The 72,089-nt window shown below is 48.4% G+C and overlaps 2 protein-coding genes across 2 annotated transcripts; one reads left to right on the top strand and one right to left on the bottom strand.

The window, feature by feature from the left end:
• Nucleotides 1-13,038: 13,038 nt before the first annotated feature.
• LOC311123998 (uncharacterized protein) lies at nt 13,039-18,934 on the bottom strand (the record flags this gene model as incomplete). The annotated part of the gene is made up of 6 exons (XM_084198221.1): nt 13,039-13,830; nt 13,909-14,313; nt 15,579-15,593; nt 15,684-16,097; nt 16,188-16,710; nt 18,917-18,934. Coding segments are annotated over 6 exons (2,167 nt in total), but the record flags the coding sequence as incomplete, so codon positions are not given.
• A 6,580-nt stretch (nt 18,935-25,514) lies between these two features.
• On the top strand, nt 25,515-41,898 carry LOC311123999 (multiple C2 and transmembrane domain-containing protein 2-like). Its single transcript, XM_084198222.1, has 4 exons — nt 25,515-25,643; nt 37,177-37,286; nt 37,512-37,609; nt 39,749-41,898. The coding sequence occupies exons 1-4, from the start codon at nt 25,555-25,557 to the stop codon at nt 39,821-39,823; spliced, it is 372 nt and encodes a 123-aa protein (XP_084054348.1). The 5' UTR covers nt 25,515-25,554; the 3' UTR covers nt 39,824-41,898.
• Nucleotides 41,899-72,089: the final 30,191 nt, after the last annotated feature.

A 72,089-nucleotide genomic window follows, 5' to 3' on the forward strand; every position in this document is an offset into this window, starting at 1 on the left:
AGTAATGCTAGTTAGGACTGATAATACTGGGTTTCTACATAGTAATGTTAGTTAGGACTGATAATATTGGGTTTCTACATAGTAATGCTAGTTAGGACTGATAATACTGGGTTTCTACATAGTAATGCTAGTTAGGACTGATAATACTGGGTTTCTACATAGTAATGCTAGTTAGGACTGATAATACTGGGTTTCTACATAGTAATGCTAGTTAGGACTGATAATACTGGTTTTCTACATAGTAATGCTAGTTAGGACTGATAATACTGGGTTTCTACATAGTAATGCTAGTTAGGACTGATAATACTGGGTTTCTACATAGTAATGCTAGTTAGGACTGATAATACTGGGTTCTACATAGTAATGCTAGTTAGGACTGAAAATACTGGGTTTCTACATAGTAATGCTAGTTAGGACTGATAATACTGGGTTTCTACATAGTAATGCTAGTTAGGACTGATAATACTGGGTTTCTACATAGTAATGCTAGTTAGGACTGATAATACTGGGTTTCTACATAGTAATGCTAGTTATGACTGATAATACTGGGTTTCTACATAATAATGTCAGTTGGTTAGGACTGATAATACTGGGTTTCTACATCGTAATGCTAGTTAGGACTGATAATACTGGGTTTCTACATAGTAATGCTATTTAGGACTGATAATACTGGGTTTCTACATAGTAATGCTAGTTAGGACTGATAATACTGGGTTTCTACATAGTAATGCTAGTTAGGACTGATAATACTGGTTTTCTACATAGCATTGCTAGTTGGTTAGGACTGATAATACTGGGTTTCTACATAGTAATGCTAGTTAGGACTGATAATACTGGGTTTCTACATAGCAATGCTAGTTAGGACTGATAATACTGGGTTTCTACATAGTAATGCTAGTTAGGACTGATAATACTGGGTTTCTACATAGTAATGCTAGTTAGGACTGATAATACTGGGTTTCTACATAGTAATGCTAGTTAGGACTGATAATACTGGGTTTCTACATAGTAATGCTAGTTAGGACTGATAATACTGGGTTTCTACATAGTAATGCTAGTTAGGACTGATAATACTGGGTTTCTACATAGTAATGCTAGTTATGACTGATAATAATGGGTTTCTACATAGTAATGCTAGTTAGGACTGATAATACTGGGTTTCTACATAGTAATGCTAGTTAGGACTGATATTCTACATAGTAATGCTAGTTAGGACTGATAATACTGGGTTTCTACATAGTAATGCTAGTTAGGACTGATAATACTGGGTTTCTACATAGTAATGCTAGTTAGGACTGATAATACTGGGTTTCTACATAGTAATGCTAGTTAGGACTGATAATACTGGGTTTCTACATAGTAATGCTAGTTAGGACTGATAATACTGGGTTTCTACATAGCATTGCTAGTTGGTTAGGACTGATAATACTGGGTTTCTACATAGTAATGCTAGTTAGGACTGATAATACTGGGTTTCTACATAGTAATGATAGTTAGGACTGATAATACTGGGTTTCTACATAGTAATGCTAGTTATGACTGATAATACTGGGTTTCTACATAGCATTGCTAGTTGGTTAGGACTGATAATACTGGGTTTCTACATAGTAATGCTAGTTAGGACTGATAATACTGGGTTTCTACATAGTAATGCTAGTTGGTTAGGACTGATAATACTGGGTTTCTACATAGTAATGCTAGTTATGACTGATAATACTGGGTTTCTACATAGTAATGCTAGTTAGGACTGATAATACTGGGTTTCTACATAGTAATGCTAGTTAGGACTGATAATACTGGGTTTCTACATAGTAATGCTAGTTAGGACTGATAATACTGGGTTTCTACATAGTAATGCTAGTTGGTTAGGACTGATAATACTGGGTTTCTACATAGTAATGTTAGTTAGGACTGATAATACTGGGTTTCTACATAGTAATGCTAGTTAGGACTGATAATACTGGGTTTCTACATAGTAATGCTAGTTAGGACTGATAATACTGGGTTTCTACATAGTAATGCTAGTTAGGACTGATAATACTGGGTTTCTACATAGTAATGCCAGTCAGGACTGATAATACTGGGTTTCTACATAGTAATGCTAGTTAGGACTGATAATACTGGGTTTCTACATAGTAATGTTAGTTAGGACTGATAATATTGGGTTTCTACATAGTAATGCTAGTTAGGACTGATAATACTGGGTTTCTACATAGTAATGCTAGTTAGGACTGATAATACTGGGTTTCTACATAGCAATGCTAGTTAGGACTGATAATACTGGGTTTCTACATAGTAATGCTAGTTAGGACTGATAATACTGGGTTTCTACATAGTAATGCTAGTTAGGACTGATAATACTGGGTTTCTACATAGTAATGCTAGTTATGACTGATAATACTGGGTTTCTACATAGTAATGCTAGTTAGGACTGATAATACTGGGTTTCTACATAGCATTGCTAGTTGGTTAGGACTGATAATACTGGGTTTCTACATAGTAATGCTAGTTATGACTGATAATACTGGGTTTCTACATAGTAATGCTAGTTAGGACTGATAATACTGGGTTTCTACATAGTAATGTTAGTTAGGACTGATAATACTGGGTTTCTACATAGTAATGCTAGTTAGGACTGATAATACTGGGTTTCTACATAGTAATGCTAGTTATGACTGATAATACTGGGTTTCTACATAATAATGTCAGTTGGTTAGGACTGATAATACTGGGTTTCTACATAGTAATGCTAGTTAGGACTGATAATACTGGGTTTCTACATAGTAATGCTAGTTAGGACTGATAATACTGGGTTTCTACATAGTAATGCTAGTTATGACTGATAATACTGGGTTTCTACATAGTAATGCTAGTTAGGACTGATAATACTGGGTTTCTACATAGCATTGCTAGTTGGTTAGGACTGATAATACTGGGTTTCTACATAGTAATGCTAGTTAGGACTGATAATACTGGGTTTCTACATAGTAATGCTAGTTAGGACTGATAATACTGGGTTTCTACATAGCAATGCTAGTTAGGACTGATAATACTGGGTTTCTACATAGTAATGCTAGTTAGGACTGATAATACTGGGTTTCTACATAGTAATGCTAGTTAGGACTGATAATACTGGGTTTCTACATAGTAATGCTAGTTAGGACTGATAATACTGGGTTTCTACATAGTAATGCTAGTTAGGACTGATAATACTGGGTTTCTACATAGTAATGCTAGTTATGACTGATAATAATGGGTTTCTACATAGTAATGCTAGTTAGGACTGATAATACTGGGTTTCTACATAGTAATGCTAGTTAGGACTGATAATACTGGGTTTCTACATAGTAATGCTAGTTAGGACTGATAATACTGGGTTTCTACATAGTAATGCTAGTTAGGACTGATAATACTGGGTTTCTACATAGTAATGCTAGTTAGGACTGATAATACTGGGTTTCTACATAGTAATGCTAGTTAGGACTGATAATACTGGGTTTCTACATAGTAATGCTAGTTAGGACTGATAATACTGGGTTTCTACATAGCATTGCTAGTTGGTTAGGACTGATAATACTGGGTTTCTACATAGTAATGCTAGTTAGGACTGATAATACTGGGTTTCTACATAGTAATGATAGTTAGGACTGATAATACTGGGTTTCTACATAGTAATGCTAGTTATGACTGATAATACTGGGTTTCTACATAGCATTGCTAGTTGGTTAGGACTGATAATACTGGGTTTCTACATAGTAATGCTAGATAGGACTGATAATACTGGGTTTCTACATAGTAATGCTAGTTGGTTAGGACTGATAATACTGGGTTTCTACATAGTAATGCTAGTTATGACTGATAATACTGGGTTTCTACATAGTAATGCTAGTTAGGACTGATAATACTGGGTTTCTACATTGTAATGCTAGTTAGGACTGATAATACTGGGTTTCTACATAGTAATGCTAGTTAGGACTGATAATACTGGGTTTCTACATAGTAATGCTAGTTAGGACTGATAATACTGGGTTTCTACATAGTAATGCTAGTTAGGACTGATAATACTGGGTTTCTACATAGTAATGCTAGTTAGGACTGATAATACTGGGTTTCTACATAGTAATGCTAGTTAGGACTGATAATACTGGGTTTCTACATAGTAATGCTAGTTAGGACTGATAATACTGGGTTTCTACATAGTAATGGTAGTTAGGACTGATATTACTGGGTTTCTACATAGTAATGCTAGTTAGGACTGATAATACTGGGTTTCTACATAGTAATGCTAGTTAGGACTGATAATACTGGGTTTCTACATAGTAATGCTAGTTAGGACTGATAATACTGGGTTTCTACATAGTAATGCTAGTTATGACTTATAATACTGGGTTTCTACATAGTAATGCTAGTTAGGACTGATAATACTGGGTTTCTACATAGCATTGCTAGTTGGTTAGGACTGATAATACTGGGTTTCTACATAGTAATGCTAGTTAGGACTGATAATACTGGGTTTCTACATAGTAATGCTAGTTAGGACTGATAATACTGGGTTTCTACATAGTAATGCTAGTTAGGACTGATAATACTGGGTTTCTACATAGTAATGCTAGTTAGGACTGATAATACTGGGTTTCTACATAGTAATGCTAGTTAGGACTGATAATACTGGGTTTCTACATAGTAATGCTAGTTAGGACTGATAATACTGGGTTTCTACATAATAATGCTAGTTGGTTATGACTGATAATACTGGGTTTCTACATAGTAATGCTAGTTAGGACTGATAATACTGGGTTTCTACATAGTAATGGTAGTTAGGACTGATAATACTGGGTTTCTACATAGTAATGCTAGTTAGGACTGATAATACTGGGTTTCTACATAGTAATGCTAGTTAGGACTGATAATACTGGGTTTCTACATAGCATTGCTAGTTGGTTAGGACTTTTAATACTGGGTTTCTACATAGTAATGCTAGTTAGGACTGATAATACTGGGTTTCTACATAGTAATGCTAGTTGGTTAGGACTGATAATACTGGTTTTCTACATAGTAATGCTAGTTAGGACTGATAATACTGGGTTTCTACATAGTAATGCTAGTTAGGACTGATAATACTGGGTTTCTACATAGTAATGCTAGTTAGGACTGATAATACTGGGTTTCTACATAGTAATGCTAGTTAGGACTGATAATACTGGGTTTCTACATAGTAATGCTAGTTGGTTAGGACTGATAATACTGGGTTTCTACATAGTAATGCTAGTTAGGACTGATAATACTGGGTTTCTACATAGTAATGCTAGTTAGGACTGATAATACTGGGTTTCTACATAGCATTGCTAGTTGGTTAGGACTGATAATACTGGGTTTCTACATAGTAATGCTAGTTAGGACTGATAATACTGGGTTTCTACATAGTAATGCTAGTTGGTTAGGACTGATAATACTGGGTTTCTACATAGTAATGCTAGTTAGGACTGATAATACTGGGTTTCTACATAGTAATGCTAGTTAGGACTGATAATACTGGGTTTCTACATAGTAATGCTAGTTAGGACTGATAATACTGGGTTTCTACATAGTAATGCTAGTTAGGACTGATAATACTGGGTTTCTACATAGTAATGCTAGTTAGGACTGATAATACTGGGTTTCTACATAGTAATGCTAGTTAGGACTGATAATACTGGGTTTCTACATAGTAATGCTAGTTGGTTAGGACTGATAATACTGGGTTTCTACATAGTAATGCTAGTTGGTTAGGACTGATAATACTGGGTTTCTACATAGTAATGCTAGTTAGGACTGATAATACTGGGTTTCTACATAGTAATGCTAGTTATGACTGATAATACTGGGTTTCTACATAGTAATGCTAGTTAGGACTGATAATACTGGGTTTCTACATAGTAATGCTAGTTAGGACTGATAATACTGGGTTTCTACATAGTAATGCTAGTTATGACTGATAATACTGGGTTTCTACATAGTAATGCTAGTTATGACTGATAATACTGGGTTTCTACATAGTAATGTTAGTTAGGACTGATAATACTGGGTTTCTACATAGTATTGCTAGTTGGTTATGTACAACCTACAATATAACCGACAGTATAACCTACAATATAACCTCCAGTATAACCTACAATATAACCTACAGTATAACCTACAGTATAACCTACAATATAACCTCCAGTATAACCTACAGTATAACCTACAATATCACCTACAGTATAACCTACAGTATAACCTCCAGTATAACCTACAGTATAACCTACAATATAACCTACAATATAACCTACAATATAACCTCCAGTATAACCTACAATATAACCTACAATATAACCTACAATATAACCTACAGTATAACCTACAGTATAACCTACAATATAATATATAGTATAACCTACAGTATAACCTACAATATAAACTACAATATAACCTACAATATAACCTACAATATAAACTACAATATAACCTACAGTATAACCTACAATATAACTTCCAGTATAACCTACAATATAACCTACAGTATAACCTACAATATAACCTACAGTATAACCTACAATATAATCTACAGTATAACCTACTGTCAAGAGTTGCTGTAGGTAGGTGTGGTGTGGAATCAGGCGCAGGACGCAGAAGTTAAGTCCAAACAAAGACTTTAGTAGATCACACAAAATAATCCAAGAACAGCCCGGAGGCGAGAAAAGCGCGCACAGGCGTAAGCAAACGGGCGCACTAAACATGTGCGTAAATCTCTCCTAAAAACAACAAGGAGGCAAGCTACAAAATAGCGCACCAAAATAGGTAGCGCAGCAACACGACAAGGAAACAATTACACACAACACCTAACTAACAACAAGGAACTAAATAGGGTGCTTAATGAGACATAACACAAAACAGGTGTGACAAACAGACAAAACCAATCAAACAAGAAACATAGAACGGTGGCAGCTAGTACTCCGGAGACGACGACCGCCGAAACCTGCCCGAACAAGGAGGAGGGGCCGCCTCGGCCGAAACCGTGACAGTACCCCCCCCCCCTTGACGCGCGGCTCCAGCCGTGCGCCGCCCCCGGCCTCGGGGACGACCAGGAGGACGCGGAGCAGGGCGAGTAGGATGACCACGATGGAATTCGGTCAGCAGGGACGGATCCAGAATGTCCCTCCTCGGCACCCAGCACCGCTCCTCCGGACCGTACCCCTCCCACTCCACGAGATATTGGAGACCCCCCATCCGGCGTCTCGAATCCAGGATGGTCCGAACAGTGTACGCCGGAGCCCCCTCGATGTCCAACGGGGGCGGAGGAGTCTCCTCAATCTCAAAGTCCTGGAGTGGACCAGCTACCACCGGCCTGAGGAGAGACACATGGAACGAGGGGTTAATATTCTTGTAATCAATGGGCAGTTGTAACCTGTAACACACCTCGTTCAATCTCCTCAGGACTTTAAAAGGCCCCACAAACCGCCGACCCAGCTTCCGGCAGGGCAGGCGGAGGGGCAGGTTTCTGGTTGAGAGCCAGACTCGATCTCCAGGTGCGTACACTGGCCCCTCACTGCGGTGTAGGTCGGCGCTCGTCTTCTGTCGACGGATGGCTCGCTGCAGATGGACGTGTGCAGCGTTCCACGTCTCCTCCGAGCGCCGCACCCACTCATCCACAGCAGGGGCCTCGATCTGGCTCTCATGCCAAGGTGCCAGAACCGGCTGGTACCCTAACACACACTGGAAAGGGGTTAGTCTAGTGGAGGAGTGGCGGAGAGAGTTCTGTGCCATCTCGGCCCAGGGCACATATCTCGCCCACTCCTCCGGCCGGCCCTGACAATATGACCTCAGAAACCTACCCACATCCTGGTTGACTCGTTCGACCTGCCCATTACTCTCCGGGTGGTAACCCGAGGTAAGGCTCACCGAGACCCCCAACCGTTCCATAAAGGCTCTCCAGACTCTGGAGGTAAACTGGGGGCCTTGATCGGACACTATATCCTCGGGTACCCCGTAATGCCGGAAGACGTGAGTAAATAGAGCCTCAGCGGTCTGTAGGGCAGTAGGAAGACCCGGCATGGGAAGGAGACGACAGGCCTTCGAGAACCGATCCACAACGACCAGGATGGTGGTATTCCCTTGTGAGGAGGGAAGGTCGGTAACAAAATCCACGAGAGGTGAGACCAGGGTCGTTGTGGAACGGGCAGGGGTTGTAATTTACCCCTGGGCAAGTGTCTGGGCGCCTTACACTGGGCACACACTGAGCAGGAGGAGACATAAACCCTCACATCCCTGGCTAACGTTGGCCACCAGTACTTCGTACTAAGGCAGTGCACTGTCCGGCCAATACCTGGATGTCCAGAGGAGGGTGACGTGTGAGCCCAATAAATCAGCCGATCCCGGACCTCGAGCGGGACGTACGTCCGACCCACCGGACACTGTGGAGGGCTAGGGTCGGTGCGTAATGCCCGCTCGATCTCCGCATCGACCTCCCACACCACCGGTGCCACCAGACAAGACTCCGGTAGTATGGGAATGGACTCCACGCACCTCTCCTCCGTGTCATACCACCGGGACAGGGCATCTGCCTTCCCGTTCTGGGACCCAGGGATGTAAGTGATCTTGAACACAAACCGGGCGAGAAACATAGTCCATCGAGCCTGGCGAGGATTCAGTCTCCTAGCTGCCCGAATGTATTCCAGGTTACGGTGGTCGGTCAGAATGAGGAAAGGGTGTTGAGCCCCCTCAAGCCAATGCCTCCACACCTTTAGGGCCTGTACTACGGCTAACAGCTCCCTGTCCCCTACGTCATAATTCCGCTCCGCCGGACTGAGCTTCTTAGAATAAAAAGCACAGGGGCGGAGCTTAGGTGGTGTGCCGGACCGTTGTGAAAGAACTGCCCCGATACCGGCCTCAGACGCGTCCACCTCTACTTGGAAGGGTAAAGCGGGATCCGGGTGCGCCAGCACCGGAGCCGAGGTAAACAGGTCCTTCAGTCTCCCAAAGGCCCTGTCCGCCTCAGCCGACCACTGCAAGCGCACCGGACCCCCCTTCAGAAGAGACGTTATGGGAGCTGCCACCTGTCCAAAACCCCGGATAAACCTCCGGTAGTAATTCGCAAAACCCAAGAACCGCTGCACCTCTTTAACTGTAGTTGGGGTTTGCCAATTACGCACGGCAGACACTCGGTCCACCTCCATTCTCACCCCTGACGCAGACAACTGGTAACCCAAAAAGGAAACTGACTCCTGAAAGAACAGACATTTCTCGGCTTTGACATACAGGTCATGCTCCAACAGTCTCCTCAATACCCTGCGCACCAGGGCTACATGCTCGGCCCGAGTAGAACTGTACACAAGAATATCATCTATGTACACCACCACTCCCTGCGCCTGCATGTCCCGGAAAATCTCATCTACAAACGATTGGAAGACTGATGGAGCATTCATTAACCCATATGGCATGACGAGATACTCGTAATGGCCGGAGGTAGTACTAAATGCTGTCTTCCACTCATCGCCCTCCCTAATGCGCACCAAGTTATATGCGTTCGTGAGGTCCAATTTTGTGAAGAACCGTGCCCCGTGTAATGACTCCGTCATGGTCGCAATCAGCGGGAGTGGATAACTATATTTCACAGTCACCTGATTGAGACCGCGGTAATCAATACACGGACGCAAACCTCCATCCTTTTTCTTCACAAAAAAGAAGCTCGAGGACGCGGGAGAAGAAGAAGGCCGTATGTATCCCTGTCTTAGAGACTCGGCAATGTAAGTCTCCATTGCCCTTTTCTCCTCCTGTGACAAAGGATACACATGGCTCCGCGGGAGCGCAGCTCCTATCTGGAGGTCTATCGCACAATCCCCCTGTCTATGAGGCGGCAACCGTGCCGCTCTGGTCTTACTAAACACGAGTGCCAAATCCTCATACTCAGGCGGAATGTGCAGTGCTGGCATCTGGTTCGGGCTCTCCACCGAGGTCGCCCCTACGGAAACACCCAGACATAGCCCCTCACACTGAGCAGACCACCCTTTAAGAGCCTTCTCTCGCCACGAAATCGTAGGATCATGGGTAATCAACCAGGGAAGCCCCAGTACCACCGGATACGCAGGAGAGTCGATCAGATAGAGTTGAATCGTCTCCTCATGACCCCCCTGCGTCATCATCCTAAGTGGCGCCGTGACCTCCCCAATCAACCCAGATCCTAACGGACGACTATCTAAGGCATGTACAGGGAAAGGCTTATCGACTGGAAGGAGGGGAATCCCTAACTTAACACAGAATTTACGATCTACAAAATTCCCAGCTGCGCCTGAATCGACTAGCGCCTTATGCTGGGAACGAGGTGCAACCTGTGGGAAACAAACAGGTAATGTAATGTGTACGAGAGAAAGCTCTGGGTAAGTAGGGCGCCTACTCACCCGGGAGGACTCCCCAATGTGTGACCTGCCATCTCCCTCACCAGGGGACCCTCCCCAGCACCTAGCCGCGGTGTGCCCTCCGCGGCCACAGTTGGTGCAGGAGACTGCCCCCCTCGGGCTCCTTCCTCTCCTCCCTCTAGCGCCAGCACCTCCAAGCTCCATCGGGCTCGGCTCGGAGGCGCTGGAGGGTGGAATGGGAGGCCCCCACTTGGGACGTCCGCGGGTCGCGAGCAGGGTGTCCAGCCGAATGGCCATGTCCACCAACTGGTCAAATGTTAGTGTAGTATCCCTGCACGCTAACTCTCTGCGGACGTCCTCCCGAAGGCTACATCTAAAGTGGTCTATGAGGGCCCTCTCATTCCACCCTGCATCTGCCGCCAGAGTCCGGAACTCCAGCGCAAACTCTTGAGCGCTCCTCATCCCCTGTCGGAGGTAGAATAGACGCTCCCCCGCCGCCTTCCCCTCTGGTGGATGGTCGAAGACAGCACGGAGGTGGCGGGAGAACTCTGCATAGGTGACTGTGGCGGCGTCTATTCCCCTCCATTCGGCGTTGGCCCACTCCAACGCCTTGCCGGTGAGACAGGAGATGAGGGCGGAAACGCTCTCGTATCCCGAGGGCGCCGGGTGTATGGTGGCAAGGTAGAGCTCCACTTGTAATAGGAACCCCTGACACCCGGCAGCGGTGCCATCGTACGCCCTCGGGAGCGAGAGCCGAATCCCACTGGGTTCCGGTAGTTGGACGGGCGGGCTGTCCGATGGTGATGGTGCGATAGGTGGGGGTGTGGGTACCCCGCTTGTCTCCCATCGATGGAGGGTGTTCATGACGCGGTCCAAGGCGTGCCCGATCTGGTTGATTCGATCCTCTTGACCACGAAGACGCTCCTCCATGATGTCGGTGGGTGCTCCTGCTGATTCCATATGTGGTGTGTAATTCTGTCAAGAGTTGCTGTAGGTAGGTGTGGTGTGGAATCAGGCGCAGGACGCAGAAGTTAAGTCCAAACAAAGACTTTAGTAGATCACACAAAATAATCCAAGAACAGCCCGGAGGATAGAAAAGCGCGCACAGGCGTAAGCAAACGGGCGCACTAAACATGTGCGTAAATCTCTCCTAAAAACAACAAGGAGGCAAGCTACAAAATAGCGCACCAAAATAGGTAGCGCAGCAACACGACAAGGAAACAATTACACACAACACCTAACTAACAACAAGGAACTAAATAGGGTGCTTAATGAGACATAACACAAAACAGGTGTGACAAACAGACAAAACCAATCAAACAAGAAACATAGAACGGTGGCAGCTAGTACTCCGGAGACGACGACCGCCGAAACCTGCCCGAACAAGGAGGAGGGGCCGCCTCGGCCGAAACCGTGACACCTACAGTATAACCTACAATATAACCTCCAGTATAACCTACAATATAACCTACAATATAACCTCCAGTATAACCTACAATATAACCTCCAGTATAACCTACAATATAACCTACAATATAACCTACAGTATAACCTACAGTATAACCTACAATATAATATATAGTATAACCTACAATATAAACTACAATATAACCTACAATATAACCTACAGTATAACCTACAATATATACTACAATATAACCTACAGTATAACCTACAATATAACCTACAGTATAACCTACAATATAACCTACAATATAAACTACAATATAAACTACAATATAACCTACAATATAACCTACAGTATAACCTACAACATAACCTACAGTATAACCTACAATATAACCTACAATATAAACTACAATATAACCTACAATATAACCTACAATATAACCTACAGTATAACCTACAATAAAACCTACAATATAAACTACAATATAACCTACAGTATAACCTACAATATAACCTAGAGTATAACCTACAATATAACCTACAATATAACCTACAGTATAACCTACAGTATAACCTACAATATAAACTACAATATAAACTACAATATAACCTACAGTATAACCTACAATATAACCTACAGTATAACCTACAATATAACCTACAATATAACCTACAATATAAACTACAATATAACCTACAGTATAACCTACAGTATAACCTACAATATAACCTACAATATAACCTACAATATAAACTACAATATAACCTACAGTATATCCTACAATATAACCTACAATATAACCTACAGTATAACCTACAATATAACCTACAATATAACCTACAATATAAACTACAATATAACCTACAATATAACCTACAGTATAACCTACAATATAACCTACAATATAACCTACAATAAAACCTACAATATAAACTACAATATAACCTACAATATAACCTACAGTATAACCTACAATATAACCTACAGTATAACCTACAATATAACCTCCAATATAAACTCCAATATAAACTACAATATAAACTACAATATAACCTACAGTATAACCTACAGTATAACCTACAGTATAACCTACAATATAACCTACAATATAACCTACAATATAACCTACAGTATATCCTACAATATAACCTACAATATAACCTACAGTATAACCTACAGTATAACCTACAATATAAACTACAATATAACCTACAATATAACCTACAGTATAACCTACAGTATAACATGATAATGGACCTCCATGGATAGTCTCTACAGTATAACCTGATAATGGACCTCCATGGATAGTCTCTACAGTATAACCTGATAATGGACCTCCATGGATAGTCTCTACAGTATAACATGATAATGGACCTCCATGGATAGTCTCTACAGTATAACCTGATAATGGACCTCCATGGATAGTCTCTACAGTATAACATGATAATGGACCTCCATGGATAGTCTCTACAGTATAACATGATAATGGACCTCCATGGATAGTCTCTACAGTATAACCTGATAATGGACCTCCATGGATAGTCTCTACAGTATAACCTGATAATGGACCTCCATGGATAGTCTCTACAGTATAACCTGATAATGGACCTCCATGGATAGTCTCTACAGTATAACATGATAATGGACCTCCATGGATAGTCTCTACAGTATAACCTGATAATGGACCTCCATGGATAGTCTCTACAGTATAACCTGATAATGGACCTCCATGGATAGTCTCTACAGTATAACCTGATAATGGACCTCCATGGATAGTCTCTACAGTATAACATGATAATGGACCTCCATGGATAGTCTCTACAGTATAACCTACAGTATAACCTGATAATGGACCTCCATGGATAGTCTCTACAGTATAACATGATAATGGACCTCCATGGATAGTCTCTACAGTATAACATGATAATGGACCTCCATGGATAGTCTCTACAGTATAACATGATAATGGACCTCCATGGATAGTCTCTACAGTATAACCTGATAATGGACCTCCATGGATAGTCTCTACAGTATAACATGATAATGGACCTCCATGGATAGTCTCTACAGTATAACATGATAATGGACCTCCATGTATAGCCTCTACAGTATAACCTGTTAATGGACCTCCATGGATAGTCTCTACAGTATAACATGATAATGGACCTCCATGGATAGTCTCTACAGTATAACATGATAATGGACCTACATGGATAGTCTCTACAGTATAACATGATAATGGACCTCCATGGATAGTCTCTACAGTATAACATGATAATGGACCTCCATGGATAGTCTCTACAGTATAACCTGATAATGGACCTCCATGGATAGTCTCTACAGTATAACATGATAATGGACCTCCATGGATAGTCTCTACAGTATAACCTGATAATGGACCTCCATGGATAGTCTCTACAGTATAACATGATAATGGACCTCCATGGATAGTCTCTACAGTATAACATGATAATGGACCTCCATGGATAGTCTCTACAGTATAACATGATAATGGACCTCCATGGATAGCCTCTACAGTATAACATGATAATGGACCTCCATGGATAGCCTCTACAGTATAACATGATAATGGACCTCCATGGATAGCCTCTACAGTATAACATGATAATGGACCTCCATGGATAGTCTCTACAGTATAACCTACAGTATAACCTGATAATGGACCTCCATGGATAGTCTCTACAGTATAACATGATAATGGACCTCCATGGATAGTCTCTACAGTATAACCTGATAATGGACCTCCATGGATAGTCTCTACAGTATAACCTGATAATGGACCTCCATGGATAGTCTCTACAGTATAACCTGATAATGGACCTCCATGGATAGTCTCTACAGTATAACCTACAGTATAACCTGATCTGCTAAATGGCATATTATTATTATTTATTATTATAATGGACCTCCATGGATAGTCTCTACAGTATAACCTGATAATGGACCTCCATGGATAGTCTCTACAGTATAACATGATAATGGACCTCCATGGATAGTCTCTACAGTATAACCTACAGTATAACCTGATAATGGACCTCCATGGATAGTCTCTACAGTATAACATGATAATGGACCTCCATGGATAGTCTCTACAGTATAACATGATAATGGACCTCCATGGATAGTCTCTACAGTATAACATGATAATGGACCTCCATGGATAGTCTCTACAGTATAACCTGATAATGGACCTCCATGGATAGTCTCTACAGTATAACATGATAATGGACCTCCATGGATAGTCTCTACAGTATAACATGATAATGGACCTCCATGTATAGCCTCTACAGTATAACCTGTTAATGGACCTCCATGGATAGTCTCTACAGTATAACATGATAATGGACCTCCATGGATAGTCTCTACAGTATAACATGATAATGGACCTACATGGATAGTCTCTACAGTATAACATGATAATGGACCTCCATGGATAGTCTCTACAGTATAACATGATAATGGACCTCCATGTATAGCCTCTACAGTATAACCTGTTAATGGACCTCCATGGATAGTCTCTACAGTATAACATGATAATGGACCTCCATGGATAGTCTCTACAGTATAACATGATAATGGACCTACATGGATAGTCTCTACAGTATAACATGATAATGGACCTCCATGGATAGTCTCTACAGTATAACATGATAATGGACCTCCATGGATAGTCTCTACAGTATAACCTGATAATGGACCTCCATGGATAGTCTCTACAGTATAACCTGATAATGGACCTCCATGGATAGTCTCTACAGTATAACATGATAATGGACCTCCATGGATAGTCTCTACAGTATAACCTGATAATGGACCTCCATGGATAGCCTCTACAGTATAACATGATAATGGACCTCCATGGATAGTCTCTACAGTATAACCTACAGTATAACCTGATAATGGACCTCCATGGATAGTCTCTACAGTATAACCTGATAATGGACCTCCATGGATAGTCTCTACAGTATAACCTGATAATGGACCTCCATGGATAGTCTCTACAGTATAACATGATAATGGACCTCCATGGATAGTCTCTACAGTATAACATGATAATGGACCTCCATGGATAGTCTCTACAGTATAACCTGATAATGGACCTCCATGGATAGTCTCTACAGTATAACCTGATAATGGACCTCCATGGATAGTCTCTACAGTATAACATGATAATGGACCTCCATGTATAGCCTCTACAGTATAACATGATAATGGACCTCCATGGATAGTCTCTACAGTATAACATGATAATGGACCTCCATGGATAGCCTCTACAGTATAACATGATAATGGACCTCCATGGATAGTCTCTCCAGTATAACCTACAGTATAACCTGATAATGGACCTACATGGATAGTCTCTACAGTATAACCTGATAATGGACCTCCATGGATAGTCTCTACAGTATAACATGATAATGGACCTCCATGGATAGTCTCTACAGTATAACCTGATAATGGACCTCCATGGATAGTCTCTACAGTATAACATGATAATGGACCTCCATGGATAGTCTCTACAGTATAACATGATAATGGACCTCCATGGATAGTCTCTACAGTATAACCTGATAATGGACCTCCATGGATAGTCTCTACAGTATAACATGATAATGGACCTCCATGGATAGTCTCTACAGTATAACATGATAATGGACCTCCATGGATAGTCTCTACAGTATAACCTGATAATGGACCTCCATGGATAGTCTCTACAGTATAACCTACAGTATAACATGATAATGGACCTCCATGGATAGTCTCTACAGTATAACATGATAATGGACCTCCATGGATAGTCTCTACAGTATAACATGATAATGGACCTCCATGGATAGTCTCTACAGTATAACCTGATAATGGACCTCCATGGATAGTCTCTTCACAGCTTGCTAAGCTATCAGTCGTCTAAACGAACGCTAGACAGTCAGGCAGCTTCGGAAATTCCAAAAGCGATGGATAGAGGACTATTTCTTTTAATGAATTGGCGGCAAGAAATGTAATCATTTTTATGTGCGGCCTTCTGGACCTTGGTGAAAACCGAATGTTGCCCGTGGGTTAAAATGAGTAGGAGCTATCTGGCTAGCAAGTGCTGTTCCTAGGCCTGTCTGTCTGATTGATTGACTGACTATAGAGGCTCTGTCTGCTAGCAGGGCTGTTCCCAGGCCTGTCTGTCTGTCTCTCTGACTGTAGATGTTCTGTCTGACTGTAGAGGTTCAGTCTGCTATAAGGGCTGTTCCCAGGCCTGTCTGACTGACTGACTGTAGAGGTTCTGTCTGTCTGACTGTAGATGTTCTGTCTGACTGTAGAGGCTCTGTCTGCTAACAGGGCTTTTCCCAGGCCTGTCTGACTGTCTGACTGTAGAGGTTCTGTCTGCTATAAGGGCTGTTCCCAGGCCTGTCTGACTGACTGACTGTAGAGGTTCTGTCTGCTATAAGGGCTGTTTCCAGGCCTGTCTGATTGACTGACTGTAGAGGTTCTGTCTGCTATAAGGGCTGTTTCCAGGCCTGTCTGACTGACTGACTGTAGAGGTTCTGTCTGCTATAAGGGCTGTTCCCAGGCCTGTCTGACTGTCTGACTGTAGAGGTTCTGTCTGCTATAAGGGCTGTTCCCAGGCCTGTCTGACTGTCTGACTGTAGAGGTTCTGTCTGCTATAAGGGCTGTTCCCAGGCCTGTCTGACTGACTGACTGTAGAGGTTATGTCTGCTATAAGGGCTGTTTCCAGGCCTGTCTGACTGACTGTAGAGGTTCTGTCTGCTATAAGGGCTGTTTCCAGGCCTGTCTGACTGACTGACTGTAGAGGCTCTGTCTGCTATAAGGGCTGTTCCCAGGCCTGTCTGACTGTCTGACTGTAGAGGTTCTGTCTGCTATAAGGGCTGTTCCCAGGCCTGTCTGACTGACTGACTGTAGAGGTTATGTCTGCTATAAGGGCTGTTTCCAGGCCTGTCTGACTGACTGTAGAGGTTCTGTCTGCTAGCAGGGCTGTTTCCAGGCCTGTCTGACTGACTGACTGTAGAGGCTCTGTCTGCTATAAGGGCTGTTTCCAGGCCTGTCTGACTGACTGACTGACTGTAGAGGTTCTGTCTGCTATAAGGGCTGTTTCCAGGCCTGTCTGACTGTCTGACTGTAGAGGTTCTGTCTGCTATAAGGGCTGTTCCCAGGCCTGTCTGACTGTCTGACTGTAGAGGTTCTGTCTGCTATAAGGGCTGTTCCCAGGCCTGTCTGACTGACTGACTGTAGAGGTTATGTCTGCTAGCAGGGAGAGAGAGACAGAGAGAGACAGAGAGAGACAGAGAGAGACAGAGAGAGACAGAGAGAGACAGGGAGAGACAGGGAGAGATAGAGAGAGATAGAGAGAGACAGGGAGAGACAGGGAGAGATAGCGAGAGACGGAGAGAGACAGAGAGATAGAGTGAGATAGAGAGAGACATAGAGAGATAGAGATGGAGAAAGACAGGGAGAGATAGCGAGAGACGGAGAGACACGGAGAGATAGAGAGAGACTGAGAGAGACAGGGAGAGATAAAGAGAGATGGAGAAAGACACAGAGTCACACAGACGTGCAGACATCAGACAGACTTCAGACAGAGCAGGTCTGAGTACCAACTGCCACGCTATTCTCTGTGGGGCCTGGTCTAAAGTAGTGCACTACATAGGGAATAGGGTACCATTTGGGACACAGCAGAGACCACCTCCACAACAAAAGGAGGAGAAATGAAAGAGGGATTAAGTAAAAGGATAGTTGAGCTGAGATGAGCCCATGGTCTTTGTGTTGTGTGTGTGTGTGTGTGTGTGTGTGTGTGTGTGTGTGTGTGTGTGTGTGTGTGTGTGTGTGTGTGTGTGTGTGATGTGGTTGTACAGTAATGTGTATATGTTTGTGTTATACATCAGAGAGAGAGGTTCTGACAGACAGCAGGACAGGGAGGACAGACAGGAGGACAGACAGGAGGACAGAGAGGACAGACAGGAGGACAGACAGGAGGACAGACAGGAGGACAGACAGGAGGACAGAGAGGAGGACAGACAGGAGGACAGACAGGAGGACAGACAGGAGGACAGACAGGAGGACAGGGAGGACAGACAGGAGGACAGACAGGAGGACAGAGAGGACAGACTGGAGGCAGATGAAGCATCTCAGACAGATCGTCTACAGTCAGACAGAACCTCTACAGTCAGACAGACAGAACATAAACAGTCAGACAGACAGGCAGGCCTGGGAAAAGCCCTGCTAGCAGACAGAACCTCTACAGTCAGACAGAACCTCTGCAGTCAGACAGACAGAACCTCTACAGTCAGACAGACAGAACCTCTACAGTCAGACAGAACCTCTGCAGTCAGACAGAACCTCTACAGTCAGACAGACAGAACCTCTACAGTCAGACAGACAGAACCTCTACAGTCAGACAGACAGAACCTCTACAGTCAGACAGACAGAACCTCTACAGTCAGACAGAACCTCTACAGTCAGACAGACAGAACCTCTACAGTCAGACAGAACCTCTACAGTCAGACAGAACCTCTACAGTCAGACAGAACCTCTACAGTCAGACAGAACCTCTACAGTCAGACAGACAGAACCTCTACAGTCAGACAGAACCTCTACAGTCAGACAGAACCTCTACAGTCAGTCAGACAGAACCTCTACAGTCAGACAGACAGAACCTCTACAGTCAGACAGACAGAACCTCTACAGTCAGACAGAACCTCTACAGTCAGTCAGACAGAACCTCTACAGTCAGACAGAACCTCTACAGTCAGACAGACAGAACCTCTACAGTCAGACAGACAGAACCTCTACAGTCAGACAGACAGAACCTCTACAGTCAGACAGACAGAACCTCTACAGTCAGACAGACAGAACCTCTACAGTCAGACAGAACCTCTACAGTCAGACAGAACCTCTACAGTCAGACAGAACCTCTACAGTCAGCAGGACAGGGAGGACAGACAGGAGGACAGACAGGAGGACAGAGAGGACAGACAGGAGGACAGACAGGAGGACAGACAGGAGGACAGACAGGAGGACAGAGAGGAGGACAGACAGGAGGACAGACAGGAGGACAGACAGGAGGACAGGGAGGAGGACAGGGAGGACAGACAGGAGGACAGACAGGAGGACAGAGAGGACAGACTGGAGGCAGATGAAGCATCTCAGACAGATCGTCTACAGTCAGACAGAACCTCTACAGTCAGACAGACAGAACATAAACAGTCAGACAGACAGGCAGGCCTGGGAAAAGCCCTGCTAGCAGACAGAACCTCTACAGTCAGACAGAACCTCTGCAGTCAGACAGACAGAACCTCTACAGTCAGACAGACAGAACCTCTACAGTCAGACAGAACCTCTGCAGTCAGACAGAACCTCTACAGTCAGACAGACAGAACCTCTACAGTCAGACAGACAGAACCTCTACAGTCAGACAGACAGAACCTCTACAGTCAGACAGACAGAACCTCTACAGTCAGACAGAACCTCTACAGTCAGACAGACAGAACCTCTACAGTCAGACAGAACCTCTACAGTCAGACAGAACCTCTACAGTCAGACAGAACCTCTACAGTCAGACAGAACCTCTACAGTCAGACAGACAGAACCTCTACAGTCAGACAGAACCTCTACAGTCAGACAGAACCTCTACAGTCAGTCAGACAGAACCTCTACAGTCAGACAGACAGAACCTCTACAGTCAGACAGACAGAACCTCTACAGTCAGACAGAACCTCTACAGTCAGTCAGACAGAACCTCTACAGTCAGACAGAACCTCTACAGTCAGACAGACAGAACCTCTACAGTCAGACAGACAGAACCTCTACAGTCAGACAGACAGAACCTCTACAGTCAGACAGACAGAACCTCTACAGTCAGACAGACAGAACCTCTACAGTCAGACAGAACCTCTACAGTCAGACAGAACCTCTACAGTCAGACAGAACCTCTACAGTCAGACAGACAGAACCTCTACAGTCAGACAGAACCTCTACAGTCAGACAGAACCTCTGCAGTCAGACAGACAGAACCTCTACAGTCAGACAGAACCTCTGCAGTCAGACAGACAGAACCTCTGCAGTCAGACAGAACCTCTGCAGTCAGACAGAACCTCTGCAGTCAGACAGAACCTCTGCAGTCAGACAGAACCTCTACAGTCAGACAGAACCTCTACAGTCAGACAGAACCTCTACAGTCAGACAGACAGAACCTCTACAGTCAGACAGACAGAACCTCTACAGTCAGACAGAACCTCTACAGTCAGACAGAACCTCTACAGTCAGACAGAACCTCTACAGTCAGACAGACAGAACCTCTACAGTCAGACAGACAGAACCTCTACAGTCAGACAGACAGAACCTCTACAGTCAGACAGACAGAACCTCTACAGTCAGACAGAACCTCTACAGTCAGACAGACAGAACCTCTACAGTCAGACAGAACCTCTACAGTCAGACAGAACCTCTACAGTCAGACAGAACCTCTACAGTCAGACAGAACCTCTACAGTCAGACAGACAGAACCTCTACAGTCAGACAGACAGAACCTCTACAGTCAGACAGAACCTCTACAGTCAGACAGAACCTCTGCAGTCAGACAGAACCTCTACAGTCAGACAGACAGAACCTCTACAGTCAGACAGAACCTCTGCAGTCAGACAGAACCTCTACAGTCAGACAGACAGAACCTCTACAGTCAGACAGAACCTCTGCAGACAGACAGAACCTCTACAGTCAGACAGACAGAACCTCTACAGTCAGACAGAACCTCTGCAGTCAGACAGAACCTCTACAGTCAGACAGAACCTCTGCAGTCAGACAGACAGAACCTCTACAGTCAGACAGAACCTCTGCAGTCAGACAGAACCTCTACAGTCAGACAGAACCTCTACAGTCAGACAGAACCTCTACAGTCAGACAGAACCTCTACAGTCAGACAGAACCTCTACAGTCAGACAGAACCTCTGCAGTCAGACAGACAGAACCTCTACAGTCAGACAGAACCTCTACAGTCAGACAGAACCTCTACAGTCAGTCAGAACATCTACAGTCAGACAGAACCTCTACAGTCAGACAGAACCTCTGCAGTCAGACAGAACCTCTGCAGTCAGACAGAACCTCTGCAGTCAGACAGAACCTCTACAGTCAGACAGAACCTCTGCAGTCAGACAGACAGAACCTCTGCAGTCAGACAGAACCTCTGCAGTCAGTCAGACAGAACATAAACAGTCAGACAGACAGAACCTCTACAGTCAGACAGAACCTCTACAGTCAGACAGAACCTCTACAGTCAGACAGACAGAACATAAACAGTCAGACAGACAGAACCTCTGCAGTCAGACAGACAGAACCTCTACAGTCAGACAGAACCTCTGCAGTCAGACAGAACCTCTACAGTCAGACAGAACCTCTACAGTCAGACAGAACCTCTACAGTCAGACAGACAGAACCTCTACAGTCAGACAGAACCTCTACAGTCAGACAGACAGAACCTCTACAGTCAGACAGACAGAACCTCTACAGTCAGACAGAACCTCTACAGTCAGACAGAACCTCTACAGTCAGACAGACAGAACCTCTACAGTCAGACAGAACCTCTACAGTCAGACAGAACCTCTACAGTCAGACAGACAGAACCTCTACAGTCAGACAGACAGAACCTCTACAGTCAGACAGACAGAACCTCTACAGTCAGACAGACAGAACCTCTACAGTCAGACAGACAGAACCTCTACAGTCAGACAGAAAGAACCTCTACAGTCAGACAGACAGAACCTCTACAGTCAGACAGACAGAACCTCTACAGTCAGACAGACAGAACCTCTACAGTCAGACAGACAGAACCTCTGCAGACAGACAGAACCTCTACAGTCAGACAGAACCTCTACAGTCAGACAGAACCTCTACAGTCAGACAGAACCTCTACAGTCAGACAGAACCTCTACAGTCAGACAGACAGAACCTCTACAGTCAGACAGAACCTCTACAGTCAGACAGAACCTCTACAGTCAGACAGAACCTCTACAGTCAGACAGAACCTCTACAGACAGACAGAACCTCTGCAGTCAGACAGAACCTCTACAGACAGACAGAACCTCTGCAGTCAGACAGAACCTCTACAGACAGACAGAACCTCTACAGTCAGACAGAACCTCTGCAGTCAGACAGAACCTCTACAGTCAGACAGAACCTCTACAGTCAGACAGAACCTCTACAGTCAGACAGAACCTCTACAGTCAGACAGAACCTCTACAGTCAGACAGAACCTCTACAGTCAGACAGACAGAACCTCTGCAGTCAGTCAGACAGAACCTCTGCAGTCAGACAGAACCTCTGCAGTCAGTCAGACAGAACATAAACAGTCAGACAGGCAGGCCTGGGAAAAGCCCTGCTAGCAGACAGAACCTCTGCAGTCAGACAGAACCTCTGCAGTCAGACAGAACCTCTGCAGTCAGTCAGACAGAACATAAACAGTCAGACAGGCAGGCCTGGGAAAAGCCCTGCTAGCAGACAGAACCTCTACAGTCAGACAGAACCTCTGCAGTCAGAGTAGAGTCTAATTGTGTTGCTGTCTTGGGGCTCTGTGGGGTCTGTTTGTGTTTGTGAACAGAGCCCCAGAACCAGCTGGCTGAGGGGACTCTTTTCTAGGTTCATCTCTCTGTAGGTGAGGGCTTTGTGGTGGAATGTGTGAGCATCGCTTCCTTTTAGGTGGTTGTAGAATTTAACAGCTCTTTTCTGGATTTTGATAACTAGCAGGTATAGTCCTAATTCTGCTCTGTATGCATTATATGACTGGACCTTTAATGTTGTAGGAATCTAAAGACATGTAGGACTGACTGGTCCTTTAATGTTGTAGGAATCTAAAGACATGTAGGACTGACTGGTCCTTTAATGTTGTAGGAATCTAAAGACATGGAGGACTGACTGGTCCTTTAATGTTGTAGGAATCTAAAGACATGGAGGACTGACTGGTCCTTTAATGTTGTAGGAATCTAAAGACATGGAGGACTGACTGGTCCTTTAATGTTTTAGGAATCTAAAGACATGGAGGACTGACTGGTCCTTTAATGTTGTAGGAATCTAAAGACATGGAGGACTGACTGGTCCTTTAATGTTGTAGGAATCTAAAGACATGGAGGACTGACTGGTCCTTTAATGTTGTAGGAATCTAAAGACATGGAGGACTGACTGGTCCTTTAATGTTGTAGGAATCTAAAGACATGGAGGACTGACTGGTCCTTTAATGTTGTAGGAATCTAAAGACATGGAGGACTGACTGGTCCTTTAATGTTGTAGGAATCTAAAGACATGGAGGACTGACTGGTCCTTTAATGTTGGTGGAATCTAAAGACATGGAGGACTGACTGGTCCTTTAATGTTGTAGGAATCTAAAGACATGGAGGACTGACTGGTCCTTTAATGTTTTAGGAATCTAAAGACATGTAGGACTGACTGGTCCTTTAATGTTGTAGGAATCTAAAGACATGGAGGACTGACTGGACCTTTAATGTTGTAGGAATCTAAAGACATGGAGGACTGACTGGTCCTTTAATGTTGGTGGAATCTAAAGACATGGAGGACTGACTGGTCCTTTAATGTTGTAGGAATCTAAAGACATGGAGGACTGACTGGTCCTTTAATGTTGGTGGAATCTAAAGACATGGAGGACTGACTGGTCCTTTAATGTTGTAGGAATCTAAAGACATGGAGGACTGACTGGTCCTTTAATGTTTTAGGAATCTAAAGACATGTAGGACTGACTGGTCCTTTAATGTTGTAGGAATCTAAAGACATGGAGGACTGACTGGTCCTTTAATGTTGTAGGAATCTAAAGACATGGAGGACTGACTGGTCCTTTAATGTTTTAGGAATCTAAAGACATGTAGGACTGACTGGTCCTTTAATGTTGTAGGAATCTAAAGACATGTAGGACTGACTGGTCCTTTAATGTTGTAGGAATCTAAAGACATGGAGGACTGACTGGTCCTTTAATGTTGTAGGAATCTAAAGACATGGAGGACTGACTGGTCCTTTAATGTTGTAGGAATCTAAAGACATGGAGGACTGACTGGTCCTTTAATGTTGTAGGAATCTAAAGACATGGAGGACTGACTGGTCCTTTAATGTTGTAGGAATCTAAAGACATGTAGGACTGACTGGTCCTTTAATGTTGTAGGAATCTAAAGACATGGAGGACTGACTGGTCCTTTAATGTTTTAGGAATCTAAAGACATGGAGGACTGACTGGTCCTTTAATGTTGTAGGAATCTAAAGACATGGAGGACTGACTGGTCCTTTAATGTTGTAGGAATCTAAAGACATGGAGGACTGACTGGTCCTTTAATGTTGTAGGAATCTAAAGACATGGAGGACTGACTGGTCCTTTAATGTTGTAGGAATCTAAAGACATGGAGGACTGACTGGTCCTTTAATGTTGTAGGAATCTAAAGACATGGAGGACTGACTGGTCCTTTAATGTTGTAGGAATCTAAAGACATGGAGGACTGACTGGTCCTTTAATGTTTTAGGAATCTAAAGACATGGAGGACTGACTGGTCCTTTAATGTTGTAGGAATCTAAAGACATGGAGGACTGACTGGTCCTTTAATGTTGTAGGAATCTAAAGACATGGAGGACTGACTGGTCCTTTAATGTTGTAGGAATCTAAAGACATGGAGGACTGACTGGTCCTTTGTTGTAGGAATCTAAAGACATGTAGGACTGACTGGTCCTTTAATGTTGTAGGAATCTGAGAAGAGAGGTTTGATGGAAAAAATTCACATGGTTCAAGAGACTGTCATCACTGTCCAAAACCTGTTGGAGGAAATCGCATGCTTCGGGGAGAGAATTAAGAAGTGAGCATCTGAATTAGACATTTATTTTATTTAATTGTCCATAAATGTTGATTTGACATGGTGTTCTAGTTAGACATGTATTTATTTTAAATGTCCATCCATTTTGATTTGACATGGTGTTCTAGTCTGACATGTATTCATTTTAATTGTCCATCCATTTTGATTTCACATGGTGTTCTAGTTAGACATGTATTTATTTTAATTGTCCATCCATTTTGATTTGACATGGTGTTCTAGTTAGACATGTATTTATTTTAATTGTCCATCCATTTTGATTTGACATGGTGTTCTAGTCTGACATGTATTTATTTTAATTGTCCATCCATTTTGATTTGACATGGTGTTCTAGTTTGACATGTATTTATTTTAATTGTCCATCCATTTTGATTTGACATGGTGTTCTAGTCTGACATGTATTTATTTTAAATGTCCATCCATTTTGATTTGACATGGTGTTCTAGTTTGACATGTATTTATTTTAATTGTCCATCCATTTTGATTTGACATGGTGTTCTAGTCTGACATTTATTTATTTTAATTGTCCATCCATTTTGATTTGACATGGTGTTCTAGTCTGACATGTATTTATTTTAATTGTCCATCCATTTTGATTTGACATGGTGTTCTAGTCTGACATGTATTTATTCTGGACATGGTTCTGGTTTGTTCATTCACGTATTTATTATAATCAACATTAAATATCTTATTTATTTTGTATTATCAATGAAATATAGAATAATTAGATAGTGTGTTATGTTCCTGCAATAATGTTTTATCACGTATCTAATCAATATGAATTATCAATATTTGTTTTGTTTTATAAATGAATCAAATATCTCCTCCAACCAAAGTGTTGGGCGGCAGGTAGGGAGTGAAGTTGGACGGCAGGTAGGGAGGCAGGTAGGTAGTGAAGTTGGGCGGCAGGTAGGGAGTGAAGTTGGGTGGTAGGTAGGGAGTGAAGTTGGGTGGTAGGTAGGGAGTGAAGTTGGGTGGTAGGTAGGGAGTGAAGTTGGGCGGCAGGTAGGGAGGCAGGTAGGGAGTGAAGTTGGGCGGCAGGTAGGGAGGCAGGTAGGGAGTGAAGTTGGACGGCAGGTAGGGAGGCAGGTAGGTAGTGAAGTTGGGCGGCAGGTAGGGAGGCAGGTAGGGAGTGAAGTTGGGCGGCAGGTAGGGAGTGAAGTTGGACGGCAGGTAGGGAGTGAAGTTGGGCGGCAGGTAGGGAGTGAAGTTGGGCGGCAGGTAGGGAGTGAAGTTGGGCGGCAGGTAGGGAGTGAAGTTGGGCGGCAGGTAGGGAGTGAAGTTGGGCGGAAGTTAGGGAGGCAGGTAGGGAGTGAAGTTGGGCGGCAGGTAGGGAGTGAAGTTGGGCGGAAGTTAGGGAGGCAGGTAGGTAGTGAAGTTGGGCGGCAGGTAGGGAGAGAAGTTGGGCGGCAGGTAGGGAGTGAAGTTGGGCGGCAGGTAGGGAGTGAAGTTGGACGGTAGGTAGGGAGTGAAGTTGGACGGCAGGTAGGGAGTGAAGTTGGGCGGCAGGTAGGGAGGCAGGTAGGGAGTGAAGTTGGGCGGCAGGTAGGGAGGCAGGTAGGGAGTGAAGTTGGACGGCAGGTAGGGAGGCAGGTAGGTAGTGAAGTTGGGCGGCAGGTAGGGAGGCAGGTAGGGAGTGAAGTTGGGCGGCAGGTAGGGAGTGAAGTTGGACGGCAGGTAGGGAGTGAAGTTGGGCGGCAGGTAGGGAGTGAAGTTGGGCGGCAGGTAGGGAGTGAAGTTGGGCGGCAGGTAGGGAGTGAAGTTGGGCGGCAGGTAGGGAGTGAAGTTGGGCGGAAGTTAGGGAGGCAGGTAGGGAGTGAAGTTGGGCGGCAGGTAGGGAGTGAAGTTGGGCGGAAGTTAGGGAGGCAGGTAGGTAGTGAAGTTGGGCGGCAGGTAGGGAGAGAAGTTGGGCGGCAGGTAGGGAGTGAAGTTGGGCGGCAGGTAGGGAGTGAAGTTGGACGGTAGGTAGGGAGTGAAGTTGGACGGCAGGTAGGGAGTGAAGTTGGGCGGCAGGTAGGGAGGCAGGTAGGGAGTGAAGTTGGGCGGCAGGTAGGGAGGCAGGTAGGGAGTGAAGTTGGACGGCAGGTAGGGAGGCAGGTAGGTAGTGAAGTTGGGCGGCAGGTAGGGAGGCAGGTAGGGAGTGAAGTTGGGCGGCAGGTAGGGAGTGAAGTTGGGCGGCAGGTAGGGAGTGAAGTTGGGTGGTAGGTAGGGAGTGAAGTTGGGCGGCAGGTAGGGAGTGAAGTTGGGTGGTAGGTAGGGAGTGAAGTTGGACGGCAGGTAGGGAGGCAGGTAGGGAGTGAAGTTGGACGGCAGGTAGGGAGGCAGGTAGGGAGTGAAGTTGGGCGGCAGGTAGGGAGGCAGGTAGGGAGTGAAGTTGGACGGCAGGTAGGGAGGCAGGTAGGGAGTGAAGTTGGGCGGCAGGTAGGGAGTGAAGTTGGGCGGCAGGTAGGGAGTGAAGTTGGGTGGTAGGTAGGGAGTGAAGTTGGGCGGCAGGTAGGGAGGCAGGTAGGGAGTGAAGTTGGATGGCAGGTAGGGAGTGAAGTTGGGTGGTAGGTAGGGAGTGAAGTTGGGCGGCAGGTAGGGAGTGAAGTTGGGTGGTAGGTAGGGAGTGAAGTTGGGCGGCAGGTAGGGAGTGAAGTTGGGCGGCAGGTAGGGAGTGAAGTTGGGTGGTAGGTAGGGAGTGAAGTTGGGTGGTAGGTAGGGAGTGAAGTTGGGCGGCAGGTAGGGAGGCAGGTAGGGAGTGAAGTTGGGCGGCAGGTAGGGAGGCAGGTAGGGAGTGAAGTTGGACGGCAGGTAGGGAGGCAGGTAGGTAGTGAAGTTGGGCGGCAGGTAGGGAGTGAAGTTGGGCGGCAGGTAGGGAGTGAAGTTGGGCGGCAGGTAGGGAGGCAGGTAGGGAGTGAAGTTGGACGGCAGGTAGGGAGGCAGGTAGGTAGTGAAGTTGGGCGGCAGGTAGGGAGTGAAGTTGGGCGGCAGGTAGGGAGTGAAGTTGGGCGGCAGGTAGGGAGGCAGGTAGGGAGTGAAGTTGGACGGCAGGTAGGGAGGCAGGTAGGTAGTGAAGTTGGGCGGCAGGTAGGGAGTGAAGTTGGGCGGCAGGTAGGGAGTGAAGTTGGGCGGCAGGTAGGGAGTGAAGTTGGGTGGTAGGTAGGGAGTGAAGTTGGGCGGCAGGTAGGGAGGCAGGTAGGGAGTGAAGTTGGGCGGCAGGTAGGGAGGCAGGTAGGGAGTGAAGTTGGGAGGCAGGTAGGGAGTGAAGTTGGACGGCAGGTAGGGAGTGAAGTTGGACGGCAGGTAGGGAGGCAGGTAGGGAGTGAAGTTGGACGGCAGGTAGGGAGGCAGGTAGGTAGTGAAGTTGGGCGGCAGGTAGGGAGGCAGGTAGGGAGTGAAGTTGGGCGGCAGGTAGGGAGTGAAGTTGGGCGGCAGGTAGGGAGTGAAGTTGGGTGGTAGGTAGGGAGTGAAGTTGGGCGGCAGGTAGGGAGTGAAGTTGGGCGGCAGGTAGGGAGTGAAGTTGGGTGGTAGGTAGGGAGGCAGGTAGGGAGTGAAGTTGGGCGGCAGGTAGGGAGGCAGGTAGGGAGTGAAGTTGGATGGCAGGTAGGGAGTGAAGTTGGGTGGTAGGTAGGGAGTGAAGTTGGGCGGCAGGTAGGGAGTGAAGTTGGGCGGCAGGTAGGGAGTGAAGTTGGGCGGCAGGTAGGGAGTGAAGTTGGGTGGTAGGTAGGGAGTGAAATTGGGCGGCAGGTAGGGAGGCAGGTAGGGAGTGAAGTTGGGCGGCAGGTAGGGAGGCAGGTAGGGAGTGAAGTTGGACGGCAGGTAGGGAGGCAGGTAGGTAGTGAAGTTGGGCGGCAGGTAGGGAGTGAAGTTGGGCGGCAGGTAGGGAGTGAAGTTGGGCGGCAGGTAGGGAGTGAAGTTGGGTGGTAGGTAGGGAGTGAAGTTGGGCGGCAGGTAGGGAGGCAGGTAGGGAGTGAAGTTGGGCGGCAGGTAGGGAGGCAGGTAGGGAGTGAAGTTGGGAGGCAGGTAGGGAGTGAAGTTGGGTGGTAGGTAGGGAGTGAAGTTGGGCGGCAGGTAGGGAGTGAAGTTGGGCGGCAGGTAGGGAGTGAAGTTGGGTGGTAGGTAGGGAGTGAAGTTCAGCGGCAGGTAGGGAGGCAGGTAGGGAGTGAAGTTGGGCGGCAGGTAGGGAGGCAGGTAGGGAGTGAAGTTGGACGGCAGGTAGGGAGGCAGGTAGGTAGTGAAGTTGGGCGGCAGGTAGGGAGTGAAGTTGGGCGGCAGGTAGGGAGTGAAGTTGGGCGGCAGGTAGGGAGTGAAGTTGGGCGGCAGGTAGGGAGTGAAGTTGGGCGGAAGGTAGGGAGGCAGGTAGGGAGTGAAGTTGGACGGCAGGTAGGGAGGCAGGTAGGGAGTGAAGTTGGGCGGCAGGTAGGTAGTGAAGTTGGGCGGCAGGTAGGGAGTGAAGTTGGGCGGAAGGTAGGGAGGCAGGTAGGGAGTGAAGTTGGACGGCAGGTAGGGAGGCAGGTAGGTAGTGAAGTTGGGCGGCAGGTAGGGAGGCAGGTAGGTAGTGAAGTTGGGCGGCAGGTAGGGAGGCAGGTAGGGAGTGAAGTTGGGCGGCAGGTAGGTAGTGAAGTTGGGCGGCAGGTAGGGAGTGAAGTTGGACGGCAGGTAGGGAGGCAGGTAGGTAGTGAAGTTGGGCGGCAGGTAGGTAGTGAAGTTGGGCGGCAGGTAGGGAGTGAAGTTGGGCGGCAGGTAGGGAGTGAAGTTGGGCGGCAGGTAGGGAGTGAAGTTGGGCGGCAGGTAGGGAGTGAAGTTGGGCGGCAGGTAGGGAGTGAAGTTGGGCGGAAGGTAGGGAGGCAGGTAGGGAGTGAAGTTGGACGGCAGGTAGGGAGGCAGGTAGGTAGTGAAGTTGGGCGGCAGGTAGGGAGTGAAGTTGGGCGGCAGGTAGGGAGTGAAGTTGGGCGGCAGGTAGGGAGTGAAGTTGGGCGGAAGTTAGGGAGGCAGGTAGGGAGGTAGGTAGGTAGTGAAGTTGGGCGGCAGGTAGGGAGTGAAGTTGGGAGGCAGGTAGGGATTGAAGTTGGGGGGCAGGTAGGGAGTGAAGTTGGGCGGCAGGTAGGGAGTGAAGTTGGGCGGAAGTTAGGGAGGCAGGTAGGGAGGCAGGTAGGAAGTGAAGTTGGGCGGAAGTTAGGGAGGCAGGTAGGGAGGCAGGTAGGGAGTGAAGTTGGGCGGAAGTTAGGGAGGCAGGTAGGGAGGCAGGTAGGGAGTGAAGTTGGGCGGAAGTTAGGGAGGCAGGTAGGGAGGCAGGTAGGTAGTGAAGTTGGGCGGCAGGTAGGAAGTGAAGTTGGGCGGCAGGTAGGGAGTGAAGTTGGGCGGCAGGTAGGGAGTGAAGTTGGGCGGCAGGTAGGGAGTGAAGTTGGGAGGCAGGTAGCGAGTGAAGTAGGGAGGCAGGTAGGGAGTGAAGTTGGGCGGCAGGTAGGGAGTGAAGTTGGGTGGTAGGTAGGGAGTGAAGTTGGGAGGCAGGTAGGGAGGCAGGTAGGGAGTGAAGTTGGACGGCAGGTAGGGAGTGAAGTTGGGCGGCAGGTAGAGAGTGAGGTTGGACGGCAGGTAGGGAGGCAGGTAGGGAGGCAGGTAGGGAGTGAAGTTGGGCGGCAGGTAGGGAGTGAAGTTGGGAGGCAGGTAGCGAGTGAGGTTGGACGGCAGGTAGGGAGTGAAGTTGGGCGGCAGGTAGGGAGGCAGGTAGGGAGGCAGGTAGGGAGTGAAGTTGGGCGGCAGGTAGCGAGTGAGGTTGGACGGCAGGTAGGGAGTGAAGTTGGGCGGCAAGTAGGGAGTGAAGTTGGGCGGCAGGTAGGGAGGCAGGTAGGGAGGCAGGTAGGGAGTGAAGTTGGGCGGCAGGTAGGGAGTGAAGTTGGGCGGCAGGTAGGGAGCCAGGTAGGGAGGCAGGTAGGGATGCAGGTAGGGAGTGAAGTAGGGAGGCAGGTAGCGAGTGAAGTAGGGAGGCAGGTAGGGAGTGAAGTTGGGCGGCAGGTAGGGAGTGAAGTTTGGAGGCAGGTAGGGAGTGAAATTGGGAATCAGGTAAGTAGTGAAGTAGGGAGGCAGGTAGGGAGTGAAGTTGGGCGGAAGTTAGGGAGGCAGGTAGGGAGTGAAGTTGGGCGGAAGTTAGGGAGCCAGGTAGGGAGTGAAGTTGGGAGGCAGGTAGGTAGTGAAGTAGGGAGGCAGGTAGGGAGTTAAGTTGGGCGACAGGTAGGGAGTGAAGTTGGGAGGCAGGTAGGGAGTGAAGTAGGGAGGCAGGTAGGGAGTTAAGTTGGGCGACAGGTAGGGAGTGAAGTTGGGAGGCAGGTAGGGAGTGAAGTTGGGCGGCAGGTAGGGAGGCAGGTAGGGAGTGAAGTTGGGCGGTAGGTAGGGAGTGAAGTTGGGCGGCAGATAGGGAGTGAAGTTGGGCGGTAGGTAGGGAGGCATGTAGCCTAGTGGTTAGAGCATTGGGGTAGTAACCAATGTTACAACTCCATTGTGTCCTCCTCCCAGAGTGCAAAGAACCTTGGCGTGATCCTGGACAACACTCTGACGTTCTCCGCTAACATCAAAGCGGTGACCCGATCCTGCAGGTTCATGCTCTACAACATTCGCAGAGTACGACCCTGCCTTACACAGAAAGCGGCACAGGTCCTAATCCAGGCACTTGTCATCTCCCGTCTGGATTACTGCAACTCGCTGTTGGCTGGGCTCCTTGCCTGTGCCATTAAACCCCTGCAACTTATCCAGAACGCTGCAGCCCGTCTGGTGTTCAACCTTCCCAAGTTCTCTCATGTCACCCCGCTCCTCCGCACACTCCACTGGCTTCCAGGAGAGGCTCGCATCTACTACAAGACCATGGTGCTTGCCTACGGAGCTGTGAGGGGAACGGCACCTCTTTACCTTCAGGCTCTGATCAGACCCTACACCCAAACGAGGGCACTACGTTCATCCACCTCTGGCCTGCTAGCCCCCCTACCTCTACGGAAGCACAGTTCCCACTCAGCCCAGTCAAAGCTATTCGCTGCTCTGGCACCCCAATGGTGGAACAAGCTCCCCCATTGCGCCAGGACAGCGGAGTCACTGACCACCTTCCGGAGACACTTGAAACCCTACCTCTTTAAGGAATACCTGGAATAGTATAAAAGTAATCCTTCTACCCCCCCTCCCCCACCCCCCCATAAAAAAAAGTGGTTGTCCCACTGGCTATCATAAGTTGAATGCACCAATTTTTAAGTCGCTCTGGATAAGAGCGTCTGCTAAATGACGTAAATTAAAAATGTAAAGGTTGCTGGTTTGAATATCAAAGCCGACAAGGTGAAAATTCTGTCGATATGCCATTGAGCAAGTCACTTATGGCTGACCCTGTAAAACAACACATTACACTGGACCTATCATACTACTATGGCTGACCCTGTAAAACAACACATTACACTGGACCTATCATACTACTATGGCTGACCCTGTAAAACAACACATTACACTGCACCTATCATACTACTATGGCTGACCCTGTAAAACAACACATTACACTGGACCTATCATACTACTATGGCTGACCCTGTAAAACAACACATTACACTGGACCTATCATACTACTATGGCTGACCCTGTAAAACAACACATTACACTGGACCTATCATACTACTATGGCTGACCCTGTAAAACAACACATTACACTGGACCTATCATACTACTATGGCTGACCCTGTAAAACACCACATTACACTGGACCTATCATACTACTATGGCTGACCCTGTAAAACAACACATTACACTGCACCTATCATACTACTATGGCTGACCCTGTAGAACAACACATTACACTGGACCTATCATACTACTATGGCTGACCCTGTAAAACAACACATTACACTGGACCTATTATACTACTATGGCTGACCCTGTAGAACAACACATTACACTGCACCTATCATACTACTATGGCTGACCCTGTAAAACAACACATTACACTGCACCTATCATACTACTATGGCTGACCCTGTAAAACAACACATTACACTGGACCTATCATACTACTATGGCTGACCCTGTAAAACAACACATTACACTGGACCTATCATACTACTATGGCTGACCCTGTAAAACACCACATTACACTGGACCTATCATACTACTATGGCTGACCCTGTAAAACAACACATTACACTGCACCTATCATACTACTATGGCTGACCCTGTAAAACAACACATTACACTGGACCTATCATACTACTATGGCTGACCCTGTAAAACAACACATTACACTGGACCTATCATACTACTATGGCTGACCCTGTAAAACAACACATTACACTGGACCTATCATACTACTATGGCTGACCCTGTAAAACAACACATTACACTGGACCTATCATACTACTATGGCTGACCCTGTAAAACAAAACATTACACTGGACCTATCATACTACTATGGCTGACCCTGTAAAATAACACATTACACTGGACCTATCATACTACTATGGCTGACCCTGTAAAACACCACATTACACTGGACCTATCATACTACTATGGCTGACCCTGTAAAACAACACATTACACTGCACCTATCATACTACTATGGCTGACCCTGTAAAACAACACATTACACTGGACCTATCATACTACTATGGCTGACCCTGTAAAACAACACATTACACTGGACCTATCATACTACTATGGCTGACCCTGTAAAACAACACATTACACTGGACCTATCATACTACTATGGCTGACCCTGTAAAACAACACATTACACTGGACCTATCCGGTGTATGTAACAATAATTATTTATCTTTGAATATGTTGTATTCCTCAATATTGTTGTCACATATGTTTCTACTCAATATGAATATGTATTGTGTTTCTACTCAATATGAATATGGATTGTGTTTCTACAATATTAATATGTATTGTGTTTCTACTCAATATGAATATGGATTGTGTTTCTACTCAATATGGATTGTGTTTCTACTCAATATGAATATGGATTGTGTTTCTACTCAATATGAATATGGATTGTGTTTCTACAATATTAATATGTATTGTGTTTCTACTCAATATGAATATGGATTGTGTTTCTACTCAATATGGATTGTGTTTCTACTCAATATGAATATGGATTGTGTTTCTACTCAATATGAATATGTATTGTGTTTCTACTCAATATGAATATGTATTGTGTTTCTACTCAATATTAATATGTATTGTGTTTCTACAATATGAATATGTATTGTGTTTCTACTCAATATGAATATGTATTGTGTTTCTACTCAATATGAATATGTATTGTGTTTCTACTCAATATGAATATGGATTGTGTTTCTACTCAATATGAATATGGATTGTGTTTCTACTCAATATGAATATGTATTGTGTTTCTACAATATGAATATGTATTGTGTTTCTACTCAATATGAAGATGCATTGTGTTTCTACTCAATATGAATATGTATTGTGTTTCTACTCAATATGAATATGTATTGTGTTTCTACAATATGAATATGTATTGTGTTTCTACTCAATATGAATATGTATTGTGTTTCTCCAATATGAATATGGATTGTGTTTTTACTCAATATGAAGATGCATTGTGTTTCTACTCAATATGAATATGGATTGTGTTTCTCCAATATGAATATGGATTGTGTTTTTACTCAATATGAAGATGCATTGTGTTTCTACTCAATATGAATATGGATTGTGTTTCTACTCAATATGAATATGTATTGTGTTTCTACTCAATATGAATATGTATTGTGTTTTTACTCAATATGAAGATGCATTGTGTTTCTACTCAATATGAATATGGATTGTGTTTCTACTCAATATGAATATGTATTGTGTTTCTACTCAATATGAATATGTATTGTGTTTCTACTCAATATGAAGATGCATTGTGTTTCTACTCAATATGAATATGTATTGTGTTTCTACTCAATATGAATATATATTGTGTTTCTACTCAATATGAAGATGCATTGTGTTTCTACTCAATATGAATATGTATTGTGTTTCTACTCAATATGAATATGTATTGTGTTTCTACAATATGAATATGGATTGTGTTTCTACTCAATATGAAGATGTATTGTGTTTCTACTCAATATGAAGATGTATTGTGTTTCTACTCAATATGAATATGTATTGTGTTTCTACTCAATATGAATATGTATTGTGTTTCTACAATATGAATATGTATTGTGTTTCTACTCAATATGAATATGTATTGTGTTTCTCCAATATGAATATGGATTGTGTTTTTACTCAATATGAAGATGCATTGTGTTTCTACTCAATATGAATATGGATTGTGTTTCTACAATATGAATATGTATTGTGTTTCTACTCAATATGAATATGTATTGTGTTTCAACTCAATATGAATATGTATTGTGTTTCTACTCAATATGAATATGGATTGTGTTTCTACTCAATATGAATATGTATTGTGTTTCTACTCAATATGAATATGTATTGTGTTTCTCCAATATGAATATGGATTGTGTTTTTACTCAATATGAATATGTATTGTGTTTCTACTCAATATGAATATGTATTGTGTTTTTACTCAATATGAAGATGCATTGTGTTTCTACTCAATATGAATATGGATTGTGTTTCTCCAATATGAATATGGATTGTGTTTTTACTCAATATGAAGATGCATTGTGTTTCTACTCAATATGAATATGTATTGTGTTTCTCCAATATGAATATGGATTGTGTTTCTACTCAATATGAATATATATTGTGTTTCTACTCAATATGAATATGTATTGTGTTTCTACTCAATATGAATATGTATTGTGTTTCTACAATATGAATATGTATTGTGTTTCTACTCAATATGAAGATGTATTGTGTTTCTACTCAATATGAATATGTATTGTGTTTCTACTCAATATGAATATGTATTATGTTTCTACAATATGAATATGTATTGTGTTTCTACTCAATATGAATATGTATTGTGTTTCTACAATATGAATATGGATTGTGTTTCTACTCAATATGAATATGTATTGTGTTTCTACAATATGAATATGGATTGTGTTTCTACTCAATATGAATATGTATTGTGTTTCTACTCAATATGAATATGTATTGTGTTTCTACAATATGAATATGTATTGTGTTTCTACTCAATATGAATATGTATTGTGTTTCTACTCAATATGAATATGTATTGTGTTTCTACAATATGAATATGTATTGTGTTTCTACTCAATATGAATATGTATTGTGTTTCTCCAATATGAATATGTATTGTGTTTCTACTCAATATGAATATGGATTGTGTTTCTACTCAATATGAATATGGATTGTGTTTCTACTCAATATGAATATGGATTGTGTTTCTACTCAATATGAATATGTGTTGTGTTTCTACAATATTAATATGTAATGTGTTTCTACTCAATATGAATATGTATTGTGTTTCAACTCAATATGAATATGTATTGTGTTTCTACTCAATATGAATATGTATTGTGTTTCTACTCAATATGAATATGTATTGTGTTGTCTTCCTCAGCACCTTTAACTGGTCAGTCCCGTTCCTCTCCAACCTGGCCTTCCTGATCCTGGTTACAGTAACAGTTATAACATACTTCATCCCTGTACGATATATCCTTCTAATATGGGGTAAGTGCATGTTTTCTTTTGTTAAGATATATATATATAACTATTGTCCATTTCCATGTCAATTGATTTTATGAGGTCAGCATAACAAATAGACCAAAACAATACACTATCATTCCTTTTCCTTTTTATTGGATTATAGCTGATTCAGATCCACCCAGATTACTGGGAATGAAACGTTTATACAGGCTGTTTTATTTAGCTTCTCCTGAATGTCTGTTTTACCAGGAATTAATAAATTCACCAAGAAATTACGGGCCCCGTACGCCATCGACAACAATGAGGTGTTTGATTTCCTGAGGAGAGTTCCTTCAGATGTTCACAAGGTAAGTGCCTATAGCAGGTAAAAGGGCTATTCCACCACTTTTCAACAGATAAAAAAGTGCAATTCAGTGATTTCCAAAGACTCTGAGATTGACAGGGAACCTGATAATGCTCTTCCCCTGCCTAGAAAGTCATCAAATGGAAATGTAGAAACTGATGCAGGTTTTTACTTTTGATGCAATGTGATGATGTCATCCATTGCACTTTTAAAGGACCTTTTCTTCTTATGTTTGTAACTACAGCACATAGAAATGTTATTCTGTTATTCACATGTAGACACTGGTATGGTGCTGGAGATAATGAATAGGTTAAAAAGTGGTGGAATTTCCCTTTCAGGTTATAGCCTCTAGATCAGATTCAGGAAGCCAGTAAACCTCTAGTCTTTCAGCGCTGCTTTCTACTGAAATATCCCACAGGTTGTTTCTGTGTTACCTGGTTGTTGCCTGTGTCATTTGCTCCGTCTACTTAATTATAGCCCGGTCTAATTTCTGTTATGATGTTTCCTCCCTAACATCCCTTGTGGAGTATACAAAGTGTTAGGCTTCAGGAGCCTTTCTGTTGCCGGGCGAAGGCACCACAGAGTTGATCACTTCAGGGACCATTGGCACCACAGAGTTGATCACTTCAGGGACTATTGGCACCACAGAGTTGATCACTTCAGGGACTATTGGCACCACAGAGTTGATCACTTCAGGGACCATTGGCACCACAGAGTTGCGAGTAGGGTTGCAAAATTCTGTTAACTTTCCCAAAAGTCCTAGTTTTTTTCCGGAAATCTCAGTTGGAAGATTCACGAGGGAATAACCAGGAAATATGTGAATCCTCCAATCGGGGAAGTTACCAGAATTTTGCAACCCTAGTTGAGAGCTACTGTGACTGTTGTGTGACCTCGACTGGTAGTATGAACTCTGACCCTGACCTAACCCAACCCTAACACTCTAACCCTAATCCTCTGCTGTTATGAACGGTACCTGGCCATATTCCTCTGGTAGTATGAACTCTGACCCTGACCCTAACCCTAATCCTCTGCTGTTATGAGCGGTACCTGGCCATATTCCTCTGGTAGTATGAACTCTGACCCTGACCTAACCCAACCCTAACACTCTAACCCTAATCCTCTGCTGTTATGAACGGTACCTGGCCATATTCCTCTGGTAGTATGAACTCTGACCCTGACCCTAACCCTAATCCTCTGCTGTTATGAACGGTACCTGGCCATATTCCTCTGGTAGTATGAACTCTGACCCTGACCCTAACCCTAATCCTCTGCTGTTATGAACGGTACCTGGCCATATTCCTCTGGTAGTATGAACTCTGACCCTGACTCTAACCCTAATCCTCTGCTGTTATGAACGGTACCTGGCCATATTCCTCTGGTAGTATGAACTCTGACCCTGACTCTAACCCTAATCCTCTGCTGTTATGAACGGTACCTGGCCATATTCCTCTGGTAGTATGAACTCTGACCCTGACCCTAACCCTAATCCTCTGCTGTTATGAACGGTACCTGGCCATATTCCTCTGGTAGTATGAACTCTGACCCTGACCTAACCCAACCCTAACACTCTAACCCTAATCCTCTGCTGTTATGAACGGTACCTGGCCATATTCCTCTGGTAGTATGAACTCTGACCCTGACTCTAACCCTAATCCTCTGCTGTTATGAACGGTACCTGGCCATATTCCTCTGGTAGTATGAACTCTGACCCTGACCCTAACCCTAATCCTCTGCTGTTATGAACGGTACCTGGCCATATTCCTCTGGTAGTATGAACTCTGACCCTGACCCTAACCCTAATCCTCTGCTGTTATGAACGGTACCTGGCCATATTCCTCTGGTAGTATGAACTCTGACCCTGACTCTAACCCTAATCCTCTGCTGTTATGAACGGTACCTGGCCATATTCCTCTGGTAGTATGAACTCTGACCCTGACCCTAACCCTAATCCTCTGCTGTTATGAACGGTACCTGGCCATATTCCTCTGGTAGTATGAACTCTGACCCTGACCCTAACCCTAATCCTCTGCTGTTATGAACGGTACCTGGCCATATTCCTCTGGTAGTATGAACTCTGACCCTGACCCTAACCCTAATCCTCTGCTGTTATGAACGGTACCTGGCCATATTCCTCTGTGTACAGGTGCAGTACAGTGAGCTGAAGACGGTGAGCGCCCAGAGTCCTCTGAGGAGGAAGAGAACCATTGAGAGGAGGTGATGGAGGAGTGATCTATGATCCCCGATGGAAGACGTGGCCATTGCACACTGTTGACGCCTCAGACTGTTATGCCCTGTGTGCAACTGTGCATATAGTGGAGGATATGCTGGGGATATCTGGATCATATTCCTCTATGTCCGAAATTGGTTAGAAAACTGCTCCTGAGTTATTGGTCCTCTGTAGTCAGTTGGTAGAACATGGCACTTGCAGTGCCAGGATAGTGGGTTAAATTCCTGGGACCCTAACCCATAAATGGATGCACGCATGACTAAGTCGCTTTTGGATAAAAGTATCTGCTAAATGGCATCTATACTGAACAAAAATGTAAACGCAACATGGAACAATTTCAAAGATGTTTCTGAGTTACAGTTCATATAATAAACATCAGTCAATATAAATACATTCATTAGGCCCTAATCTATGGGGGTGCAGCCATGGGTGGGCCTGGGAGGGCATAGGCCCACCCACTGGGGAACTAGGTCCAGCCAATCCGAATACGTTTTCCCCCATAAAAGGGCTTTATTACAGACAGAAATACTCCTCAGCACAACCCCCCCACCCCCATCAGACGATCCCGCAGGTGAAGAAGCCGGATGTGGAGGTCCTGGGCTGGCGTGGTTACAAGTGGTCTGCGGTTGTGAGGCCAGTTGGACGTACTACCAAATTCTCTAAAACGACATTGGAGGCGGTTTATGGCAGAGAAATGAACATTACATTCTCCGGAAACAGCTCTGGTGGACATTCCTGCAGTCAGCATGCCAGTTGCATGCTCCCTCAAAACTTGAGAAATCTGTAGCATTGTGTTGTGTGACAAAACTGCACATTTTAGAGTGGCCTTTTATTGTCCCCAGCACAAGGTGCACCTGTGTAATGATCATGCTGTTTAATCAGCTTCTTGATATGCTACACCTGTCAGGTGGATGGATTATCTTGGCAAAGGAGAAATGCTCACTAACAGGGATGTAAACATATTTGTGCACAGCATTTGAGATAAAAAGCTTTTTGTGCGTATGGAACATTTCTGGGATTTTTTATTTCAGCTCATGAAACTTGGGACCAACCCTTTCCATGTTGCGTTTCTATTGTTGTTCAGTTTATATTAGCAGTCAGACATGGATATTGTAAAACCAACGGGCTAAATGCTCAATCACCAGCACGGTTTCCTCCTACTCTACATAAAGACGGCCTCAACACGGGCTAAATGCTCAATCGCCAGCATGGTTTCCTCCTACTCTACATAAAGACGGCCTCAACACGGGCTAAATGCTCAATCACCAGCACGGTTTCCTCCTACTCTACATAAAGACGGCCTCAACACTGACTTTAGTTGGACACTTTTTATAATATTGTTCACTTATCTTTGTTTAATGTAAGATACTTTTTAATCAAAAAACGGTTTTATCCTGATTTGTTCTTCTCCACTTTTCGGACATTTTAAAATGTATTTGTTTAAAGTATCTACAATTCTACTTGTTAAAGTTTCCGAATATTATCTTTTTTATATTCTTAATAGAGATGTATAAATGAATGAAAAGCTGCTTTAGCCCATCAATAGAAATATGATGTCATTGTTATTCTATGATTCTATCCCTTTTCATTGGAAAGCCAGATCAGGTTGAAATCTGTTTTTACAGATAATGAAAGAATGTAATTTTAATATTTATAGATTTTACTTTCTTTTTAGAATGCACCATTTTGAGATGTGTTATTTGGTCCTCAGTGTACAGAACCCACCCCCCCCCACCTCATATCTAAAATCAGCAGTATCATGTAAAGAAATTCAAGACCCTCAACATATCTCATATCCTCATTCCCATCATATACAGTACAGAGGATAAAGTGCTTTAACACTATATTTATTATTTTATGTACTACATGTTATGCAATGTCTAACTTTCACACTGAATGTATAATATTCTGTGTCTTGGCTGTTTGATTTAAACGTTTATACCCTCTACAATACATATTCCTGTGCATGCTCATTTTGCTGGTGAATGGTATGGGACCAATTTGCTCATCTAATATCATGCATTGGTATTATATACAATAAACACAGCATGATTTACCTCAACGGATACTTTTACTGTCTGTCTGTCTGTCTGACTGTCGGTCTCTGTCTGTCTGTCTGACTGTCTGTCTATCTATCTGTCTGCTGTCTGTCTACTACCAGGCTATCTGCTACCTAGCCACCACACAACCCAACCACCAAGCTACCAGGCTATCTGCTCCCTAGCCACCACACAACCCAACCACCAAGCTACCAGGCTATCTGCTCCCTAGCCACCACACAACCCAACCACCAAGCTACCAGGCTATCTGCTCCCTAGCCACCACACAACCCAACCACCAAGCTACCAGGCTATCTGCTACCTAGACACCACACAACCCAACCACCAAGCTACCAGGCTATCTGCTCCCTAGATACCACACAACCCAACCACCAAGCTACCAGGCTATCTGCTACCTAGCTACCACACAACCCAACCACCAAGCTACCAGGCTATATGCTACCTAGCTACCACACAACCCAACCACCAAGCTACCAGGCTATCTGCTCCCTAGCTACCACACAACCCAACCACCAAGCTACCAGGCTATCTGCTCCCTAGCTACCACACAACCCAACCACCAAGCTACCAGGCTATCTGCTACCTAGCCACCACACAACCCAACCACCAAGCTACCAGGCTATCTGCTCCCTAGCCACCACACAACCCAACCACCAAGCTACCAGGCTATCTGCTACCTATCCACCACACAACCCAACCACCAAGCTACCAGGCTATCTGCTACCTAGCTACCACACAACCCAACCACCAAGCTACCAGGCTATCTGCTCCCTAGCCACCACACAACCCAACACCAAGCTACCAGGCTATCTGCTACCTAGCCACCACACAACCCAACCACCAAGCTACCAGGCTATCTGCTCCCTAGCCACCACACAACCCAACCACCAAGCTACCAGGCTATCTGCTCCCTAGCCACCACACAACCCAACCACCAAGCTACCAGGCTATATGCTACCTAGCTACCACACAACCCAACCACCAAGCTACCAGGCTATCTAACCAATCTGCTACCTAGCTACCACACAACCCAACCACCAAGCTACCAGGCTATCTGCTCCCTAGCTACCACACAACTCAACCACCAAGCTACCAGGCTATCTAACCAATCTGCTCCCTAGCCACCACACAACCCAACCACCAGGCTATCTAGCCACCCAGCTATCAGGCCTTTCATTAGAGAGATACATATTACTAGAAGCCACAAGCAACATCCAGACAGACTCGTTTAGGGACTAAAAATATTTAAACAATTAGACTCTCAGGGCCGGCTTCCCAGACAGATTTAGTGTGTCCGGGAAACCAGCCCATATAGTCCTAAGGAGAGAAGCCCATGGACCTGGACTATCAGTGACCAGTATATTGCATAGTGTCATATAGTTATTATATTGACTCAGATATTCCATTGAATAGGCTGGTGTCAAGGGTACTAGAAGGACATTTCAATAGGCTGGTGTCAAGGGTACTAGAAGGACATTTCAATAGGCTGGTGTCAAGGGTACTAGAAGGACATTTCAATAGGCTGGTGTCAAGGGTACTAGAAGGACATTTCAATAGGCTGGTGTCAAGGGTACTAGAAGGACATTTCAATAGGCTGGTGTCAAGTGTACTAGAAGGACATTTCAATAGGCTGGTGTCAAGGGTACTAGAAGGACATTTCAATAGGCTGGTGTCAAGTGTACTAGAAGGACATTTCAATAGGCTGGTGTCAAGTGTACTAGAAGGACATTTCAATAGGCTGGTGTCAAGGGTACTAGAAGGACATTTCAATAGGCTGGTGTCAAGGGTACTAGAAGGACATTTCAATAGGCTGGTGTCAAGGGTACTAGAAGGACATTTCAATAGGCTGGTGTCAAGGGTACTAGAAGGACATTTCAATAGCCTGACACATATAGGCTGAACATGAATACGTATAAATAGATGTTTCTGAATTACCATGTAAAATCACCCCAGATGATGGAGGAGGGGGAGGGAGGAGGGGAGGGAGGAGGGGAGACATGTAAAATCACCCCAGCTGAGGGAGGAGGGGGAGGGAGGAGGGGGAGGGGAGACATGTAAAATCACCACAGCTGAGGGAGGAGGGGAGGGAGGAGAGGAGGGAGGAGGGGGAGACATGTAAAATCACCCCAGCTGAGGGAGGAGGGGAGGGAGGAGGGGAGGGAGGAGGGGGAGACATGTAAAATCACCCCAGCTGAGGGAGGAGGGGGAGGGAGGAGGGGGAGGGAGGAGGGGGAGACATGTAAAATCACCCCAGCTGAGGGAGGAGGGGGAGGGAGGAGGGGGAGGGAGGAGGGGGAGACATGTAAAATCACCCCAGCTGAGGGAGGAGGGGAGGGAGGAGGGGAGGGAGGAGGGGGAGACATGTAAAATCACCCCAGCTGAGGGAGGAGGGGAGGGAGGAGGGGAGGGAGGAGGGGGAGACATGTAAAATCACCCCAGCTGAGGGAGGAGGGGGAGAGGGAGGGGGAAGGAGGAGGGGGAGACATGTAAAATCACCCCAGCTGAGGGAGGAGGGGAGGGAGGAGGGGGAGGGAGGAGGGGAGACATGTAAAATCACCCCAGCTGAGGGAGGAGGGGGAGGGAGGAGGGGGAGACATGTAAAATCACCCCAGCTGAGGGAGGAGGGGGAGGGAGGAGGGGGAGGGAGGAGGGGAGACATGTAAAATCACCCCAGCTGAGGGAGGAGGGGGAGGGAGGAGGGGAGGGAGGAGGGGGAGGGAGGAGGGGGAGACATGTAAAATCACCCCAGCTGAGGGAGGAGGGGAGGGAGGAGGGGGAGGGAGGAGGGGAGACATGTAAAATCACCCCAGCTGAGGGAGGAGGGGGAGGGAGGAGGGGAGGGAGGAGGGGAGGGAGGAGGGGGAGACATGTAAAATCACCCCAGCTGAGGGAGGAGGGGAGGGAGGAGGGGGAGGGAGGAGGGGGAGACATGTAAAATCACCCCAGCTGAGGGAGGAGGGGGAGGGAGGAGGGGGAGGGAGGAGGGGAGACATGTAAAATCACCCCAGCTGAGGGAGGAGGGGGAGGGAGGAGGGGGAGACATGTAAAATCACCCCAGCTGAGGGAGGAGGGGGAGGGAGGAGGGGGAGGGAGGAGGGGAGACATGTAAAATCACCCCAGCTGAGGGAGGAGGGGGAGGGAGGAGGGGGAGACATGTAAAATCACCCCAGCTGAGGGAGGAGGGGGAGGGAGGAGGGGGAGGGAGGAGGGGGAGACATGTAAAATCACCCCAGCTGAGGGAGGAGGGGGAGGGAGGAGGGGGAGACATGTAAAATCACCCCAGCTGAGGAGGAGGGGGAGGGAGGAGGGGGAGGGAGGAGGGGGAGACATGTAAAATCACCCCAGCTGAGGGAGGAGGGGGAGACATGTAAAATCACCCCAGCTGAGGGAGGAGGGGGAGGGAGGAGGGGGAGGCATGTAAAATCACCCCAGCTGAGGGAGGAGGGGAGGGAGGAGGGGAGACATGTAAAATCACCCCAGCTGATGGAGGAGGGGAGGGAGGAGGGGAGGGAGGAGGGGAGACATGTAAAATCACCCCAGCTGAGGGAGGAGGGGAGGGAGGAGGGGAGGGAGGAGGGGAGACATGTAAAATCACCCCAGCTGAGGGAGGAGGGGAGGGAGGAGGGGAGGGAGGAGGGGAGACATGTAAAATCACCCCAGCTGATGGAGGAGGGGGAGGCATGTAAAATCACCCCAGCTGAGGGAGGAGGGGGAGGGAGGAGGGGGAGGGAGGAGGGGAGGCATGTAAAATCACCCCAGCTGAGGGAGGAGGGGGAGGGAGGAGGGGGAGGGAGGAGGGGAGACATGTAAAATCTCCCCAGCTGAGGGAGGAGGGGGAGGGAGGAGGGGGAGGGAGGAGGGGAGACATGTAAAATCACCCCAGCTGAGGGAGGAGGGGGAGGGAGGAGGGGGAGGGAGGAGGGGAGACATGTAAAATCTCCCCAGCTGATGGAGGAGGGGGAGGGAGGAGGGGAGACATGTAAAATCACCCCAGCTGATGGAGGAGGGGGAGGGAGGAGGGGAGACATGTAAAATCACCCCAGCTGAGGGAGGAGGGGGAGGGAGGAGGGGGAGGGAGGAGGGGAGACATGTAAAATCTCCCCAGCTGAGGGAGGAGGGGGAGGCATGTAAAATCACCCCAGCTGAGGGAGGAGGGGGAGGGAGGAGGGGGAGGGAGGAGGGGAGACATGTAAAATCTCCCCAGCTGAGGGAGGAGGGGGAGGCATGTAAAATCACCCCAGCTGATGGAGGAGGGGGAGAGGGAGGGGGAGGGAGGAGGGGGAGACATGTAAAATCACCCCAGCTGAGGGAGGAGGGGGAGGGAGGAGGGGGAGGGAGGAGGGGAGACATGTAAAATCTCCCCAGCTGAGGGAGGAGGGGGAGGCATGTAAAATCACCCCAGCTGATGGAGGAGGGGGAGAGGGAGGGGGAGGGAGGAGGGGAGACATGTAAAATCACCCCAGCTGATGGAGGAGGGGGAGAGGGAGGGGGAGGGAGGAGGGGAGACATGTAAAATCACCCCAGCTGATGGAGGAGGGGGAGAGGGAGGGGGAGGGAGGAGGGGAGACATGTAAAATCACCCCAGCTGAGGGAGGAGGGGAGACATGTAAAATCACCCCAGCTGATGGAGGAGGGGGAGAGGGAGGGGGAGGGAGGAGGGGAGACATGTAAAATCACCCCAGCTGATGGAGGAGGGGAGGGAGGAGGGGGAGACATGTAAAATCACCCCAGCTGAGGGAGGAGGGGAGGGAGGAGGGGGAGACATGTAAAATCACCCCAGCTGATGGAGGAGGGGAGGGAGGAGGGGGAGGGAGGAGGGGAGACATGTAAAATCACCCCAGCTGATGGAGGAGGGGGAGGGAGGAGGGGAGACATGTAAAATCACCCCAGCTGATGGAGGAGGGGGAGGGAGGAGGGGGAGGGAGGAGGGGAGACATGTAAAATCACCCCAGCTGAGGGAGGAGGGGGAGGGAGGAGGGGAGACATGTAAAATCACCCCAGCTGATGGAGGAGGGGGAGGGAGGAGGGGGAGGGAGGAGGGGAGACATGTAAAATCTCCCCAGCTGAGGGAGGAGGGGGAGGCATGTAAAATCACCCCAGCTGATGGAGGAGGGGGAGAGGGAGGGGGAGGGAGGAGGGGAGACATGTAAAATCACCCCAGCTGATGGAGGAGGGGGAGAGGGAGGGGGAGGGAGGAGGGGAGACATGTAAAATCACCCCAGCTGATGGAGGAGGGGAGGGAGGAGGGGGAGACATGTAAAATCACCCCAGCTGAGGGAGGAGGGGAGGGAGGAGGGGAGGGAGGAGGGGAGACATGTAAAATCACCCCAGCTGAGGGAGGAGGGGAGGGAGGAGGGGGAGGGAGGAGGGGAGACATTTAAAATCACCCCAGCTGAGGGAGGAGGGGGAGGGAGGAGGGGAGACATGTAAAATCACCCCATTTGAGGGAGGAGGGGGAGGGAGGAGGGGAGGGAGGAGGGGAGACATGTAAAATCACCCCAGCTGAGGGAGGAGGGGAGGGAGGAGGGGGAGGGAGGAGGGGAGACATGTAAAATCACCCCAGCTGATGGAGGAGGGGGAGACATGTAAAATCACCCCAGCTGATGGAGGAGGGGGAGGGAGGAGGGGAGACATGTAAAATCACCCCAGCTGAGGGAGGAGGGGAGGGAGGAGGGGGAGGGAGGAGGGGAGACATGTAAAATCACCCCAGCTGATGGAGGAGGGGGAGACATGTAAAATCACCCCAGCTGATGGAGGAGGGGGAGGCATGTAAAATCACCCCAGCTGATGGAGGAGGGGGAGGCATGTAAAATCACTCCAGCTGAGGGAGGAGGGGGAGACATGTAAAATCACCCCAGCTGATGGAGGAGGGGGAGGGAGGAGGGGGAGGCATGTAAAATCACCCCAGCTGATGGAGGAGGGGAGACATGTAAAATCACCCCAGCTGATGGAGGAGGGGAGGGAGGAGGGGAGACATGTAAAATCACCCCAGCTGATGGAGGAGGGGGAGGGAGGAGGGGGAGGGAGGAGGGGAGACATGTAAAATCTCCCCAGCTGAGGGAGGAGGGGGAGGCATGTAAAATCACCCCAGCTGATGGAGGAGGGGGAGAGGGAGGGGGAGGGAGGAGGGGAGACATGTAAAATCACCCCAGCTGATGGAGGAGGGGAGGGAGGAGGGGGAGACATGTAAAATCACCCCAGCTGAGGGAGGAGGGGAGGGAGGAGGGGGAGGGAGGAGGGGAGACATGTAAAATCACCCCAGCTGAGGGAGGAGGGGGAGAGGGAGGGGGAGGGAGGAGGGGAGACATGTAAAATCACCCCAGCTGATGGAGGAGGGGAGGGAGGAGGGGGAGACATGTAAAATCACCCCAGCTGAGGGAGGAGGGGAGGGAGGAGGGGGAGACATGTAAAATCACCCCAGCTGATGGAGGAGGGGGAGGGAGGAGGGGGAGGGAGGAGGGGAGACATGTAAAATCTCCCCAGCTGAGGGAGGAGGGGGAGGCATGTAAAATTACCCCAGCTGATGGAGGAGGGGGAGAGGGAGGGAGGAGGGGAGACATGTAAAATCACCCCAGCTGATGGAGGAGGGGAGGGAGGAGGGGGAGACATGTAAAATCACCCCAGCTGAGGGAGGAGGGGAGGGAGGAGGGGGAGGAGGGGGAGACATGTAAAATCACCCCAGCTGAGGGAGGAGGGGAGGGAGGAGGGGAGACATGTCAAATCACCCCAGCTGAGGGAGGAGGGGGAGGGAGGAGGGGAGGGAGGAGGGGGAGACATGTAAAATCACCCCAGCTGAGGGAGGAGGAGGAGGGAGGAGGGGGAGACATGTAAAATCACCCCAGCTGAGGGAGGAGGGGGAGGGAGGAGGGGAGACATGTAAAATCACCCCAGCTGATGGAGGAGGGGGAGGGAGGAGGGGAGACATGTAAAATCACCCCAGCTGATGGAGGAGGGGGAGGCATGTAAAATCACCCCAGCTGATGGAGGAGGGGGAGGCATGTAAAATCACCCCAGCTGATGGAGGAGGGGGAGGGAGGAGGGGGAGGCATGTAAAATCACCCCAGCTGATGGAGGAGGGGGAGGGAGGAGGGGGAGGGGGAGGGAGGAGGGGGAGACATGTAAAATCACCCCAGCTGAGGGAGGAGGGGAGGGAGGAGGGGGAGACATGTAAAATCACCCCAGCTGATGGAGGAGGGGAGGGAGGAGGGGAGACATGTAAAATCACCCCAGCTGAGGGAGGAGGGGAGGGAGGAGGGGGAGACATGTAAAATCACCCCAGCTGATGGAGGAGGGGAGGGAGGAGGGGAGACATGTAAAATCACCCCAGCTGAGGGAGGAGGGGGAGGGAGGAGGGGGAGGGAGGAGGGGAGGGAGGAGGGGGAGACATGTAAAATCACCCCAGCTGATGGAGGAGGGGAGACATGTAAAATCACCCCAGCTGATGGAGGAGGGGAGACATGTAAAATCACCCCAGCTGATGGAGGAGGGGGAGACATGTAAAATCACCCCAGCTGATGGAGGAGGGGGAGGCATGTAAAATCACCCCAGCTGATGGAGGAGGGGGAGACATGTAAAATCACCCCAGCTGATGGAGGAGGGGGAGGGAGGAGGGGGAGGCATGTAAAATCACCCCAGCTGAGGGAGGAGTGGGAGGCATGTAAAATCACTGTGGAACAATACTGACAATTTGACACAATAGAGACTGTGTGTCTGTGTGCAAGTTATCTCTACTAATGGGGAATTCATTTCCTTGTTACCTTAATGGAAGAAATAACACATTGATCCAAACCCACTAGGGACCACCCGTACTGCAGCTAGCACCTTCTGTTATAATAAGGCAACAATATTGGAGTATTTCTTGTTAATGAGCCAAGTTCCAATTCCCACCAATTCCCACCAAATGGGTTAACCCTATTCGCGCATAGGTCCAGAACTACATATGAGGAGGTCATCTAAATATTGCTCCCAGCGTCGATCAAAGCTCAGAACGCTTATGTTCTTGATCTGACTGAGTTCTAATCGTGCCTGCCTCTTTGAGAACCAGTGGAATCACGAACAGTGGTGTGTTGGTTATGTTCTCCTGCCTCTTTGAGAACCAGTGGAATCACGAACAGTGGTGTGTTGGTTGTGTTCTCCTGCCTCTTTGAGAACCAGTGGAATCATGAACAGTGGTGTGTTGGTTATGTTCTCCTGCCTACAGACATCCCCCAAACAAACAAAAAGCCACTCTGGGAGGATGATGCACAACTGGTAAATAGTCTCCTTTAGATATGTCAGTCAGGTTGCTAGCTGTCGGAAGAGACTTCTATTGCAGTAACGTTGAAGGGCTCTGGCTAGCATTACTTAGCCAGCTAGAAGGATGAAGTAAGAAGCCAACGTTAAACGGAGCCTACCTCAGCAGGAGCAGGAAATAGGACACTAAGTTCTCCTAATAACTCTGCTTTACAGAGAGTAGGCTACTGAAACAGACAGTGATGTGATGCTCAGTGGTGAGGCCGAGGCAGGCTGCAATGCATTTTTATTTATTTATTTATTTCACCTTTATTTAACCAGGTAAGCCAGTTGAGAACAAGTTCTCATTTACAACTGCGACCTGGCCAAGATAAAGCAAAGCAGTGCGATAAAAACAACACAGAGTTACATATGGGGTAAAAAAATACAACAGAAAATATATCTACAGTGTGTGCAAATGTAGCAAGTTATGGAGGTAAGGCAATAAATAGGCTATAGTGCAAAATAATTACAATAGTATTAACACTGGAATGCTAGATGTGCAAGAGATTATGTGCAAATAGAGATACTGGGGTGCAAAAGAGCAAAATAAATAACAATATAGGGATGAGGTAGTTGGGTGGGCTAATTTCAGATGGGCTGTGTACAGGTGCAGTGATCGGTAAGGTGCTCTGACAACTGATGCTTAAAGTTAGTGAGGGAGATAAGAGTCTCCAGCTTCAGAGATTTTTGCAATTCGTTCCAGTTATTGGCAGCAGAGAACTGGAAGGAATGGCGGCCAAAGGAGGTGTTGGCTTTGGGAATGACCAGTGAGATATACCTGCTGGAGCGCAGACTACGGGTGGGTGCTGCTATGGTGACCAATGAGCTAAGATAATGCGGGGATTTGCCTAGCAGTGATTTATAGATGGCCTGGAGCCAGTGGGTTTGACGACGAACATGTAGTGAGGACCAGCCAACAAGAGCGTACAGGTCACAGTGGTGGGTAGCATATGGGGCTTTGGAGACAAAACGGATGGCACTGTGATAGACTACATCCAATTTGCTGAGTAGAGTGTTGGAGGCTATTTTGTAAATGACATCGCCGAAGTCAAGGATCAGTAGGATAGTCAGTTTTACGAGGGCATGTTTGGCAGCATGAGTGAAGGAGGCTTTGTTGCGAAATAGGAAGCCGATTCTAGATTTAACTTTGGATTGGAGATTCTTTATGTGAGTCTGGAAGGAGAGTTTACAGTCTAACCAGACACCTAGGTATTTGTAGTTGTCCACATACTCTAGGTCAGACCCGTCAAGAGTGGTGATTCTAGTCGGGTGGGCGGGTGCCAGCAGCGTTCGATTGAAAAGCATGCATTTAGTTTTACTAGTGTTTAAGAGCAGTTGGAGGCTACTGAAGGAGTGTTGTATGGCATTGAAGCTCGTTTGGAGGTTTGTTAACACAGTGTCCAATGAAGGGCCAGATGTATACAACATGGTGTCGTCTGCGTAGAGGTGGATCTGAGAGTCACCAGCAGCAAGAGCGACATCATTGATATACACGGAGAAAAGTGTCGGCCCAAGAATTGAACCCTGTGGCACCCCCATAGAGACTGCCATAGGTCCAGACAACAGGCCCTCCGATTTGACACACTGAACTCTATCTGAGAAGTAGTTGGTGAACCAGGCGAGGCAGTCATTTGAGAAACCAAGGCTATTTAGTCTGCCAATAAGAATGCGGTGGTTGACAGAGTCGAAAGCCTTGGCCAGGTCGATGAAGACGGCTGCACAGTACTGTCTATTATCAATCGCGGTTATAATATCGTTTAGGACCTTGAGCGTGGCTGAAGTGCACCCATGACCAGCTCGGAAACCGGATTGCATAGCGGAGAAGGTACGGTGGTATTCGAAATGGTCGGTGATCTGTTTGTTAATTTGGCTTTCAAATACTTTCGAAAGGCAGGGCAGGATGGATATAGGTCTGTAGCAGTTTGGATCTAGAGTGTCACCCCCTTTGAAGAGGGGGATGACCGCGGCAGCTTTCCAATCTCTGGGGATCTCAGACGTTATGAAAGAGAGGCTGAACAGACTAGTAATAGGGGTTGCGACAATTTCGGCGGCTAGTTTTAGAAAGAAAGGGTCCAGATTGTCTAGCCCAGCTGATTTGTAGGGGTCCAGATTTTGCAGCTCTTTGCATGCAGGAGGAGACAGAGAGAGAGAGAGGAAGCAAGTAGAGAGAGGTTAGTACAGTGGTTCCCAAACCTGGGGTCGGGTCCCCTGAAAAATCTGTGCTAATCTTATCCAACAAATATATTTTTTTTATATGAAAATCTCCACAAGGCCTATCTTCCCTATAGACCTACATTAAAATACAACCACTGTATGTTTCAATATGAACATCTCCACAGGACCTATCTTCCCTATAGACCTACATTAAAATACAACCACTGTATGTTTCAATATGAACATCTCCACAGGACCTATCTTCCCTATCGGCCGACATTAAAATACAACCACTGTATGTTTCAATATGAACATCTCCACAGGACCTATCTTCCCTATCGGCTGACATTAAAATACAACCACTGTATGTTTCAATATGAACATCTCCACAGGACCTATCTTCCCTATCGGCTGACATTAAAATCTGATCAACATGCAAGCAATACAGTTCTAAAAATGTCACGTTTTTGTTTATATTGGTGGTTGTTTGTCTTATCTCGATCGCCCACAGGAGTTTATAGTTTACCCATTACCAACCTTTTTTACCACTACATCACTGATAATAATAGGGAATCCTAAGTAATATTCTAATAATTCATGTGAATGTGATAACACAATCATCTGTGTGCTCCATTGATGTCTGTTTGTGTGGAGCATGATTAGTAATGCCTCCTCTCTCTCTCTCTCTTCATGTTGCAGTTTGAAGACACGTCTCTCTCCTCCTGTCTCTCTCTCTCTCTCTCTTTCTCTTCATGTTGCAGTTTGAAGACAGGTCTCCCCCCTCCTCTCTCTCGCTCTCTTCATGTTGCAGCCATCGACCCGTCAGCACAACCCAACGCCACCCCAACCAGCACCCTCTCAGCACAACCCAACGCCACCCCAGCCAGCGACCCGTCAGCACAACCCAACGCCACCCCAGCCAGAGCCCCATGCCCTCTGGTACCAACACCACCCCAGCCAGCGCCCCATGCCCTCTCGTACCAACGCCACCCCATCCAGCGCCCCATGCCCTCTGGTACCAACGCCACCCCAGCCAGCGCCCCATGCCCTCTGGTACCAACGCCACCCCAGCCAGCGCCCCATGCCCTCTCGTACCAACGCCATCCCAGCCAGCGCCCCATGCCCTCTCGTACCAACGCCACCCCAGCCAGCGCCCCATGCCTTCTCGTACCAACGCCACCCCATCCAGCGCCCCATGCCCTCTCGTACCAACGCCACCCCAGCCAGCGCCCCATGCCCTCTGGTACCAACGCCACCCCAGCCAGCGCCCCATGCCCTCTCGTACCAACGCCACCCCATCCAGCGCCCCATGCCCTCTGGTACCAACGCCACCCCAGCCAGCGCCCCATGCCCTCTGGTACCAACGCCACCCCAGCCAGCGCCCCATGCCCTCTCGTACCAACGCCATCCCAGCCAGCGCCCCATGCCCTCTCGTACCAACGCCACCCCAGCCAGCGCCCCATGCCTTCTCGTACCAACGCCACCCCATCCAGCGCCCCATGCCCTCTCGTACCAACGCCACCCCAGCCAGCGCCCCATGCCCTCTGGTACCAACGCCACCCCAGCCAGCGCCCCATGCCCTCTCGTACCAACGCCATCCCAGCCAGCGCCCCATGCCCTCTCGTACCAACGCCACCCCAGCCAGCGCCCCATGCCCTCTCGTACCAACGCCACCCCAGCCAGCGCCCCATGCCCTCTCATACCAACGCCACCCCAGCCAGCGCCCCATGCCCTCTCGTAACAACGCCATCCCAGCCAGCGCCCCATGCCCTCTCGTACCAACGCCACCCCAGCCAGCGCCCCATGCCCTCTCGTACCAACGCCCCCCCAGCCAGCGCCCCATGCCCTCTCGTACCAACGCCACCCAGCCAGCACCCCATGCCCTCTCGTACCAACGCCATCCCAGCCAGTGCCCCATGCCCTCTCGTACCAACGCCACCCCAGCCAGCGCCCCATGCCCTCTCGTACCAACGCCATCCCAGCCAGCGCCCCATGCCCTCTGGTACCAACGCCATCCCATCCAGCGCCCCATGCCATCTCGTACCAATGCCACCCCATCCAGCGCCCCATGCCCTCTCGTACCAACGCCACCCCAGCCAGCGTACCAACGCCCCCCCAGCCAGCGCCCCATGCCATCTCGTACCAACGCCACCCCAGCCAGCGCCCCATGCCGTCTCGTACCAACGCCATCCCATCCAGCGCCCCATGCCCTCTGGTACCAATGCCACCCCAGCCAGCGCCCCATGCCCTCTGGTACCAATGCCACCCCAGCCAGCGCCCCATGCCCTCTCGTACCAACGCCAGCGCCCCATGCCCTCTCGTACCAACGCCACCCCAGCCAGCGCCCCATGCCCTCTCGTACCAACGCCAGCGCCCCATGCCCTCTCGTACCAACGCCACCCCAGCCAGCGCCCCATGCCTTCTCGTACCAACGCCACCCCATCCAGCGCCCCATGCCCTCTCGTACCAACGCCACCCCAGCCAGCGCCCCATGCCCTCTGGTACCAACGCCACCCCAGCCAGCGCCCCATGCCCTCTCGTACCAACGCCATCCCAGCCAGCGCCCCATGCCCTCTCGTACCAACGCCACCCCAGCCAGCGCCCCATGCCCTCTCGTACCAACGCCACCCCAGCCAGCGCCCCATGCCCTCTCATACCAACGCCACCCCAGCCAGCGCCCCATGCCCTCTCGTAACAACGCCATCCCAGCCAGCGCCCCATGCCCTCTCGTACCAACGCCACCCCAGCCAGCGCCCCATGCCCTCTCGTACCAACGCCCCCCCAGCCAGCGCCCCATGCCCTCTCGTACCAACGCCACCCAGCCAGCACCCCATGCCCTCTCGTACCAACGCCATCCCAGCCAGTGCCCCATGCCCTCTCGTACCAACGCCACCCCAGCCAGCGCCCCATGCCCTCTCGTACCAACGCCATCCCAGCCAGCGCCCCATGCCCTCTGGTACCAACGCCATCCCATCCAGCGCCCCATGCCATCTCGTACCAATGCCACCCCATCCAGCGCCCCATGCCCTCTCGTACCAACGCCACCCCAGCCAGCGTACCAACGCCCCCCCAGCCAGCGCCCCATGCCATCTCGTACCAACGCCACCCCAGCCAGCGCCCCATGCCGTCTCGTACCAACGCCATCCCATCCAGCGCCCCATGCCCTCTGGTACCAATGCCACCCCAGCCAGCGCCCCATGCCCTCTGGTACCAATGCCACCCCAGCCAGCGCCCCATGCCCTCTCGTACCAACGCCAGCGCCCCATGCCCTCTCGTACCAACGCCACCCCAGCCAGCGCCCCATGCCCTCTCGTACCAACGCCAGCGCCCCATGCCCTCTCGTACCAACGCCAGCGCCCCATGCCCTCTCGTACCAACGCCACCCCAGCCAGCGCCCCATGCCCTCTGGTACCAACGCCACCCCAGCCAGCGCCCCATGCCCTCTGGTACCGACGCCACCCCAGCCAGCGCCCCATGCCGTCTCGTACCAACGCCACCCCAGCCAGCGCCCCATGCCCTCTCGTACCAACGCCACCCCAGCCAGCGCCCCGTCAGCACAACCCAACGCCACCCCAGCCAGCGCCCCATGCCCTCTCGTACCAACGCCACCCCAGCCAGCACCCCATGCCCTCTCGTACCAACGCCACCCCAGCCAACGCCCCGTCAGCACAACCCAACGCCACCCCAGCCAGCGCCCCATGCCCTCTCGTACCAATGCCATCCCAGCCAGCGCCCCATGCCCTCTCGTACCAACGCCATCCCAGCCAGCGCCCCATGCCCTCTCGTACCAATGCCATCCCAGCCAGCGCCCCATGCCCTCTCGTACCAACGCCACCCCAGCCAGCGCCCCATGCCCTCTCGTACCAACGCCACCCCAGCCAGCGCCCCATGCCCTCTCGTACCAACGCCATCCCAGCCAGCGCCCCCTCGTACCAACGCCACCCCAGCCAGCGCCCCATGCCCTCTCGTACCAACGCCACCCCAGCCAGCGCCCCATGCCCTCTCGTACCAACGCCACCCCAGCCAGCACCCTTTCAGCACAACCCAACGCCACCCCAGCCAGCGCCCCATGCCCTCTCGTACCAACGCCACCCCAGCCAGCGCCCCCATGCCCTCTCGTACCAACGCCACCCCAGCCAGCGCCCCATGCCCTCTCGTACCAACGCCCCCCCCAGCCAGCGCCCCCATGCCCTCTCGTACCAACGCCACCCCAGCCAGCGCCCCATGCCCTCTCGTACCAACGCCATCCCAGCCAGCGCCCCATGCCCTCTCGTCCCAACGCCACCCCAGCCAGCGCCCCATGCCCTCTCGTACCAACGCCACCCCAGCCAGCGCCCCATGCCCTCTCGTATCAACGCCATCCCAGCCAGCGGCCCCTCGTACCAACGCCCCATGCCCTCTCGTACCAACGCCACCCCAGCCAGCGCCCCATGCCCTCTCGTACCAACGCCACCCCAGCCAGCGCCCCATGCCCTCTCGTACCAACGCCATCCCAGCCAGCGCCCCCTCGTACCAACGCCACCCCAGCCAGCGCCCCATGCCCTCTCGTACCAACGCCACCCCAGCCAGCGCCCCATGCCCTCTCGTACCAACGCCACCCCAGCCAGCACCCTGTCAGCACAACCCAACGCCACCCCAGCCAGCGCCCCATGCCCTCTGGTACCAACGCCACCCCAGCCAGCGCCCCCATGCCCTCTCGTACCAATGCCACCCCAGCCAGCGCCCCATGCCCTCTCGTACCAACGCCCCCCCAGCCAGCGCCCCCATGCCCTCTCGTACCAACGCCACCCCAGCCAGCGCCCCATGCCCTCTCGTACCAACGCCACCCCAGCCAGCGCCCCATGCCCTCTCGTACCAACGCCATCCCAGCCAGCGCCCCCTCGTACCAACGCCACCCCAGCCAGCGCCCCATGCCCTCTCGTACCAACGCCACCCCAGCCAGCGCCCCATGCCCTCTCGTACCAACGCCACCCCAGCCAGCACCCTTTCAGCACAACCCAACGCCACCCCAGCCAGCGCCCCATGCCCTCTCGTACCAACGCCACCCCAGCCAGCGCCCCCATGCCCTCTCGTACCAACGCCACCCCAGCCAGCGCCCCATGCCCTCTCGTACCAACGCCCCCCCCAGCCAGCGCCCCCATGCCCTCTCGTACCAACGCCACCCCAGCCAGCGCCCCATGCCCTCTCGTACCAACGCCATCCCAGCCAGCGCCCCATGCCCTCTCGTCCCAACGCCACCCCAGCCAGCGCCCCATGCCCTCTCGTACCAACGCCACCCCAGCCAGCGCCCCATGCCCTCTCGTATCAACGCCATCCCAGCCAGCGGCCCCTCGTACCAACGCCCCATGCCCTCTCGTACCAACGCCACCCCAGCCAGCGCCCCATGCCCTCTCGTACCAACGCCACCCCAGCCAGCGCCCCATGCCCTCTCGTACCAACGCCATCCCAGCCAGCGCCCCCTCGTACCAACGCCACCCCAGCCAGCGCCCCATGCCCTCTCGTACCAACGCCACCCCAGCCAGCGCCCCATGCCCTCTCGTACCAACGCCACCCCAGCCAGCACCCTGTCAGCACAACCCAACGCCACCCCAGCCAGCGCCCCATGCCCTCTGGTACCAACGCCACCCCAGCCAGCGCCCCCATGCCCTCTCGTACCAATGCCACCCCAGCCAGCGCCCCATGCCCTCTCGTACCAACGCCCCCCCAGCCAGCGCCCCCATGCCCTCTCGTACCAACGCCACCCCAGCCAGCGCCCCATGCCCTCTCGTACCAACGCCATCCCAGCCAGCGCCCCATGCCCTCTCGTCCCAACGCCACCCCAGCCAGCGCCCCATGCCCTCTCGTACCAACGCCACCCCAGCCAGCGCCCCATGCCCTCTCGTACCAACGTCATCCCAGCCAGCGCCCCCTCGTACCAACGCCACCCCAGCCAGCGCCCCATGCCCTCTCGTACCAACGCCATCCCAGCCAGCGCCCCCTCGTACCAACGCCATCCCAGCCAGCGCCCCATGCCCTCTCGTACCAACGCCACCCCAGCCAGCGCCCCATGCCCTCTCGTACCAACGCCACCCCAGCCAGCGCCCCATGCCCTCTCGTACCAACGCCACCCCAGCCAGCGCCCCATGCCCTCTGGTACCAACGCCACCCCAGCCAGCGCCCCATGCCCTCTGGTACCAACGCCACCCCAGCCAGCGCCCCATGCCCTCTCGTACCAACGCCACCCCAGCCAGCACCCCATGCCGTCTCGTACCAACGCCACCCCAGCCAGCGCCCCATGCCCTCTCGTACCAACGCCACCCCAGCCAGCACCCTGTCAGCACAACCCAACGCCATCCCAGCCAGCGCCCCCATGCCCTCTCGTACCAACGCCACCCCAGCCAGCGCCCCATGCCCTCTCAGCACAACCCAACGCCCCCCCAGCCAGCGCCCCATACCATCTCGTACCAACACTGTCTCAATCACCTGGAAACCAATCTGTTTGTGCCTTCATTCCACTCCTTGCCGTTGCCAAACATAGGACACAGAGTACAAGCAGTGGAATGTTAGCACAAAACAGGTGTGGATTTTAGGCTAGTTCTGTACCTTATCTAGTTTATTGTCCCCATGGGGAAATGGGTTGGTACGAGAGGGCGCTGGCTGGGGTTTTCCCATGGGGAAATGGCTGGGGTGGCGTTGGTACGAGGGGGCGCTGGCTGGGGTGGCGTTGGTACGAGGGGGCGCTGGCTGGGGTGGCGTTGGTACGAGGGGGCGCTGGCTGGGGTGGCGTTGGTACGAGAGGGCGCTGGCTGGGGTTTTCCCATGGGGAAATGTTGTTGCAGTGTCTGTATACGTTTAAAGTGGCGTTCCATCACTGTTTCCAATCTCCTAACTAAAGGCTACTGGAATGGTTTGAATTATAAACGTCTATTTTCTATGCTACACTTTATCAGACAACAGAACATCAGACTGTGTTGTTTAGTATCTGCAGATGGATCAGACCTGTCTGTTTAGCTGTGTTCCCTGGGTTAGTTAGTATCTGCAGATGGATCAGACCTGTCTGTTTAGCTGTGTTCCCTGGGTTAGTTAGTATCTGCAGATGGATCAGACCTGTCTGTTTAGCTGTGTTCCCTGGGTTAGTTAGTATCTGGGGATGGATCAGACCTGTCTGTTTAGCTGTGTTCCCTGGGTTAGTTAGTATCTGGGGATGGATCAGACCTGTCTGTTTAGCTGTGTTCCCTGGGTTAGTTAGTATCTGCAGATGGATCAGACCTGTCTGTTTAGCTGTGTTCCCTGGGTTAGTTAGTATCTGCAGATGGATCAGTCTGTTTAGCTGTGTTCCCTGGGTTAGTTAGTATCTGCAGATGGATCAGACCTGTCTGTTTAGCTGTGTTCCCTGGGTTAGTTAGTATCTGCAGATGGATCAGACCTGTCTGTTTAGCTGTGTTCCCTGGGTTAGTTAGTATCTGGGGATGGATCAGACCTGTCTGTTTAGCTGTGTTCCCTTGGTTAGTTAGTATCTGGGGATGGATCAGACCTGTCTGTTTAGCTGTGTTCCCTGGGTTAGTTAGTATCTGCAGATGGATCAGACCTGTCTGTTTAGCTGTGTTCCCTGGGTTAGTTAGTATCTGGGGATGGATCAGACCTGTCTGTTTAGCTGTGTTCCCTGGGTTAGTTAGTATCTGCAGATGGATCAGTCTGTTTAGCTGTGTTCCCTGGGTTAGTTAGTATCTGGGGATGGATCAGACCTGTCTGTTTAGCTGTGTTCCCTGGGTTAGTTAGTATCTGCAGATGGATCAGACCTGTCTGTTTAGCTGTGTTCCCTGGGTTAGTTAGTATCTGCAGATGGATCAGTCTGTTTAGCTGTGTTCCCTGGGTTAGTTAGTATCTGCAGATGGATCAGTCTGTTTAGCTGTGTTCCCTGGGTTAGTTAGTATCTGGGGATGGATCAGACCTGTCTGTTTAGCTGTGTTCCCTGGGTTAGTTAGTATCTGCAGATGGATCAGACCTGTCTGTTTAGCTGTGTTCCCTGGGTTAGTTAGTATCTGCAGATGGATCAGACCTGTCTGTTTAGCTGTGTTCCCTGGGTTAGTTAGTATCTGCGGATGGATCAGACCTGTCTGTTTAGCTGTGTTCCCTGGGTTAGTTAGTATCTGCAGATGGATCAGACCTGTCTGTTTAGCTGTGTTCCCTGGGTTAGTTAGTATCTGCAGATGGATCAGACCTGTCTGTTTAGCTGTGTTCCCTGGGTTAGTTAGTATCTGCGGATGGATCAGTCTGTTTAGCTGTGTTCCCTGGGTTAGTTAGTATCTGCAGATGGATCAGACCTGTCTGTTTAGCTGTGTTCCCTGGGTTAGTTAGTATCTGCAGATGGATCAGACCTGTCTGTTTAGCTGTGTTCCCTGGGTTAGTTAGTATCTGCGGATGGATCAGACCTGTCTGTTTAGCTGTGTTCCCTGGGTTAGTTAGTATCTGCAGATGGATCAGACCTGTCTGTTTAGCTGTGTTCCCTGGGTTAGTTAGTATCTGCAGATGGATCAGACCTGACTGTTTAGCTGTGTTCCCTGGGTTAGTTAGTATCTGCAGATGGATCAGACCTGTCTGTTTAGCTGTGTTCCCTGGGTTAGTTAGTATCTGCAGATGGATCAGACCTGTCTGTTTAGCTGTGTTCCCTGGGTTAGTTAGTATCTGCGGATGGATCAGACCTGTCTGTTTAGCTGTGTTCCCTGGGTTAGTTAGTATCTGCAGATGGATCAGACCTGTCTGTTTAGCTGTGTTCCCTGGGTTAGTTAGTATCTGCAGATGGATCAGACCTGTCTGTTTAGCTGTGTTCCCTGGGTTAATTAGTATCTGCGGATGGATCAGACCTGTCTGTTTAGCTGTGTTCCCTGGGTTAGTTAGTATCTGCGGATGGATCAGACCTGTCTGTTTAGCTGTGTTCCCTGGGTTAGTTAGTATCTGGGGATGGATCAGACCTGTCTGTTTAGCTGTGTTCCCTGGGTTAGTTAGTATCTGCAGATGGATCAGTCTGTTTAGCTGTGTTCCCTGGGTTAGTTAGTATCTGCAGATGGATCAGACCTGTCTGTTTAGCTGTGTTCCCTGGGTTAGTTAGTATCTGGGGATGGATCAGACCTGTCTGTTTAGCTGTGTTCCCTGGGTTAGTTAGTATCTGCAGATGGATCAGACCTGTCTGTTTAGCTGTGTTCCCTGGGTTAGTTAGTATCTGGGGATGGATCAGACCTGTCTGTTTAGCTGTGTTCCCTGGGTTAGTTAGTATCTGCAGATGGATCAGTCTGTTTAGCTGTGTTCCCTGGGTTAGTTAGTATCTGCAGATGGATCAGACCTGTCTGTTTAGCTGTGTTCCCTGGGTTAGTTAGTATCTGCAGATGGATCAGACCTGTCTGTTTAGCTGTGTTCCCTGGGTTAGTTAGTATCTGCAGATGGATCAGACCTGTCTGTTTAGCTGTGTTCCCTGGGTTAGTTAGTATCTGCAGATGGATCAGTCTGTTTAGCTGTGTTCCCTGGGTTAGTTAGTATCTGCAGATGGATCAGACCTGTCTGTTTAGCTGTGTTCCCTGGGTTAGTTAGTATCTGCAGATGGATCAGACCTGTCTGTTTAGCTGTGTTCCCTGGGTTAGTTAGTATCTGCAGATGGATCAGACCTGTCTGTTTAGCTGTGTTCCCTGGGTTAGTTAGTATCTGCAGATGGATCAGTCTGTTTAGCTGTGTTCCCTGGGTTAGTTAGTATCTGGGGATGGATCAGACCTGTCTGTTTAGCTGTGTTCCCTGGGTTAGTTAGTATCTGGGGATGGATCAGACCTGTCTGTTTAGCTGTGTTCCCTGGGTTAGTTAGTATCTGCAGATGGATCAGACCTGTCTGTTTAGCTGTGTTCCCTGGGTTAGTTAGTATCTGCAGATGGATCAGACCTGTCTGTTTAGCTGTGTTCCCTGGGTTAGTTAGTATCTGCGGATGGATCAGACCTGTCTGTTTAGCTGTGTTCCCTGGGTTAGTTAGTATCTGGGGATGGATCAGACCTGTCTGTTTAGCTGTGTTCCCTGGGTTAGTTAGTATCTGGGGATGGATCAGACCAGTCTGTTTAGCTGTGTTCCCTGGGTTAGTTAGTATCTGCAGATGGATCAGACCTGTCTGTTTAGCTGTGTTCCCTGGGTTAGTTAGTATCTGCAGATGGATCAGACCTGTCTGTTTAGCTGTGTTCCCTGGGTTAGTTAGTATCTGCGGATGGATCAGACCTGTCTGTTTAGCTGTGTTCCCTGGGTTAGTTAGTATCTGCGGATGGATCAGACCTGTCTGTTTAGCTGTGTTCCCTGGGTTAGTTAGTATCTGCGGATGGATCAGACCTGTCTGTTTAGCTGTGTTCCCTGGGTTAGTTAGTATCTGCAGATGGATCAGACCTGTCTGTTTAGCTGTGTTCCCTGGGTTAGTTAGTATCTGGGGATGGATCAGACCTGTCTGTTTAGCTGTGTTCCCTGGGTTAGTTAGTATCTGGGGATGGATCAGACCTGTCTGTTTAGCTGTGTTCCCTGGGTTAGTTAGTATCTGCAGATGGATCAGTCTGTTTAGCTGTGTTCCCTGGGTTAGTTAGTATCTGGGGATGGATCAGACCTGTCTGTTTAGCTGTGTTCCCTGGGTTAGTTAGTATCTGGGGATGGATCAGACCTGTCTGTTTAGCTGTGTTCCCTGGGTTAGTTAGTATCTGGGGATGGATCAGACCTGTCTGTTTAGCTGTGTTCCCTGGGTTAGTTAGTATCTCTAGATGGATCAGACCTGTCTGTTTAGCTGTGTTCCCTGGGTTAGTTAGTATCTGCGGATGGATCAGACCTGTCTGTTTAGCTGTGTTCCCTGGGTTAGTTAGTATCTGCGGATGGATCAGACCTGTCTGTTTAGCTGTGTTCCCTGGGTTAGTTAGTATCTGGGGATGGATCAGACCTGTCTGTTTAGCTGTGTTCCCTGGGTTAGTTAGTATCTGCGGATGGATCAGACCTGTCTGTTTAGCTGTGTTCCCTGGGTTAGTTAGTATCTGGGGATGGATCAGACCTGTCTGTTTAGCTGTGTTCCCTGGGTTAGTTAGTATCTGCAGATGGATCAGACCTGTCTGTTTAGCTGTGTTCCCTGGGTTAGTTAGTATCTGCAGATGGATCAGACCTGTCTGTTTAGCTGTGTTCCCTGGGTTAGTTAGTATCTGCGGATGGATCAGACCTGTCTGTTTAGCTGTGTTCCCTGGGTTAGTTAGTATCTGCAGATGGATCAGACCTGTCTGTTTAGCTGTGTTCCCTGGGTTAGTTAGTATCTGCAGATGGATCAGACCTGTCTGTTTAGCTGTGTTCCCTGGGTTAGTTAGTATCTGGGGATGGATCAGACCTGTCTGTTTAGCTGTGTTCCCTGGGTTAGTTAGTATCTGCAGATGGATCAGTCTGTTTAGCTGTGTTCCCTGGGTTAGTTAGTATCTGCAGATGGATCAGTCTGTTTAGCTGTGTTCCCTGGGTTAGTTAGTATCTGCGGATGGATCAGACCTGTCTGTTTAGCTGTGTTCCCTGGGTTAGTTAGTATCTGCGGATGGATCAGACCTGTCTGTTTAGCTGTGTTCCCTGGGTTAGTTAGTATCTGCGGATGGATCAGACCTGTCTGTTTAGCTGTGTTCCCTGGGTTAGTTAGTATCTGCAGATGGATCAGACCTGTCTGTTTAGCTGTGTTCCCTGGGTTAGTTAGTATCTGGGGATGGATCAGACCTGTCTGTTTAGCTGTGTTCCCTGGGTTAGTTAGTATCTGGGGATGGATCAGACCTGTCTGTTTAGCTGTGTTCCCTGGGTTAGTTAGTATCTGCAGATGGATCAGTCTGTTTAGCTGTGTTCCCTGGGTTAGTTAGTATCTGCAGATGGATCAGACCTGTCTGTTTAGCTGTGTTCCCTGGGTTAGTTAGTATCTGCAGATGGATCAGACCTGTCTGTTTAGCTGTGTTCCCTGGGTTAATTAGTATCTGCGGATGGATCAGACCTGTCTGTTTAGCTGTGTTCCCTGGGTTAGTTAGTATCTGCGGATGGATCAGACCTGTCTGTTTAGCTGTGTTCCCTGGGTTAGTTAGTATCTGGGGATGGATCAGACCTGTCTGTTTAGCTGTGTTCCCTGGGTTAGTTAGTATCTGCAGATGGATCAGTCTGTTTAGCTGTGTTCCCTGGGTTAGTTAGTATCTGCAGATGGATCAGACCTGTCTGTTTAGCTGTGTTCCCTGGGTTAGTTAGTATCTGGGGATGGATCAGACCTGTCTGTTTAGCTGTGTTCCCTGGGTTAGTTAGTATCTGCAGATGGATCAGACCTGTCTGTTTAGCTGTGTTCCCTGGGTTAGTTAGTATCTGGGGATGGATCAGACCTGTCTGTTTAGCTGTGTTCCCTGGGTTAGTTAGTATCTGCAGATGGATCAGTCTGTTTAGCTGTGTTCCCTGGGTTAGTTAGTATCTGCAGATGGATCAGACCTGTCTGTTTAGCTGTGTTCCCTGGGTTAGTTAGTATCTGCAGATGGATCAGACCTGTCTGTTTAGCTGTGTTCCCTGGGTTAGTTAGTATCTGCAGATGGATCAGACCTGTCTGTTTAGCTGTGTTCCCTGGGTTAGTTAGTATCTGCAGATGGATCAGTCTGTTTAGCTGTGTTCCCTGGGTTAGTTAGTATCTGCAGATGGATCAGACCTGTCTGTTTAGCTGTGTTCCCTGGGTTAGTTAGTATCTGCAGATGGATCAGACCTGTCTGTTTAGCTGTGTTCCCTGGGTTAGTTAGTATCTGCAGATGGATCAGACCTGTCTGTTTAGCTGTGTTCCCTGGGTTAGTTAGTATCTGCAGATGGATCAGTCTGTTTAGCTGTGTTCCCTGGGTTAGTTAGTATCTGGGGATGGATCAGACCTGTCTGTTTAGCTGTGTTCCCTGGGTTAGTTAGTATCTGGGGATGGATCAGACCTGTCTGTTTAGCTGTGTTCCCTGGGTTAGTTAGTATCTGCAGATGGATCAGACCTGTCTGTTTAGCTGTGTTCCCTGGGTTAGTTAGTATCTGCAGATGGATCAGACCTGTCTGTTTAGCTGTGTTCCCTGGGTTAGTTAGTATCTGCGGATGGATCAGACCTGTCTGTTTAGCTGTGTTCCCTGGGTTAGTTAGTATCTGGGGATGGATCAGACCTGTCTGTTTAGCTGTGTTCCCTGGGTTAGTTAGTATCTGGGGATGGATCAGACCAGTCTGTTTAGCTGTGTTCCCTGGGTTAGTTAGTATCTGCAGATGGATCAGACCTGTCTGTTTAGCTGTGTTCCCTGGGTTAGTTAGTATCTGCAGATGGATCAGACCTGTCTGTTTAGCTGTGTTCCCTGGGTTAGTTAGTATCTGCGGATGGATCAGACCTGTCTGTTTAGCTGTGTTCCCTGGGTTAGTTAGTATCTGCGGATGGATCAGACCTGTCTGTTTAGCTGTGTTCCCTGGGTTAGTTAGTATCTGCGGATGGATCAGACCTGTCTGTTTAGCTGTGTTCCCTGGGTTAGTTAGTATCTGCAGATGGATCAGACCTGTCTGTTTAGCTGTGTTCCCTGGGTTAGTTAGTATCTGGGGATGGATCAGACCTGTCTGTTTAGCTGTGTTCCCTGGGTTAGTTAGTATCTGGGGATGGATCAGACCTGTCTGTTTAGCTGTGTTCCCTGGGTTAGTTAGTATCTGCAGATGGATCAGTCTGTTTAGCTGTGTTCCCTGGGTTAGTTAGTATCTGGGGATGGATCAGACCTGTCTGTTTAGCTGTGTTCCCTGGGTTAGTTAGTATCTGGGGATGGATCAGACCTGTCTGTTTAGCTGTGTTCCCTGGGTTAGTTAGTATCTGGGGATGGATCAGACCTGTCTGTTTAGCTGTGTTCCCTGGGTTAGTTAGTATCTCTAGATGGATCAGACCTGTCTGTTTAGCTGTGTTCCCTGGGTTAGTTAGTATCTGCGGATGGATCAGACCTGTCTGTTTAGCTGTGTTCCCTGGGTTAGTTAGTATCTGCGGATGGATCAGACCTGTCTGTTTAGCTGTGTTCCCTGGGTTAGTTAGTATCTGGGGATGGATCAGACCTGTCTGTTTAGCTGTGTTCCCTGGGTTAGTTAGTATCTGCGGATGGATCAGACCTGTCTGTTTAGCTGTGTTCCCTGGGTTAGTTAGTATCTGGGGATGGATCAGACCTGTCTGTTTAGCTGTGTTCCCTGGGTTAGTTAGTATCTGCAGATGGATCAGACCTGTCTGTTTAGCTGTGTTCCCTGGGTTAGTTAGTATCTGCAGATGGATCAGACCTGTCTGTTTAGCTGTGTTCCCTGGGTTAGTTAGTATCTGCGGATGGATCAGACCTGTCTGTTTAGCTGTGTTCCCTGGGTTAGTTAGTATCTGCAGATGGATCAGACCTGTCTGTTTAGCTGTGTTCCCTGGGTTAGTTAGTATCTGCAGATGGATCAGACCTGTCTGTTTAGCTGTGTTCCCTGGGTTAGTTAGTATCTGGGGATGGATCAGACCTGTCTGTTTAGCTGTGTTCCCTGGGTTAGTTAGTATCTGCAGATGGATCAGTCTGTTTAGCTGTGTTCCCTGGGTTAGTTAGTATCTGCAGATGGATCAGTCTGTTTAGCTGTGTTCCCTGGGTTAGTTAGTATCTGCGGATGGATCAGACCTGTCTGTTTAGCTGTGTTCCCTGGGTTAGTTAGTATCTGCGGATGGATCAGACCTGTCTGTTTAGCTGTGTTCCCTGGGTTAGTTAGTATCTGCGGATGGATCAGACCTGTCTGTTTAGCTGTGTTCCCTGGGTTAGTTAGTATCTGCAGATGGATCAGACCTGTCTGTTTAGCTGTGTTCCCTGGGTTAGTTAGTATCTGGGGATGGATCAGACCTGTCTGTTTAGCTGTGTTCCCTGGGTTAGTTAGTATCTGGGGATGGATCAGACCTGTCTGTTTAGCTGTGTTCCCTGGGTTAGTTAGTATCTGCAGATGGATCAGTCTGTTTAGCTGTGTTCCCTGGGTTAGTTAGTATCTGGGGATGGATCAGACCTGTCTGTTTAGCTGTGTTCCCTGGGTTAGTTAGTATCTGGGGATGGATCAGACCTGTCTGTTTAGCTGTGTTCCCTGGGTTAGTTAGTATCTGGGGATGGATCAGACCTGTCTGTTTAGCTGTGTTCCCTGGGTTAGTTAGTATCTGCAGATGGATCAGACCTGTCTGTTTAGCTGTGTTCCCTGGGTTAGTTAGTATCTGCGGATGGATCAGACCTGTCTGTTTAGCTGTGTTCCCTGGGTTAGTTAGTATCTGCGGATGGATCAGACCTGTCTGTTTAGCTGTGTTCCCTGGGTTAGTTAGTATCTGGGGATGGATCAGACCTGTCTGTTTAGCTGTGTTCCCTGGGTTAGTTAGTATCTGCAGATGGATCAGACCTGTCTGTTTAGCTGTGTTCCCTGGGTTAGTTAGTATCTGCGGATGGATCAGACCTGTCTGTTTAGCTGTGTTCCCTGGGTTAGTTAGTATCTGCAGATGGATCAGTCTGTTTAGCTGTGTTCCCTGGGTTAGTTAGTATCTGCAGATGGATCAGACCTGTCTGTTTAGCTGTGTTCCCTGGGTTAGTTAGTATCTGCAGATGGATCAGTCTGTTTAGCTGTGTTCCCTGGGTTAGTTAGTATCTGGGGATGGATCAGACCTGTCTGTTTAGCTGTGTTCCCTGGGTTAGTTAGTATCTGCGGATGGATCAGACCTGTCTGTTTAGCTGTGTTCCCTGGGTTAGTTAGTATCTGCGGATGGATCAGACCTGTCTGTTTAGCTGTGTTCCCTGGGTTAGTTAGTATCTGGGGATGGATCAGACCTGTCTGTTTAGCTGTGTTCCCTGGGTTAGTTAGTATCTGGGGATGGATCAGACCTGTCTGTTTAGCTGTGTTCCCTGGGTTAGTTAGTATCTGCAGATGGATCAGACCTGTCTGTTTAGCTGTGTTCCCTGGGTTAGTTAGTATCTGCAGATGGATCAGACCTGTCTGTTTAGCTGTGTTCCCTGGGTTAGTTAGTATCTGCAGATGGATCAGACCTGTCTGTTTAGCTGTGTTCCCTGGGTTAGTTAGTATCTGGGGATGGATCAGACCTGTCTGTTTAGCTGTGTTCCCTGGGTTAGTTAGTATCTAGAGATGGATCAGACCTGTCTGTTTAGCTGTGTTCCCTGGGTTAGTTAGTATCTGCAGATGGATCAGACCTGTCTGTTTAGCTGTGTTCCCTGGGTTAGTTAGTATCTGCAGATGGATCAGACCTGTCTGTTTAGCTGTGTTCCCTGGGTTAGTTAGTATCTGGGGATGGATCAGACCTGTCTGTTTAGCTGTGTTCCCTGGGTTAGTTAGTATCTGGGGATGGATCAGACCTGTCTGTTTAGCTGTGTTCCCTGGGTTAGTTAGTATCTGGGGATGGATCAGACCTGTCTGTTTAGCTGTGTTCCCTGGGTTAGTTAGTATCTGGGGATGGATCAGACCTGTCTGTTTAGCTGTGTTCCCTGGGTTAGTTAGTATCTGCAGATGGATCAGACCTGTCTGTTTAGCTGTGTTCCCTGGGTTAGTTAGTATCTGCAGATGGATCAGTCTGTTTAGCTGTGTTCCCTGGGTTAGTTAGTATCTGCGGATGGATCAGTCTGTTTAGCTGTGTTCCCTGGGTTAGTTAGTATCTGCGGATGGATCAGACCTGTCTGTTTAGCTGTGTTCTCTGGGTTAGTTAGTATCTGCAGATGGATCAGACCTGTCTGTTTAGCTGTGTTCCCTGGGTTAGTTAGTATCTGCAGATGGATCAGACCTGTCTGTTTAGCTGTGTTCCCTGGGTTAGTTAGTATCTGGGGATGGATCAGACCTGTCTGTTTAGCTGTGTTCCCTGGGTTAGTTAGTATCTGGGGATGGATCAGACCTGTCTGTTTAGCTGTGTTCCCTGGGTTAGTTAGTATCTGCGGATGGATCAGACCTGTCTGTTTAGCTGTGTTCCCTGGGTTAGTTAGTATCTGGGGATGGATCAGACCTGTCTGTTTAGCTGTGTTCCCTGGGTTAGTTAGTATCTGCGGATGGATCAGACCTGTCTGTTTAGCTGTGTTCCCTGGGTTAGTTAGTATCTGGGGATGGATCAGACCTGTCTGTTTAGCTGTGTTCCCTGGGTTAGTTAGTATCTGGGGATGGATCAGACCTGTCTGTTTAGCTGTGTTCCCTGGGTTAGTTAGTATCTGCAGATGGATCAGACCTGTCTGTTTAGCTGTGTTCCCTGGGTTAGTTAGTATCTGCAGATGGATCAGACCTGTCTGTTTAGCTGTGTTCCCTGGGTTAGTTAGTATCTGCAGATGGATCAGACCTGTCTGTTTAGCTGTGTTCCCTGGGTTAGTTAGTATCTGCAGATGGATCAGTCTGTTTAGCTGTGTTCCCTGGGTTAGTTAGTATCTGCGGATGGATCAGACCTGTCTGTTTAGCTGTGTTCCCTGGGTTAGTTAGTATCTGCGGATGGATCAGACCTGTCTGTTTAGCTGTGTTCCCTGGGTTAGTTAGTATCTGGGGATGGATCAGACCTGTCTGTTTAGCTGTGTTCCCTGGGTTAGTTAGTATCTGCAGATGGATCAGACCTGTCTGTTTAGCTGTGTTCCCTGGGTTAGTTAGTATCTGGGGATGGATCAGACCTGTCTGTTTAGCTGTGTTCCCTGGGTTAGTTAGTATCTGGGGATGGATCAGACCTGTCTGTTTAGCTGTGTTCCCTGGGTTAGTTAGTATCTGCAGATGGATCAGTCTGTTTAGCTGTGTTCCCTGGGTTAGTTAGTATCTGGGGATGGATCAGACCTGTCTGTTTAGCTGTGTTCCCTGGGTTAGTTAGTATCTGGGGATGGATCAGACCTGTCTGTTTAGCTGTGTTCCCTGGGTTAGTTAGTATCTGGGGATGGATCAGACCTGTCTGTTTAGCTGTGTTCCCTGGGTTAGTTAGTATCTGCAGATGGATCAGACCTGTCTGTTTAGCTGTGTTCCCTGGGTTAGTTAGTATCTGGGGATGGATCAGACCTGTCTGTTTAGCTGTGTTCCCTGGGTTAGTTAGTATCTGCGGATGGATCAGACCAGTCTGTTTAGCTGTGTTCCCTGGGTTAGTTAGTATCTGCAGATGGATCAGACCTGTCTGTTTAGCTGTGTTCCCTGGGTTAGTTAGTATCTGCGGATGGATCAGACCTGTCTGTTTAGCTGTGTTCCCTGGGTTAGTTAGTATCTGGGGATGGATCAGACCTGTCTGTTTAGCTGTGTTCCCTGGGTTAGTTAGTATCTGGGGATGGATCAGACCTGTCTGTTTAGCTGTGTTCCCTGGGTTAGTTAGTATCTGCAGATGGATCAGACCTGTCTGTTTAGCTGTGTTCCCTGGGTTAGTTAGTATCTGCGGATGGATCAGACCTGTCTGTTTAGCTGTGTTCCCTGGGTTAGTTAGTATCTGCGGATGGATCAGACCTGTCTGTTTAGCTGTGTTCCCTGGGTTAGTTAGTATCTGGGGATGGATCAGACCTGTCTGTTTAGCTGTGTTCCCTGGGTTAGTTAGTATCTGGGGATGGATCAGACCTGTCTGTTTAGCTGTGTTCCCTGGGTTAGTTAGTATCTGGGGATGGATCAGACCTGTCTGTTTAGCTGTGTTCCCTGGGTTAGTTAGTATCTGCAGATGGATCAGACCTGTCTGTTTAGCTGTGTTCCCTGGGTTAGTTAGTATCTGGGGATGGATCAGACCTGTCTGTTTAGCTGTGTTCCCTGGGTTAGTTAGTATCTGGGGATGGATCAGACCTGTCTGTTTAGCTGTGTTCCCTGGGTTAGTTAGTATCTGCAGATGGATCAGACCAGTCTGTTTAGCTGTGTTCCCTGGGTTAGTTAGTATCTGGGGATGGATCAGACCTGTCTGTTTAGCTGTGTTCCCTGGGTTAGTTAGTATCTGGGGATGGATCAGACCTGTCTGTTTAGCTGTGTTCCCTGGGTTAGTTAGTATCTGCAGATGGATCAGACCTGTCTGTTTAGCTGTGTTCCCTGGGTTAGTTAGTATCTGCAGATGGATCAGACCTGTCTGTTTAGCTGTGTTCCCTGGGTTAGTTAGTATCTGCAGATGGATCAGACCTGTCTGTTTAGCTGTGTTCCCTGGGTTAGTTAGTATCTGGGGATGGATCAGACCAGTCTGTTTAGCTGTGTTCCCTGGGTTAGTTAGTATCTGCGGATGGATCAGACCTGTCTGTTTAGCTGTGTTCCCTGGGTTAGTTAGTATCTGGGGATGGATCAGACCTGTCTGTTTAGCTGTGTTCCCTGGGTTAGTTAGTATCTGCAGATGGATCAGACCTGTCTGTTTAGCTGTGTTCCCTGGGTTAGTTAGTATCTGGGGATGGATCAGACCTGTCTGTTTAGCTGTGTTCCCTGGGTTAGTTAGTATCTGGGGATGGATCAGTCTGTTTAGCTGTGTTCCCTGGGTTAGTTAGTATCTGCAGATGGATCAGTCTGTTTAGCTGTGTTCCCTGGGTTAGTTAGTATCTGCAGGTGGATCAGACCTGTCTGTTTAGCTGTGTTCCCTGGGTTAGTTAGTATCTGCGGATGGATCAGACCTGTCTGTTTAGCTGTGTTCCCTGGGTTAGTTAGTATCTGGGGATGGATCAGACCTGTCTGTTTAGCTGTGTTCCCTGGGTTAGTTAGTATCTGGGGATGGATCAGACCTGTCTGTTTAGCTGTGTTCCCTGGGTTAGTTAGTATCTGGGGATGGATCAGACCTGTCTGTTTAGCTGTGTTCCCTGGGTTAG

This window comes from Coregonus lavaretus (assembly GCF_964263955.1).
Source record: "Coregonus lavaretus genome assembly, contig: HAP1_SCAFFOLD_663, whole genome shotgun sequence".
NCBI lineage: Eukaryota > Metazoa > Chordata > Actinopteri > Salmoniformes > Salmonidae > Coregonus > Coregonus lavaretus.

Excerpts from the sequence above, each read along its gene's own strand:
- LOC311123999 (XM_084198222.1), top strand. The coding sequence starts at position 25,555 with ATGGAAAAAATTCACATGGTTCAAGAGACTGTCATCACTGTCCAAAAC. Across the intron at positions 37,287-37,511 it reads ATATATCCTTCTAATATGGG|GAATTAATAAATTCACCAAG; the intron begins GTAAGTGCATGT and ends CTGTTTTACCAG. Across the intron at positions 37,610-39,748 it reads TTCCTTCAGATGTTCACAAG|GTGCAGTACAGTGAGCTGAA; the intron begins GTAAGTGCCTAT and ends CTCTGTGTACAG.